The following is a 72,089-nucleotide window of genomic DNA, read 5'->3' on the forward strand; positions in this document are numbered from 1 at the left end:
GCGCTTGCTGGACTGCATGGATATCACTGGAAAGCAATGTGCATTTCCTTGGATCATTTCTCCGCAACCTCCTGTCTCTTTAGAAATTGGAGCTGGTGTGGAAGTGGCCCCAGAGCGTGGCCCTAGCCCGCTGGAGGAACCCCATGGTTGCACGATGGCCCCAGATGTGCCCCTTTGTCCAGTCCAGATGTGGAAGGGGGAGTTTTTTAAGCAGCTCACATGGGTTTATGTGCATAAAATCCTGTGAATATTGTTCCCACCGTGTGCAGGACTCAGAAGACAGGAGAAACGCCTCTCGTCACTTCTTACAGGTTGCATTTCAAATAAATGATCATTTATATCAACAACTAAATAGCTTTTTCTGTCAAGCCTTTATTTTCCTAATTGTTCTGTTCTCTCTCTTCTCTGCTTCCCTCTTGCCCGTCCTTTCCCCTCTCCGGTTGCCCTCATACCCCTCGCTCTCTCCCTGTCCCTTTCTACCTTCCTCCTTGCCCCATCCGCTTCTCCCCGCAGCCATCAGCTCACTATTCTCCCACTTGCTCCCCACCCTGGCTCAGTCCTCTCTTTTCTGCTCTCTGTCTCTCATGGATGCCGGGTCCCCCCTCCCTCCTCTGCTGATGGTGGCAGTAAAGCGTAGGACATGACGGCAGGAAAGGAAGGTACGGCCCATCCTCACAATTAGTTTAGCATCACTTCCTCAGAGATCCCCTGCATTTATCCCAAAGTTTCTTGAATTCAGAGACCGTTTTTGTCTCCACCTCTACTGCAAGGCCATTCCATGCATCCACCACCCTCTCTGTAAAGAAATATTTCCTAAGTTTACGCCTGAGTCTACCCCCTTTCACCCTCATCCCATGACCCCTCATTCTAGAGCCTCCTCTCCACTGAAAGAGACTCAGCTCCTCTGCATGGAAACCTTGGAGATATCTGAATGTCTCTATCACATCTCCCCTATCTCGTCTTTCCTCCAGGGTATCCATGTTCACATCTTTAAGTCTCTCCCCATATGCTTTAGAATGAAGACCACTGACCATTTCAGTAGCCTCCTCTGGACGACTCCACCCTGTTTATATCCTTTGAAGGTGGGGTCTCCAGAACTGTACTCAGTATTACACGTGAGGTCTCACCAGGGACCTGTACAGGGGTAATATCACCTCCCTATTTCTGCTGACCATTCCTCTCCCTATGCAGCCAAGCAGCTTTCTGGCTTTTACCATCACTTTATCCACCTGTTTGGCCACCTTAAGATCATCAGGTACAATCCCCCCAGATCCCGCTCTTCCTTTGTGCTTAGAAGAATTTCACCTCCAATACTGCACTTTTCCCTTGGATTCTTGTATCCTAAGTGCATTTCTCTGCATTTTTAGCATTAAATCTCAGCTGTGGCATGAGGATCCTTGCTGGCGCTGCACTGGGTCCTCCAGCAGTTACAATTTTAGCAGCTCCCTCACAGAATTCCCGCCTCCCGCCACCTTTCCCAGTGCAGGAAGCAAGTGCCAAGAAGAGGAGACTGTGGGATCTGCAGTGGAGAAGAGGACAGAGAAGGGCTGTGCAGCTCTGCTCTCAGGGTCCTGCCTCTTCTCCGTTATGTGGGCCTGACCTTTCTTTCTGCTTTCAGTACTAGCACTGATGCTCTCTCAGGCTGGCAGGGCGGTCTCAAGAAGTCTAAGGCCTACCAGACAGCCTAGGAACTCCAGAAGAGATCTGAGATACTTGGGCTGTCTAACATGACAGAGACATTCAGATACATGTAGGGTATAAATAATGCCTGTAGCACCTGGGCTAGATGGTATGTCCCAAAGAGTGCAGATCCTAGGGTTTTCAGCGGTGCTGGCAATGCCCCGAGAGGTGTTGTGAGCTGCTGTAGTGAGAGTGCGGCATTTCTTACATTGGCGTTTAGTGTGGGAGGAACTGGAAGACAGAAAATCCACTGGAGGTAGAGCTGCAGTGTGAATGCCAATGTCACAGTGAAGCCCTGGGAGGAGGATGGAGTCCTACCTGGAAAACGATCTGATCAATAAGAACCCAGAGCAGTGAGGAGGTAGAGCAGCAGGGAGACCAGGGTTCAAATCCCACTGCTGACCCTTGTGAGCCTGGGCACGTCAGTTCCCCAGGTACAAACTTACAGACTGATGCTGTAAAGTGCACACTGTTGGGTGTGTGGTCTTCATGCACATCCACTACCTCCCCCAGAAACTAATAGCATTCGTTACATACAAGTGCATGTTAATGAGGCTATTAGTTATTCACCCGGGCTACTGTGTGGCCAAGCCACACATTTTATGCTCTGAGCAGCCCAAAACGTGTACAGAAAAGCAGAAAATACTTCCAACTTCATATCCTGGCAATATTAAGTCGGAGAACCAAAAATGTTTTTAAAAAAAACCCCCACATTTTAAATAAAAACAAAAGTGCTGGCTGGTCAGGAGAATGGATGCTCAATTTTACTGGCATCCGTTTCCCCTAACTGATGGCTGTCAGCGGGCTCGTTAAACTGAGCGCAGGTTTCCTGAATCTGCCGACGGAGCCACAGCTCCTGATCCAAGGAGGCGTTAGGGGTGCGTAATCGTCCCTAGCGCCTCCTTCTAGTGCGACCCCTCATTTAAATCTGAGATGGCGCGTCCGGGAGAGGTGGCCGGGCACGGGTTGGGGGCGCGGGCGCACGACACGGAGCACCTGCTCTCCCGCGCGTCTCGTTGAACCGGCCCGCCAGACTGTGAGCTCTCTGGGAACAGGGAAATGCCCGCAGTACCCAAATGTAATCCTGTGCCAAGGACAATGCTGGGCCCTGTCCTGCAAACAGAAGACTCGCAGGGCGGCACCCACGTGAAAGGGAATCGATCTGTAGGGGATGGGTCAGAAGATTGCTCTTTGGGTGAGCCGAGGAGACATTAAACACATTCAAATCCGAGAGCCTTGCTTGGAGGAAGCGGTATCAATGATGTTTCTGTTGATCGGTAGGAAACCGCCATTCACTGGTAAAAACTGAGGTAATTCCTGATCCCATAAGTTATTGGTCTGCTAATGCATGGGAAGGTCTACAAAGGCATGGGCACCTGAGTCCGGGGGCAGCAGACGAGCTTAGGGCATATAAAACGTGCTTTCTGTACTGAAAAGATGTATTTATTTATTATTTTGTTATACCGAGTTTCATGACTGGAATCACATCAACCCGGTTTACAATTAACAATGTGTGTAAGGTAGAGAGTAACATAGTAAACAATATTCCCAATTCAAACTTCAAATACAGAAAACAATATTATGGATGTGAGAAAGTTACAATAAAACAGGGAAAATTAACTAGGATCTGGAAAGGGGGAGAAATTGAACAAAGAAATATTTACATTTCAGTCAATTGCATCAAGTAATATAGTTGTATAGCAAAAATGAATCTATATGATACCGTTGTGAAGGACGATAATATGGTGCTGTGTGTGAGTGGGAAGTTGGTGGTTTCTTGTTTCAGTCCAATTTTTTAATACGAGTTTGTGCTGTTGGGAGGAGGATTTAATCTAGGCCTGGGAATGCTTTTATGAAAAGCCAAGTTTTTAGTCTTTTCCTAAATGTTAGAGTGCAGGGTTCTTGTCTCAAGTCAGGTGGGATAGAGTTCCATAGAGTTGGACCTGCTGATGAGAAGGCTCTGAGACTGAGAGATTTATGTTGGTAGGTTTTGGCATGTGGAACCTGAAGTGATTCTTTGTAGGATTCCCTGATGGGTCTGGCGGACGTGTGTTTTTTAAAGGGGATTTGTAGGTCGAGCTGAGTGTGTTGGTGGATGGCCTTGTAGATGATAGTAATGGATTTGTAGATGATTCTGTAGTGGATCGGTAACCAATGAAGGTCTTTGAGAATAGGGGAGATGTGGGGAATAGGGGAGAAAAGATATTTTATGTGCACCAATTGTGTCTTCCATGCATACAACAAGAGCTGTGCGCTCTAAGCACGATCTTTGTGCATGCAAAAGTGTCTACAGAGCATGTTTTCTGCACCCAAAACGTGTCCTATGAGCAGAAAGCTTGACTGGTGCACGTGTGGTGTCTCTGGTGCATAAATGCCAGGTCCAGGAGCCCCTGCATCAGAGCGTCCGATGCAGCCCCTCAGTCTAACGTTAGCGCCAGTAACCGCACTCCAGCTCCGACCAGCACCGGGGCCTAATGACCAGCGCCTTGGCTGAAGGGAGACGGCCACGGAGCAGCGCTGGTTCCTGCGCGCAGCTCGTTAAATCAGGCTGGGCGGGGCAGCGCGCGCGGGGAGCTCCGAGGGAGCACGCGAAATGCCAGCGCGATTTTACGCCCATCTGTATGGGGGAATAGCAAACAGCGCGCAGTACTTCCGAAAGAAAAGAAAGGAAATTAAAAAAAGGCCCTGAAAACGAAATGAAACCAGAGGCTGCTGAGTGACCCCTGAACCCAGGAGACTGCGGAAGAAGAGGTCCCAACACGGACAGGGGGTGGATGCCAGCGGGGGCTGTGAGGCTACAGCTGGACGGGAAGAGGGGGTTAAGTGGGCGTCCGGTGAGTGAGGGGTGGGAGTTACTCTGCCGTCCTCTCCTCTCCCGGGTCCTCCTCCCGTCTCCTGCTCTCTTTCACTCTCTTCTCACTAAGCTTCTCTGTGTCTCTTATCTCCTGCTCTCTCTCACCCTGTTTATGTCTCTGGTTCCCTCCCCCCCCTCCAGCTCTTGGGCACAGCAGTTCAGATTAAATCTGCAGGGTGGATAATCAGTCAAACCCAGACAAGCCCTCCACTAACTCCAGAAATGCAAGCTAAGCCTTCCCACGTCTCTGGGATCCGATTCACACTTACAGCCAAAGTCTTCTGAGAGTTTGCGATGTCTTTAAATAATCCAGATCTGCAAATATTCACCTCCAGCAAATCCCCAGCAACCTTGGCACCCACAAAATATCAAACCAAGCCCAAGTCGCTGTTAGAAATAATTTTATTGTAATTTTTTTGTAGGCTCCTAGCTCACTGGTCCTCTGAGCCCCGGGCTGCTGCCTGCTTTCCCTTCTCCGGGTAAAGATTTCTGCGCCCCCCGTAGGATAAACTCGTGGCAGCCTCGGGAGATTGTGTCGGGCCTGAGCGGCGCTCGTGAACCTGCCTCCCATTCTGCGCCTGCAGACGAGCAGGGACCCCTAAGCCTTAACCTCCCCAGGATGCCGCGGGATCACCAGGTTGTGGGAGGAGGGGGATAAGGCCCTGAGGTAACTCCTGATACCCGGCTGTGCCCGGACCCGCTCAGGCCGTCCTGTGCCGCCTCCTGATGAGTGCTGAATGTGCAGAGCCCTGCATCAGCCCAGAAGGTGCAGAGGGTGCCCAGTTCCTGTTAAGAGAAGACGGGGCCTGTTCCCTTGGGCCGGGTAATAAGTGAGGAAGGGCCCCGTCTCCCGCCGTCGGCGCTGGATAATTCTTCTGCGGATCCGCTCACGTTCAGATGACTTTATTGGCAGGACAGACGTACGTGCGCTGCCGAAGAAACCTGCAGGACACTTCTAATACAGGGCGAGGAAAAGAAATGACAAAATGCAGTAATAAGTGCAGTAAAGGCGCAAGTTATGGAGAGTACAGCATGGGGACGGGGGTCAGGAGTGTCACAGGCCACAGAGAGAGCGAGCCAAAGACTTTTCCAGGCGGAATGGGGGTCACTCCGCAACGCCGGGTCAGAGGGCACGGCCCGGGCCGCAGTCATTGCCCAGCTCTGTCTGGTGGGATAGGATAAACCGCCGGCCTTCCCTTCCCCACTAAGGGACTGTAAAGCAGAGATGGAGGCCCGAGCGTTCACCGGACGTAATAACTTTATGCCCAGGGGTCACGGATGCTATGGCGAGGGACCTTGTAGCCATGAATCGCGGCATCTTATCCTGCGGTCTCACTTAACGAAACGTTTCCTCCAGGTCAGAGTCCGACCCTCGCCAGGCGCTTCTATAAAACGCTGAGGGGTTTGAATCAGAGGGGGCAGAACTGAGGCCCGGGGCTTGAGCTCTGCCAGGTGCATTGCGTCGTCCCGGGGCTCCTGCTTTCTGCCTCCCACCCTGTGCTGCAAGCCTCCTGCTCCCCTGTGCTGTCCAGGGCACTCGCCCTTATCTGCAGAGCGGGCCTGTGTTTAATCAGGGCGGAGAGAGAGAAGCCTGCAGGCCTGCAGTCCAGGAGGAGGCCCATCCATCACTTTTACAGGACATTTCAAAGGAAGCCTTTGCACAAAGCCAAACTACAAAGCCAGGAACAGCGGAGGAGGGTGGGGAGCGACTCTGAACCGCTAGATTAATAATTAACCTGATGAGCCCATTGGAGGCCGACAAAAGGAGAACAATAGTGAGTGCAGGCCCTAAAATCCACCATCTGCCTGGTGGCAGCACAAGCCAGAGGAGCGCAGGGAAGCCATGCAGGGTTTCGGCTTGGCACAGGAAAAAGAGAACAGGCCAAAGCCCTGTGATCCTGCGATCCTGGTGCCTCCCGTGGGATGGGGTTAGAGCTACACTGAGAACAGCCCACCCTTCCTCCCGATTGCCTAACTAGAGCTCCATGGAGCCTGCTCCGAGGTTGCACAGAAAGGGTGCAATTGAATCGGTCTGAGAAAGATTACGCGACACACGCAGGTCATTTTTGGCGTGTGTTATGTGTTCTGTGCTCCAGAGGTTTTACCTGCACATAAGGACTGGGCCCCAGTTTGGAAGTTTCTGGAAACCTGACGTCTGTTTCAGCCCGCAGGGGCAGATTGTGTGCTGGGCGTTTCTCTCCTTTCCTCTGTGGAGGGCGAGGTCGGGAGGGGTAAACACCGGAGCCGCATTACTGCCTCGCGTCTACCCCAGGGGCCAGGGGGAGGAGTCCCCTTTGGAGCTCCTCCAGGGAGTCCCAACGCGCCCGGTGAGAGGGCCCGAGCAGCACCAACAGCTGCAAGGATGCCTCAAGGCCCAGTAAGAGGAGAGAGGCAGCAGACACAGAGGCAATAAACACATAATGGCAGGGTTTGCTTCTCATCGAGTCAACTGTGGCAAAATGCCCGCTGTGCTCCAGCTCCTCCAGACCCCGCGCTGTGGCGGAAGACTTGATGGAAGGGCGAGGCCGGTGGCTGGCGAAGAGCGGGGGCTGCAGACTGGAATGAAGCAAGGAAGCCGAGCCGGAGGCCGATTGCTGACGGCTGAAGTGTAGAGCGACGCAGGGGGCCGAAGCAAGCACAAAGCCGGAGGAACCGGAGCAAGCACGGAGATTGGATCGAAGACGAGGAACCAGGCGAGGCCGAAGGGACCGAAGATCCCTTTTATCAGAGCAAGCGGCAGTGACATCGTCTGAGGCCACCGCGGGGCCCTTTAAAGGAAGCTGCGTCATGCGCACGCGCGCACGCCCGGGGAGGAAGAGGAGCGCGGCGGCATCTGCCGCACCTCAGCAGCATTTCCCTGTTGCAGAGAGCGGCGGCAGCGCGGCTGGCGGCGTCGGGAGAGTGAAGCTGCTCCCTGCGTGCGTCAAACGCAACAATCAGGAAATAGGCACCTCTCCTCCTGCCCCCGGGGGGAGAGGCTGGCGGCTTGAGGAGGCCTGGGCTCTGGGGAGTTTGTCAGATTTGTCCAAGTTTGAATGGCGAACGTCAGGATTATGGGTGGAGAAGAGTGGGGTGGGGAGGGGTGGGGCTTGGAGGTGAATCAAACGTCATAGGGATGAACTTTCCAAATGTTATGTGCATAGAAACGAGTCGACACGCACGTAAATAGCCTCTGCTTCCGATTCCATGGTTTATAAACGTCCAGGATGTGTGCGTTTTCACTTCTGCATGCACGTACACGTGCGTGGAAAGGGGGCGGTCAGGGGGCAGGGTCAGCATTTGCGTGCGTAACGAGAGCCGTTTGAAAAGGCCAACGTATTCTCGTATCGTTGCACCCGATAATAAATCTGGGGAAAATGACTTTAAAGGTGACCATTGAGTAGTGGTGACCGGGTGGGAGGTCTGGGTGAGCCGGGCTGGAGAACCAGGAGAGTCTCGATGACCTGGAGAAGCACTGGGCGAACTGGTGGACTAATTGATAAAACTGGAAATTTCCCTGCTGCGCACTGATTTGCGCGAGTAGGTCCGACTTTATTTCCGCACATATATTTTTAGGCTAGGTGCGTGCATTCTGTGCATCGATATTTACGCGGTTCCGGTTAATTGCGTGTATTTGCAGGTAAGCCTACGTGTGCCTGTACGCCGCCGGGCAGAGATGTGCACATTGATATAAAATGCGCGTATATCACCGCCAGAAGAGGAGCCAGGAGCAGGGGGGGAGAGCGGAGCTGGGGGTGGAGCACATAGGGCAGCTTCTCCGGGGGGGCACAGGGCACCATTAGAAACTGTTGAGGACCAGTATTGGGCTGGGGGCTGCAAGTCTGTGCTAGCCCAGACCCTGTGTTCCCTAAAAGCTTCTACCAGGCCCAGGACCAGCCTGAAGAGCTCCTCCTGCCTGAACAACTGTAAGATGAAGGAAGGTAACAGAAAGTGGGGGAAGGTTGCAGGGGGACGGGTGGATGGAGCCAGTAATGCCCGTGGCTGGTGCACTATTGGGCAATAGGGACTCTGTGCTCTTGTCAATGGAGGATTCAGAACCATTTCCTGGTGAATCCTCTTTCCTTGCGGTGCCTCCCAGGTTGTGCAACACCTTCTTGCATTTATTCGTTCATGATCCTTCCTGGGAAATCTCCGGATATGACGCAGAGACTCCGGGTTTCAGACTCCAGGACCCCAGGAGAGAACCCCCAGGATTTCCAGGTGCTAGGGATCCGCTTTCCTGACATAAACAGGCCGATGCGATGCCATGCGCTGGCCGCAGCGCACGGCTCAACCCGCTATTGGGCGCGAGTTTTGGACGTGCGTCCTTAACCCGTGATGCAAAACGTAGGTCAGCGCATCCCCAGCGCGCGTCCAATCACGCTCGTAGGTAATAGCGCTCATCACGTGCAAATGCATGTCGACGAGGCTATTATCTATTACCCCGATGCAAAAAAAAACGCGCCCGACGCACACGTTTTTACTCACCAAAATTAATGCTCGCCCCGAGCAGGTGTTAATTTTGGAGGAGCCCAAAAAAGTGTTCCGCCGACTTAATATCCCAGCAGTGTTAAGTTGGAGGAACTGAAACATTAGAATGTCCAGAAAAAAATGCAAAACGTGTACCGGAGGTGAGGTTAGGAAAAGGGACGCTCTAGAACTGAGCCTCCGTTTTCCTAAACCGGCTGGCAGCCACCTCTCCCGGGCGCCCGATGGCGAGGAGGCGCTAGGGACGCACAATTTCCCCTAGCGCCTTCTTTCTACTGCGGCAGCCCGTTTGCATTGGGCGTCCCGGAGAGGTGGATCGGTGTTCATTAAGGGAGCGGGCTCATGCGCGTCGATATTGCATCAGCCTGATACATAGTAACGTGGTGACGATGGCAGAAAAAGACCAAATGGTCCAACCACTCTGCCCAGCAAGCGTCCCATGCTAGTAACTGCCGCGTTTCTCTTACGGGTAGCGACTGCCACTCTGCAACTATCCCCAAGCCTTATGATAAGGCGGTAATATTTATAATCGATCACACCCATAAATTACTGCTAGCAAGGAGCCACCTTGAAAATTCAGACAGCGCTGCTTTTGAACTTGGCCATAGAAGCCGTCCCGTGCTTTCCCCCTCATGTCAACCAAGCTTACCCAGAATAAAAAGCCATCAATCCGTGCCAAAGTAGACCACGATAGGCCTACCCCATTTTTCTCATATTGAGGAACTATGTTTTTGTTATACTCTATCTCCTTGTTTTGTTTTGGTTACCCTGTCTTTCTTAGCTGCTTGTTGTTACCCCCTCTCCCGGTTGTGAATCTCCCTGTTAAAATGTAATTTTCCAAACTTAACCCGTTTACTGTAAACCGACATGATGTCCACAACGAATGCCGGTATATAAAAATGTTTAAATAAAAAAAATAAAATAAAATAATGTCTGCATGTCAGTACCTCAGACAATAAAAGTCAGTGCCCGTGTTGGTAGCCATCTGAATCCAATTCCCCTTTTCCATCCCTGCCGTCAAAGCGGAGATTGATGTTGCAATTGCGTCAAAAGCATCAAGGTGAGGGGCATAAATGTGTGGGGGGTGGGGGGGGGGGGGGGGAGAAGGGAATAGCCAAAGGAGAGAACAAGAGCTGGGGGAGTGAGCGAAAGGGAAGAGAATGAATGATTGGGTGGGGGGGGGGAGAGAGAAAGAATGGGGAGAGAGAGAGAGGAGTGAGGAAGAGTTGGGGTAGAGAAGGGATAGGTAGCTGGGAGGGAGCACACAATAGCAAAGAGGAGAGGGGGTTGAATTAATTGGGAAGGGCAGAAAAGGGAAGAGGAAGAGAAAGAGATGAGAGAATGAGGTCCAAGGATGGCAGGAGATGGAGAAGACTCTGGGATGGACGGGTGGGGAAGGAATCCAGAGTGATAATGTAGAGGGAAGGGGAGGAGGAATGGGGAGAGAGTGCAGGGAGAGAGGAGGAGGAGGGATGGAGAAGGCAGAGCATGGAGGATGAATAGGGAGAGGAGAAGACAGAAGAGAAAGTATAAAGTGTTCACCCCTGAAGGAAAGAGATGGAGGAGGAAGGGGGAGAGAGAGAGGAAACAAAGAAAGGAGAGACCTAAGGACAGAGAATGAGAAGAGAGAAGGAGGACACCAGAGAGAGAGAGAGAGGAAGCAAAGAAAGGAGAGACCTAAGGACAGAGAATGAGAAGAGAGAAGGAGGACACCAGAGAGAGAGAGAGAGGAAGCAAAGAAAGGAGAGACCTAAGGACAGAGAATGAGAAGAGAGAAGGTGCTGAGCAAAATATCAAGCCAGAGCCAGCAAAGGCTGGAAAGGATTTTATTATCTGATAGAGAATATCAGATAAGAAAGCAGATCCCTGGGGGTGGAGGAAGTGAGAAAGTCTCCCTCGCCTGCTCCCCCACAACTCTCAGGGTGAGCAGAACAGAAAAGGTGGCAGGGATGAACCTGCGAGGCCCCTGCTCTGATGCCGTCTTCCCCCCCAAGTCCCACACGAAGGCTGTAAACCACACAAGCCCCTCCCTGCCCCCCGCCCCCTTCCCTGTGGCACTCGCGCCCGGAAAGGCCACGCCAGCGCAGCCGAGCCCCCGACTCTTCCGCCACGCATGGGGATGGTGACCATGCGCTTAAATCTCTACCTAACCTACAACTGGCCCCATCTGCACATCCGTGTGACTCCCCATCCGGCGACCGGAGTCGCTGGGCTAGCCTAGCGCGGGCTCTGCCTGGGGCTCACTCTTCCAGCCTCTTCCGCACTGCCGTCCACAGCTCCTGTAACCCGTCCCAGAGGCGACCCACTAAAACGCCATCCTCCCCGTCTGCTGAACACAAGCCCTCTGTTCTCAGGACGCATCAGGCGGGGAGTAAATCTTGCAGAGAAATATTCTGTCTGGGTGGTTTCTGGGAGGACCCGAGCCTCGCCTGCCTGCCCCAGACCTGGGCTGCCGTCAGCCAGTGCCGCCACTGTCTGAGCCTCTGCCCTGATCCCCCCCCCCCCCCCCCCCCCCGAGCGCTCGGACACAGGCAGAGCTAAATCCGGGATGAGTCCCCGGGAGGGAACAATGGAGAGATTTCCTCTGGGCAAACACGTGAAAGATAATACAAGCCCCCCCTTCATACTGCCACCCACCCTCCCTGCCAAAGGCCACGCTCTTCCCAGGCAACGAGAACACAGCGGGTCACATTATTCAGCCACAGGGCCTGAGCATTGCCGGGAGACTGCTTGGAGAGCTTTGCTCTTTGCACACGGCAAATCCCCAACCTAAGGAACAATCTCTGTCATAAGAGCATCTCATGCTCCCAGGAGGTCACGTCGCCCTGCTGAACTTTATAAATCCTCCCCCCCCTGCAGTGCATAAAAGGCCAGAGCTAGCCCTCCCTGCTCCTATTCACCAGCACAAGCCCCTGCTGCGTGCATGAGATGATAATGCTCAGTAGTGGCCGAGGCTGAAACCTTAAAAACTGGTGCTAGTGCTCACAGGTTTTACATGTGTGCTGCTTCAGCCATGTGTTCCGCTTATAAGAGCTTTTTCTCAGGGTCCCCAGTGTCCCCTCGTATGGAAGCGATCCCTGTTACAGAAATATTCCACTCTGAATGGCTTTTTTACAATGCGGGGGCCACGAATGTGCTGCCTGGTCATCCCCTCCCTCCCCCCGGAGGTGGCTGCATATATGCTGTTCAGATAGAAGGATACCATAATGTACTGAAATTATTCTTGTCACAATCTGCCTCGGCTAAAAATTCCAAAATCATCTATTTCTTTTCTTTCTGAGTACTGCGACTGATGTGGGACACAGCTCCCTGGCAGGGAGGGGTAACCGCTATTTCATTAAAAGTCGATTTACGGGGGCTGTGAGCAGGGTCAGCGAGCAGAAGCCGACAAGTCCGTGGGAGTCGCTGATCTGAAGGACAAATCAATGACAAAAAGGACAAATCAATGACCAAATGCGTGCTTCGCCGTACGATCGCGAGTCAAGAGTGACGTACAATAATTTAGCTACTACACGGGGAGTCTCTGGCCTCGGCACCCCCACGCTGGGAAAATCAGAACCCCCTGATTCCAGAATGTGATGCCTTCGTTTCAGTGTTTTTGATAACCTAAACCACTTTTCCACATGAAACAAGAAACCTGCACTGTCAGGCAGTAAATGGTGCATTTCCGACGGTTGTGGTAGAGAGAGGCTGAGATAACGAGCCCCTTGTCGTGGCCTTCTAGAATGGTTTTAGCAGATCAGATCAAGGACGAACTGATCTGCCAGGAGGAACTGGATGCCTTGATCCTCTTGTATCTGCACTTGGATGTCCGTGTCCAATAATGGGTTATTTATTTAGACATTTTATACACTGTCGTTCCATGTAAAGATCACAACGGTTTACAAAGTGACATTCATAGTTATAACTCAACAAACAAACAAACAGAGATTGGTTACAGAAGAGGTATTCATCGTCAGGCTTTGATAGCTATCGAGAAATTTTCTAGAACATATTAAAATTGATCTAGTAAATAGGGCAAAGAGTATGGATAATTAAGACGAAATGATAGTTTTTACATCGTATTCAGTGGGTTGTTTCGAGAATCTCGCATTCTCTCGTTTGATTTATTCTTCATTATTCGATTATTATCTTTTGTCCTTCTTGTCTTTGTGGTTCTGTATATTTTGATATTTTTAAATTAAATTATATGCGTTTTTGAATAGCCATGTTTTTAATTCACATTTAAATCTCTTTCTTTCTGATCAGAGCTCCAGTCTTCTGCCATGACCCCTACACCCCACACAGTCCCATGGGTCAATCCTGCTCCACCAATCGAGGAGCTTACAGAACTGGGCTGTTTTGGCACTCATCGCTCCCAAACGGGGAAAGATTGCAGGAAGTGGCTGGGCATTTGTTTTGATTGTGTTGGCCTCAGACACTTGAATCAAAATTGTCCACATAAACCTAGGTCTGGTCAACATTCATCATCAGTGTCACAGGAGCAGATTCTTTTGGACCTTGTTAGTGTTTCTCTGAAATACATTGCCCAGTATCTCTTAGTTTCAGTTTCCTTGAATTGGCCATTAGGGATGTGTATTCACTTTGAATGAATACAAAAGATGTAATGAATGAGGCCATTTTAGGTTTGTATGACTGATACCAATCAAAAATAGGCCTCAGATGAATATGCATGAACATGTCTGTGTATATTTTATATTTATGAGCATCTGGTGGGAACATGCCTCGGCCTAGTCCTATCCCTGGGGCCTGGCCCTGGGCCTTGGTCTTGGCCCTGACCTGACGCTGGGGCTCAGGTTGAGGCCGGGTTAAGGTTGTAGAAGCTCAGGCCTAGGCCCAGGTCTGATGCTGGGGTTTGCTTGAGGCTGGGTCAAAGTCACCAAAGCCTAAGCCTAGGTTCAAAGCATAGGCCCAGGATCAATGCCAGGACCTGGCTATGGCCAGGTTACAGTCACCAAGGCCTGAGCCTACACCTGCCGTCAGGCCTGGGCCTAGGATCTAGACCCAGTACCAATGCTGGGGCCAAGGCCTGATGTCAGGGCCTGGCCCATGTCCTGGTCACAGAAGCCCAGGATTAAGCCTGAGGCCTAAAGCCAGGTCCTGGTTGCTGAGGCCCAGAATAAGTTTATCTAGCTAATTTTAGACCTGCTCAATATCAGATCTAACATAGCCAGCTAACTTAGCCAGATAAGTCTGAATATTGCCACTTATCCAGCCGGCTACATAGCTCCTCCCCAGAATGATCCCACACTGCCCACCACTTAGCCAGATAACTATTTAGCTGAATAAATAGTTATCTGGCTAACCGGTGGCCGCTGAACATGACTGGATATTGAGATGCTGCCACTTAGCTGGATAACTTGAGACTTATCCAGCTAAGTGGTGCTGAATATCAGGCCCCCAAGGATTAAGAAGGTTTTTGAACTGATTTCCGAGGCTTTCTGGTGGCTTTTCTTGCACAAAAATAGTACAGCTTACGTCTTGGCTTGTCCAGTGTGTGCTAGAATCAAAGTCCCTCGTACCAAACCCGTGGATGAATTGCACTCACTTCCAGTTCCTTATGAACTGTGGACCCACCTCTTTGCATACTTCATCACAGTTCTTTCAATTTCTGCTGCCTGTGCTACCATCATGGTGTTGCGGATCATTTCTCCCCCACGGGGCACTTTATTCTCATTCCTAAGCTGCCTTCAGCCCCTCAACTGGCCATTGTCTTTGTTAGGGAGGTGGTCTGTTTGCATGGAATCCCGACTACTATTGTTTCAAGTCAAAGTCCCCAATTTATTGCCAGATTCTGGAGGGCCATTTATAAAGATTTGAGTATCAACTTGCAATTCTCATCAGGATACCATCTCCAGATTAGTGGCCTTACGGAGAGGGTCATCCAAGATCCTGAACAATTCCTCAGATGTTTTGTCTCTGCTCATCAGAATGATAGGGTGAGATTATTCTCTTGGACAGAGTTTGCTCACAATAATCATATCAATTAAATCATATCAATAATCATATCTGTATTAAAATACAGATGTGATCTGTATTTTAATACAGGAACACCGGTATATAAAAATCTAAAAATAAATAAATAAATAAATATCAGCCAATCTACCAGGGTTTCTCTACTCTTCACAGTCTATAGCTAAAAACCTGTTTGTCTCCATTGTGGCCGCTGAAATTCCAGCTGCTGCCAACTTGGCATGACACTTCCAGAACACCTCGGTACCAATGTGCAATAACTTGTAGAGACCCATGACATATTAGAAGAAATTCACTGACCATCCTCGTAAACATGAACCCCAGTTTCAGGTTGGCAATAAGGCCTGGCTATCTAAAGGAAAACCTACATTTAAAGCTTCCCTGTGCTAAACTCAGTTCCAAGTGCATCGGGCCATATCCCATTTCTGAAAAAACTAATCCAGTAACCTTGCACCTTCAGCTTCCCAACTCTCGTAAGGTACTGTCGTCATTTCATGATTCCTTGTTGAAGCAGGCTACGCCAGATCCCTTCAATTGCTAAGGAATGCCTCCGAATCTGGTTCTGATTGATGCCTACCCTGAATTTGAAATCTCAGATATCCCATAACAGACCTCAGTACTGGTCTATTGCAAAGAGTATGGCCCGGAAGAAAAATATTGCTTGAAACACTTCTGACCTCCACACGCTTTGGGGCTGATGCAATATCATGTGCTCAGGCTGGTGCACAGCTTAACCAGTGATTGGATGCGCATTTTGAATGCGACAAGGCTAACACTAGATGCAATAAGATGTCCAAAACACGCATCCAAACTCATATGTAGCTAATAGCACTCATCACATGTAAATACCCATATAGATGCGGCTATTAGCTAATACCCCCAATGCAAAAAATTGCTGTACGCCCGACGTGCAATTTTTAAATCAGCAAATTTAGCACCAGCCCGGAGTTGATGTTTAAGTCTTGTGGGTGTCAAGGGCTCACTAAAAAAAATAAAAATCCTGCTTTCTGTGGTGGTTCCTCCAACTTTTAGTATCGTCACAGTACTAAGTAAGAAGAACCACAGAAAGCAGCAACATGAAAAAACCCCCCAAGTCTTGATGGCAGCCAGCTTAGGGACATGGACACTCAGCTTACCAGCGTCCGTTTCCCTTACCCATGGCTGTGTGCACAGCTTCATCTCCTGGGTGCCCAATGCCAAGGATGCACATTTCATCCCTAGCGCGTCCTTTTTAGCGCGGCGCCCCATTACCATACTGCATCCGGCGCCCAGGAGACCTGGCTGAGTGTGGTAAGAAGAAACGGGCTGCCAGTTTGGACACGCATTTTTACGCGCGGCTTATTGCATTGGTCCCTTTGTCTTTTAGAAAGAAATTCTTGCATAGCAGCACAAGGGGCCCTCCAGAAGTTGACCCTAAACGGAAGGGCACTGTGAGGATCCCCTGCCAAATTCATCTTCAGCCTGTAGGTAGCACTTTGAGCAGCTCTGTGCCCCTTGCTTCGCCCAGGTGGCCGCCTTCTTTCCTGCTGGATATATATAGTAATACTCGGGCTTTTTGTCAATCAGTTCCCAGAGCTTGGTCCTCTTACTCCATTCTTTTTCCTTGAACCTGGAAGGTTTCATTGCCTCTGGTTCTTGCCTTCAGAGGTCCTGTTGGACCTCTTTCATGTTTCTGATGTACTCTAGGCTCCTGAGGTGCTTCAAGACATTCAGTTCCTTGCTTCAGATTGGGGGTACCCCTGCTACCTAGGCCTCACCGTCCGCCAGCTCCTGAAGGCTCAGCCTGAGAGGAAGGTAAGGTTCTCTGGCCTCTCCAGACATCCAGCTCCTCATTCTTGGGGGCCATCGACTGATCGTCACATAGAAACATAGAAATGACGGCAGAAGAAGACCAAATGGCCCATCCAGTCTGCCCAGCAAGTTTCACACTTTTATTTTGTCATACTTATCTGTTACTCTTGGCTCTTAGTAACCTTTTGGTTCTATTTCCCTTCCACCTGCCCATTAATGTAGAGAGCAGTGTTGGAGCTGCATCTAAGTGAAATATCTAGCTTAATTAGTTAGGGGTAGTAACCGCCGCAATAAGCAAGCTACACCCATGCTTATTTGTTTACCCAGACTATGTAATTCAGTCCTTGTTGGTGGTCTGTATATAAATCCACTTTTCTTCATTCCCCCTGCTGTTGAAGCAGAGAGTTATGCTGGATATTCATTGAAAGTGAAGTATCAGTCTTTCTCCCCCACCGTTGAAGCAGAGAGCCATGCTGGATATGCGTGAAGTATCAGTCTTTCTCCCCTGCCGTTGAAGCATAGAGCCATGCTGGATATGCATGAAGTATCAGTCTTTCTCCCCTGCCGTTGAAGCAGACAGCTATGCTGGATATGCGTGAAGTATCAGTCTTTCTCCCCTGTCGTTGAAGCAGACAGTCATGCTGGATGTGTGTGAAGTATCAGTCTTTCGCCCCTGCCATTGAAGCAGAGAGCTATGTTGGATATGCGTGAAGTATCAGTCTTTCTCCCCTGCTGTTGAAGCAGACAGCTATGCTGGATATGCATGAAGTATCAGTCTTTCTCCCCTGCCGTTGAAGCAGACAGTCATGCTGGATATGCATGAAGTATCAGTCTTTCTCCCCTGCCGTTGAAGCAGAGAGCTATGCTGGATATGCGTGAAGTATCAGTCTTTCTCCCCTGCCGTTGAAGCAGACAGTCATGCTGGATATGCGTGAAGTATCAGTCTTTCTCCCCTGCCGTTGAAGCAGACAGCTATGCTGGATATGCGTGAAGTATCAGTCTTTCTCCCCTGCCGTTGAAGCAGAGAGCTATACTGGATATGCGTGAAGTATCAGTCTTTCTCCCCTGCCGTTGAAGAAGACAGCTATGCTGGATATGCGTGAAGTATCAGTCTTTCTCCCCTGCCGTTGAAGAACACAGCTATGCTGGATATGCGTGAAGTATCAGTCTTTCTCTCCTGCCGTTGAAGCAGAGAGATATGCTGGATATGCGTGAAGTATCAGTCTTTCTCCCCTGCCGTTGAAGCAGACAGCTATGCTGGATATGCGTGAAGTATCAGTCTTTCTCTCCTGCCGTTGAAGCAGAGAGCTATGCTGGATATGCGTGAAGTATCAGTCTTTCTCTCCTGCCGTTGAAGCAGAGAGCTATGCTGGATATGTGTGAAGTATCAGTCTTTCTCCCCTGCCGTTGAAGCAGACAGCTATGCTGGATATGCGTGCAGTATCAGTCTTTCTCCCCTGCCATTGAAGCAGGGGAGAAAGACTCTCACCAATCTCATTCTGTGCCCAGCGATGTGGGTACCCACAAACCATTCTCCACCCCTGTGAGAGAACCTGAAGACATCCAGGTGAACAGCTTCACCCGACTTGCCTCCTCCAGATCCAAAATAACCTGAGCCAAGCCCTTCCATTCCCAGTGAGAATCCAGGCCCGAACCTCCCTCCTGCAGAGTCCTGAGAGGAGAGGCAGCTCCCCCCCCCCCCCCCCCTTTGATTTCAGGACTAAATGTTTTAATCTATCCACCAGGCAATAGGAAGTGGAGATGATGAGCGGTATCCGCTAGTGGTGAATAAACATATATGGGGGAGGGTTAGCGCTAGAGAGTTCTCGGATCCTTGTAATGAATAAATCCAAGGAAATGAAGCCTTGGGTGAAGCGTCTTCACCTTTTATTCGTAGATGCTCAAACGGAGGCGTCGGTCCCCCGACACGGACCGCGTTTCGCCACATGGGTTGCGTGGGGAGGCATGGATGCCCGGAAAAGCTGTCAGCAAAACCAAAAAATGTAAAACAGAGATGTAAAACCAAGGATCCACAATTCATCACACAGGAGAACCCACGAGACACCAACCAGCAGAAACTGCTTCCACATGCAAACAATAAACAAGTAACGTAGAAAAGAGAGCACATGTCAGGAAGCACATGGATGAAACACGTCAGTGTGCAAACCTGTAAACATCGATAAAACAGGGAAATGTGAACATCGTAAGAGGGGGGAGGGGAAGGAACTAGGGACAAGGAAAGACAAGAGGGGGGGTGGAAGGAAGGGAGAGGGAAAAGGACCAAAGAAAGGAAAAGGAGGGGGGGGGGAAGGAGGGTAGAGAGGGAGGGGGGAGGGAGGAGGAAAAAGAAGGGAAGGAGGGAGATTTATTTATTTATTTAGCTGCGCATGTATGAAACTTCGCATTATAAGTAAGCAAAACAGAAAAACCGATGCTTAAGAGCTTCACAGAAAGAGATGGCGGGGGATTGTGGCCGGGGGGAGAAGGAAAGAGAAGGGGGCAAGGCCTGGCATCAGAGCAAAGATGCTTAAGAACATCAGAACCTGCCATACTGGGTCAGACCAAGGGTCCATCAAGCCCAGCATCCTGTTTCCAACAGTGGCCAATCCAGGCCACAAGAACCTGGCAATTATCCTATTATCCACACTGCTTAACCAACACGCAGCTTCATAATCTAAAAGAAAACCACAAGCCGGGGAAACTTAGGTGGGACAGGACAGTAAAGCTCAGGGAGGATATAACAGGAGAACGCCCGGCGGAGGATTATCCAAAGGGTAAAAGCTGAAATCAAAACAAAAGATCCTATAATTCAGTAGGACAGTGAAGGGCCTGAGATCGTGGGCTTAGAGGCTCGGTGCTTTTGCAGAAAGGGGATCTCTTCCCTATTGGAATATTTTGTGGGGGGGTTATGGATTTAATAATTCGTGTGCACCACTTAGAGATGTTCAGCTGGGTCGCGTGCACGCAGGCCAGAGGGTCACTCACACCCATGTCCACTCAGGGAATAGAGAGATAACAGTGGCCTGGTTTAAGCTGCAGCCGGGAGGGCCCTGCTCCCCTCTTCCCGCCCTGGGGTAAGTAGCCCCTCCGGCCGAGCTGGACGGGCTGGGCAGGGTAAGGCGAAGGCGCCCTTTCTCCGGGCCATCTGGCAGGGGGCAGAATTCCTCCGTCTGTGCCAAGCAGGAAGTCCTCGCCTCCTAGCAACCTCCTTTTCTTCTCCACCTCTGCTGCTTTTTTTTTTTTTTTTTCTTTAGCAATAATAATGTTCCTTGAAGGGAATTTCCTCACACGGCGTCCCGGGCACGTCAGGGCAGATATAGGCAGAATGCAAACACGGAAAGAATGCGAGGTGGACAAAGTCAACATTAAAGCTGGGTGGCTGGAGAGGAACGGGTGGAAGTCTCTCTGCGGGGTCCCCATCCTGCGGCAGGTGCACGGCTGGCACCCCCCCCCCCCCCCCCCCCCACTGCTTTCGGCTTCCCTATTCCCTGGGCAGGACTGGGGTTTCGCTCTCTGCACTGTCGAGTGCCGGGCGAGCCCTTGTGCAGAGCGCCCTGCCACCTCCTTTCACCCAATGCAAAATGATCGAGACCTGACAACCAGAAAAATAAAATAAGAAAAAAAAAAACCCCCAGCGACAGAGGAGAGGAGCAGAGGGGAGGAGAGAGGAGAGCAGGAGCAGGGCTAGGCCAGCCCGCTGCTCACTCACGAGTGGGTCTGATTCTCAGCTCGGCTCCTGAGCTCCTTGGGCCGGCCGGGGCTGGAGATGCTGCAGAGGCACTGCTCACAGCCCGGGGCTGTGAAAGAGGCTTCGTCGATGCAGGGCACTGGATGCAGGGCCCGTGACTGCAGGATGTTAGGAGCCCTGGAGGGCTGGTGCCGTAAAGAGTTAGGAAGGGGGCAAATCCCTGGCTCGTTGCCAATGAAGGTTCGTAGCGCCAAATCCCATCCCTGGTTCCAACTGAGCTGGAGGGGGGGAACTGCCAGGCCAAAATCCCACAAAGCTAAACCTGCAGAAGTCACATTGACATCTTTAGATTTGGGGCACCATCGGGACTGATTTCTTGATCTGTATTGGCCAAGCCTCAGCTTGGGTCGGTGCTGCATTGCAGGTGACTTGTGAGGCCTGTCCCTGTTACAGTTTACTTTAGTTTAGAACGCCATCACGATTAGGCTTGAGGGGGGGGGGGGGGGCCTTGTCATTAACCCCTGCTTACTAATGTAAAAACATCATTTAGACATTGCCCCCTTTCAATGTAGGTTAAAATGGTCAGGTCGGGGGAGTCAGCGCAGGTGAGGGGATTTCGTTTTGAAATCCCCATGCATACTGTAATATGAATACTTTGCTTCTTCCTTACAGCACCCATGAGCCTTCCAGCCCACACTTTCAAAGAGTAACTTAGTGGAGAGAAATCCCTTTGAAATCTTGCAGCCTAACCATGATCCTGCAGCCTTCCCGGGCACTTTCATAATTGCTTGCTAAATTGGTGGGGGCTTGCTGGCAGTTGAGATTAATACTCTGCCTTAGCTGGATTAAAGGATCTGTCATAGTGAAGTTTAGGTTTCTTTTGTTATTAGATTTGGGTTTCTGTCATGGTTGGGCTTGGTTCTGTCATGGTTGGGACTGGTGATCTGTCGTGGTTGGGCTTCATTGCATGATGCTTGGGTTTGGTGATCTGTCGTGGTTAGACTTCATTGAGTCATGCTTGGGATTGTTGATCTGTCATGGTTGGGCTTCATTGAGTCATGCTTGGGATTGGTGATCTGTCGTGGTTGGGCTTCATTGAGTCATGCTTGGGCTTGGTGATCTGTCATGGCTAGACTTCATTGAGTCATGCTTGGGATTGTTGATCTGTCATGGTTGGGCTTCATTGAGTCATGCTTGGGATTGGTGATCTGTCGTGGTTGGGCTTCATTGAGTCATGCTTGGGTTTGGTGATCTGTCATGGTTGGGCTTCATTGCCATCATGCTTGGGTTTGGTGATCTGTCGTGGTTAGGCTTCATTGAGTCATGCTTGGGATTGGTGATCTGTCATGGTTGGGCTTCATTGCATCATGCTTGGGATTTGTGATCTGTCATGGTTGGGCTTCATTGCGTCATGCTTGGGTTTGGTGATCTGTCATGGTTGGGCTTCATTGCGTCATGCTTGGGCTTGGTGATCTGTCACGGCTGGGCTTCATTGAGTCATGCTTGGGATTGGTGATCTGTCATGGTTGGGCTTCATTGCGTCATGCTTGGGCTTGGTGATCTATCATGGTTAGACTTCATTGAGTTATGCTTGGGTTTGGTGATTTGTCATGGTTAAGCTTGCTTCTGTCATGGCCAGGATTGAATCACTATTATAGTTGCATTATGATGATGGGAGGGACTGGTACTCTGATACAACTCAGTTTCAGATTCAGTCCAGGTAATGTTCAGCATTCATCTAATCATTCGGTTTCAGTTTATATGGTGGCTGGATTAGGTTCCATCACATTTATGTTGGGGGCTGTATCATGATCAAAGTTTGCTCTTTTTCTTTGTTAAAAATGGGTTTTGTGATAGATGTGTGGTTCTGGAGTTCTCTTCTGGCCACAGTTGAGTTTGAGGCTCTGTTTTGGTTGGGGTCATTTATCATCACAGTTGGAGTTGGGGCTCCTGTCAAGGCTGGGCTGTTAAATGAAATCATTTTTCTAAGTGCAAACACTATTCACGTATCATGTGCCCTTTTCATTCCAGACTGCACAGTGCATTCTTCCCTTTTTAATAATAATCAAGTTTGACTTGTTTTTCAACAAGGCCTCTTTTACTTTGCGCACTATTGAGTTTCAGCAATACCTTCTGGCGGATGTTTCTCTACCATGTCCTGAAAGGTGTCTTAAGCTGCTGCATTCTTCAATCCTGACCTCATTACTTAAGACACAACTCAAACAAATTACTGTATCTTCTCTGTTTACACTGGTGCCTGCAATATAATTCATACCCAAGGCCATACTACCCTGGTGTTACCTCTGCAGAATGGTAGCGTCTCCCATGAAGGAATCCTTGATGTAAAGATACACTCACCTGGGGTCATTCAAAGGCCAGAATGCATTTTAATATCAGTTCTTACTTCCTGATACTAGCCCACCTCCTGAAGCCCACCCAACAGCAGCACCACCAAACAATTTAAACAGCAGCAAAGTGCTGGAATGGCAGGTTGGGAGGCCTGCACGTCTGCCACCATCACCGGCTCAGAGATCTGTGTCTGGAGTGAGGAGGCTCCCCCCCCTCCTCCCCAATTAAATCTCCGGGAGGAGAAGAACGAGAGGGCCGGTGCTAAGTGGAAGATCCCTCCCGCTACCCAACAGCAGCACCGACAAACAATTTAAACACCAGCGAGGCACCGGAGGTACTTGTGCCGGCTGGCGCGAACGTGAAGGGGCACAACAAAGAGGCATTGCCCCTTTGTGCGCTCCCTCGTGCGAGCCTGACGTCTGAACAAATCCTCACAAAATCTATACAAATTCAACTACCTTAAACTCAATAAAATAAAAAAAACCTCAAAAATGGAGACCTCTTCATCCACTGAAAAATACCAAACAAAAGACATTGCAGACACCTGATGGAAAAACAAAAACAATCAGAAGAAATTAGTGTAATCTGATTTATCCAGGGTGTAACAACAATCTCACCGGAAACCTCCCAGTCCTTATGCTAACATTCCTACTAGTAAATGTACAATCCCTAGCAAAACAAATACCACTTATAAATGGCCTAATAGAAGATGTAAACCCCTCCATGTTCTGCATAACTGAAACATGGCTAAAAGACGGTGGCAGTCTTCTTCTAAACCAGATTCGATGTCCGAACCATGAAAGAAAAGGAGGGGGCCTCCTAATAATTTGCATAAAAGAACTGGAACTTAAACCATACAAAACTGAGATAAAGCCGCCACATGAAGTGGCAATACTTAAATCACAAAGAAATAGATAGATGTCTAACATTCAGCCCACCAGGAACACTCCTAAAAGATTGTTCGCCTTTAATTGAAATCTTCGCAAAATCATTCCCTAACCCTGAAACAACCATAATTGCAGGAGACTTCAACCTACATATAGATATAACACACCTAAATCCAACTCGCAAAATATTCCTAGACACAATGAACGCCATGGGATGGACCCAATTTATAACTAAACCAACACACAAAGCAGGCCATATCCTTGACCTTGTTTATGCCAATCAAAATAACTGCCAAATCAATCTATCCCAAAAAAATTGTTCCATGGTCAGACCATCAACTAAGTGAAACAAATATTATACTCCAAACCTCACAAAAAATAAAAACTAAATATAATCAAACTATCAAATACAGAAAAAAAGTAGAACCCGAAATTCTAGAAGAACATATCAAACAAAACTTTTTGGACTTGGATATAAACAATACTCCATCACCTTTTGATCTCTGGCAAAAAACCATCAATGAAATAGCTGATGATCTATGTCCCAAACAAAGGAAAAAACCTCTAAAAAAAGAAAATTATTCAAAACAAAAGAAACCATGGTACAACGAGGACATACAACATATCAAACAAACACTAAGAAAATATGAGAGACAATGGAGAAAAAAAGATCAACAGAAAACCTTGCAAAATACAAATTACAACTATCTAAATACCGAGAACTAATAAATAAAACAAAAAACAATACTATTCTAATCAAATTCATGGAGTAATCTACAACTCTAAACTACTCTATGACACAGTAAGAAACCTTATCAAAGATCCAATATTTTCTGCTTCAAACAAATATGACTTCATAAAAACCTCTTGAAACTATCTCCTACATAAAATAAATACCCTCAAGTCACAATTCTCCAACGACCACCAAGTAGATAACTCAGAAACTCACTCTACCAAACCAAAATGGACTTCTTTCCACACAGTATCAAAACTTGAAGTGAATCAGTTACTCAATAAAATGAAACCTGCGTCCCACCCACTAGATCTCATCCCAGCTAATACCCTTAAAAAAGTAAACACTATAATCACAACAATAATAAACCACTCACTATCACAAGGAATAGTCCCCAAGATGGCAAAACAAGCTATTGTGAAACCAACATTAAAAAATAAAACTGGAAAATTAGATGACTGGGACAACTACAGACCAATCTCAAACTTACCTTTCATCTCAAAAGCATTAGAAAAAGCAGTTCTATCTCAATTAGAAAATCACCTGGATGACAACAAAATTCTATTCCCAAACCAATTTGGGTTTAGAAAAAAAACATTCAACAGAAACTCTGCTCATATCCCTAACAAACAACATATTAAAAGGATTTGATCATAATGAATCTTATTTACTGGTTCTACTAGACTTAAAAGTAGCATTTGACACTGTGGACCATCATCTACTCTGCCAACAACTAAAAAAAATTGGAATTGACGGAAAAGTTCACAAATGGTTTTCCTCTTTCCTTAAGAATAAAACTTTTCAAGTAAAATTAAACAACCAAATATCAGACATATTTACAATAGTCACAGGAGTTCCACAAGGCTCAGCACTCTCGGCAACCCTAATCAACATTTACCTCCTTCCAATATGCACTCTCTTAGAAAATCTGAACATGAAATTTTTCAAATATGCTGATGATATTCAATTTTACATTCCATTTGGTAAAACATTTGAAAAATCTACAGCAACCTTAACAACATACATGAGATCAATCCAACATGAACTTTCTCTTCTAAAAGTTACACTTAATACAAATAAAGCTGAAATAATATGGCTAAGAAGAGACAATAAAAATCTCAAACAACCCACCCTCAACCTTGGAATAGCCAACACTACACCCTCAGATGATGTCCGTGACCTTGGAATACAGATTGATGAAATTTTTAACATGAAAAATCACAAGTAAAATAATGAAATCTGGGTATTCCAAACTCAGAATCTTACACCGTCTAAAACCATTACTTACCTTCCAAGATTTCCACACAGTCCTACAAACATCTATATTTTTGAACCTGGACTATTGCAACTTGCTTCTGTAGGTCCTTCCCGCAAGCACTATTAAACCACCACAACTTCTCCAAAATGCTTCAGCAAGACTCCTTACAGGAACTAGAAAATTTGATCACATTATCCCTTCTCTAATCGATCTTCACTGGCTTCCAATAAAGTTCAGAATCCATTACAAAATATTATCCCTCATCTTTAATATCATAAATAACTATGATCCACCTCCTCCTGGAATAACACTAAAAAGCTACAGCCCGCAAAGAGATATCAGATCTCAAAACAAAAATCTCCTTACAATTCCTTCAGATCTGAACATTCATCTAACCCAAGTAAGAGAACGAATGTTCACAATAGCAGGTCTTAAACTGTGGAACAATCTACCCAGATCAATAAGACTGTTAATGGAAAAAAAGAAATTCAAACAAGAACTTAAACCTAGCTCTTCAGAAAAGCCTACAAACTAATGTAAAGAGATCTCGTATAAGCCACTTAATGAGCATTATTACTCCATAAATATTTCTTCTTCCCAGCACATCAAATAATATTTGATTAAAATCCATTCCAATCTGAATCAGTAATAATCAATATTAGATTACTTTGAATGTTTTGATTAATCAATAGTATAACAATAGATATCATTACTCTAAATAAGAACCTGTTAATACAATATTCTACAATGTAATTGAATGCAATTTATGTAAACCCTTGTGCTCTTCTGTTGGAACGACGGTATATAAAAAGCATAAATAATTAATAAATGCATTTATTTATTCTGCGTTATAGTTATTGATCGTTTGCTTAAATATGTTGTTAAACAGTACATCAGTAGTATAACCCCTCACTGTGAATGTGTTGCGTTCGTGCCTATTCTCGCCCTCTCTCCACCCTCTCTACCTTAGTGGCGACTCCCTTCGGCTCTGACGGACAGATGCTGCCATGACTTCTCTCTGCCTCTGTGTTCCGGAGTCCCCGGGCTGGCTTGACGCTATGGATCCGCCATGTTCCTGATGACGTAAGGGCACGCACGCTCCAGACTTTGTACCGGCAAGGGCGCGAACCTCGGGGGCGTCCCCCCGTAGTGACGTCATCTGCTTCCAACATAAAAGGTCTTTCTTTGCTACTACGAATCAAGTTGGCAAGGAGGAATCTTTCTCTGCTGCTCTGCCTCTACAAACTTACCTAGGGGTACCCGCTCCTCGGGGGCCCCGCTCTCTCTCTTCTTGATTTCAGATACAGGACGGGATCCGGCACTCGCTCCTCGAGGGCCTACGTTCCTGAAGACTCAGAAGACTCCTATTGCCTGGAAGCGATCGCAGACGTGAATACTGTGAGTTCTATTCAGATAGGAACTGGTACTCGCTCCACGAGGGCCTACGCTCCTAATCCCAAAGACTCCCTTCTGTCTAAGACGTTATCGCAGGTACGGAGATCGTGAGTTATTGCAGATTGCAGAAAGGAACCGGTACTCGCTCCACGAGGGCCCATGTTCCTAAAACCCTTCACAGACTCTCTTCTATCTCAGAAGATATCGCATACCTATATCTTGTGCATTACTATTATAGATTGCATATAGGAACCGGTACTCGCTCCACGAGGGCCCATGTTCTCAACTCTCCTAAACTCTCTTCTATTCCAGAAGCCATCTCATACACAGTTATTGTGAGTTACTATTTCAGACTGCTTACAAGAACCAGTACTCGCCTGCGGCTCCTGTTCCTGAATACTGAAGACTCTCTGTTGCATAAGAGGACCTTACAGACATCTACCATTGTGAGTGTATCATCCACTACTGGTTATGTATCCAGCATACCCTGTCTACTCACTACCTATAGTCTCTCCTTACAGCTCAGCAACTCAGAGACCACAATTCCAGTATCTGAGGGACTTCAGCCCTGCCGAGCATATCAGCTCACTACTGCCACCTCTGGTGGTTCTACTTCCTGTCTAATAAAGAACTATCTGTGTTTGTCTCAATACTCCAGCCTAGCCGGTGGTTCCTCTCAAGATCTCCTCTTGGGGGCGCTGTCATCTGCCCAGGGATTCACCATTTCTACTAAGTGTTGTTTCCTTACACTAATAGAGTGGATTTATATCATTTACCACTCTGTGGGAGCCAACCCACATTAGTTCACTAATTCTGCCTACAGAGTATCATCATTGTTACTCCTTCTTCAAGGGAACAGATCCATAACAGATTTCTACTTCAGTACAGAAATTATATTTAGTGCTAACTCCCTAGCGTATCTGTCTCAGATTGCTCAACTCCAAAGCAGAATTATAACAGAGTGCTAGCTCTTTCATTCTACAGGAACCAGCGCATATCAGGTTGCCAACTCTGCCCTCCTGGCGGGGTTAGCCATATCAGACTGCCAACTCCTCCCCTCAGAGGAGCTGGTCAATACAGACTGCTAACTCCACCCTCCTGGCAGGTTGAGCCACAACTGTTTGCTAACTCCTCCTCCCAGAGAAGCTGGAACCTAATAGATTGCTAACTCCACCCTCCTGGTGGGGTGAGCAATAATAGATTGCTAACTCAGCCCTCCTGGCGGGGTGAGCAGTAACAGAATGCTACATACTCTAGAGCAGTCATCATCCGAACCACGTCATTCATCACTACAGACTTCAATGGCCTTATCACGTCTCACCTCCACAGTCTTCAATGGCACTTAACCACCTCTGCTGAATTCAATGGCATTACCCTCCTAACCACGTCATTCACCCCCACAGACTTCAATGGTATCCCCCTCTTAACCACATCCCACTCATCACCACAGACTTCAATGGCCTTATAAAGTCTCACCTCCATAGTCTTCAATGGCACCTAACTACCTCTGCTGAATTCAATGGCATCACTCTCCTAATCACGTCATTCACCTCCACAGACTTCAATGGCATCACTCCCCTAACCACATCATTCTCCTCCTTAGACTTCAATTGCATCACTATCCTAATCTCGTCATTCACCTCCACAGACTTCAGTGGCATTACTCTCCTAATCACGTCATTCATCTCCACAGACTTCAGTGGCATCACTCCCCTAACCACATCATTCACCTCCACAGACTTCAATGGCATCACTCTCCTAACCAAGTCATTCACCTCCAAAGACTTCAGTTGCATCACTCCCCTAACCACGTCATTCACCTCCACAGTCGTCAGTGACATCAATCACCTCCACAGATTCAATGCCATCTGTTGCATTTGGTTCACCGATGGGCAGGCTTGTGCACCGCTGCACTTACCTTGAGCTCCGAACCCAAAGCGACATCCTCAGATGCTGCAGCAGACCCCTGAACAGATGTGCATCAGGCCACTTTGCTCAACCTGCCTCCAGTGTTGCTACTTTCTCCAGACCGTCTTAAGGCATACGCACACCAGACATTGCTCTTCTGAAGGGGCATGAGGCAGGAAAATGCCACCGGTGCCCGATGATGACATCACCACCTAGGGCCTATAAAAGGCCAGCAGAGCAGCACCTCCTTACCTCAGCAATAGGTAGACTACTATTTAGTAGAGCAAGTTGCCTCAGCGTTCCTGGTCTTCATTCCTATGTTACTGGTCTTCGTTTCTGAGTTCCTGGTCCGTGTCTTTGTCTTATAGTAAGTCTTCAGTTCTTCATCGAACCTTCATCCTATGGTCAGTCTTCTGTTCTTCAGTGTTTTCTCCTGCCTGCCTGTGCTGCTTCTTGTCTCCTTGCCTACCTATCAGTCCCATTTTCTCTTGGATGGATCTTTGAATTTGATTTCAGCTTGTCACTCTTCAACGCCTGAACTCCACTGTCCACTGACCACTGCCTGACTCTTGACCACGCCTAAACACTGCCTGCCTCAACCACTGCCTGTCTCTGAGTATGCCTGTAACCAGCCTGCCCTGGACTCTGGCCTGCAACCTGACCTTCTCCATGAACCTCCAGTTCGTCAGCAGAGGCCCCAACACCCGAGGCCCCAACACCCGAGGGCTGGTATAGGTAAAGCTCCAGTTGGGCCTGAGCCACAGTCAGCTCCGCCAACTGATGGTTGGGACCTGGAGGGCTCCTCCCTGCAGGTTGTGACAACTCCCCCTCGGCCCAAAGGTCCATGCTTGCAACAGCATCCTTGCCCCAACCACATCAATCATCTCCACAGCCTTCAGTGGCATCACTCTCCTAACCACGTCAATCACCTCCATAGACTTCAGTGGCATCACTCTCCTAACCACATCGCTCACCTCCACAGACTTCAATGGCATCATGCTCTGAACCAGTGGAGTGGAGAAACCACTTAGTGGGTAGAGCAGCAGGCTATGAACCAAGGAAGCTGAGCTTCAAATCCTCTGCCACTCCTTGTGGCCTTGGGCAAGTCACTTTACCCTCAACTGCATCAGGTACAAAAGAGATTATGAGCTCTCTGGGAACAGGGAAATACCTGCAGTACCTGAATGTAATCCACTCTATGGGTCACAAAAGATGGTATATATATATATATATATATATATATATATATATATATATATACATATATATAAATACTATGCCATTCATCTCCATAGACTTAAAAAATGTCCTTTGTTTAAATAGCAGAATTTTCATTGATTATTACTGAAAGTCACACAAATTAATGGGATTTTGCAAACTGATAGAGAATTCTTACAGTTGTGGATATTTTCACAGTCTTTTGCAGGAAATTTTCGTATTGTTCTAGAGAACTTGGACAGCAACATTTGCTGTTGCCAATTATGTCAGCACATCCAAACTTCCTTCCGTATCTACTAGGACCCCGATAAGTTGCAGAGAATCTGTGCCGCCCCCTCTGTGCTAGCTGCGGCTTTTGGGCTGAGACTCGTTCAGGAATCCCCATAGTCCTTTGTGACAGTAACATGCTGTGCCCAGGTAGGAAGGCAAACTGGTAAAGTCTGTTCCTGACAGATGCATACATAAGGACATACAAAATGCCATGCTGGGTCGCACCAAGGTCAATCAACATGCAGGTGCTCTGCAATGCCAAGGGAATCACCATCCAGGTTTCCAGGATCCTCTCACAGTCAGGAATTCGTGACTGCTTCCAGGAAGGTCTCACCCCTAGAGATTGGGCTTCACTGCAATGACGCAGCAACTCACCTCTGCCCTTTCCTCTCTAGCTGGTCTTACCTCTTAGGCCCAGGAGGGCCACTACAGCCTCTACCAGGGGACAGCCTCACTGCCTACCAGCTCGGGATATCTCACTCTGCTCTTCTCTGCCTTCCCCCCTGCCGGGTGCTTCTGCCTTCAGAGGTCATGGAAACGTAACGCAGTGGTAATGGCTGATAGCTGCAAGAGGGCCCCAGAGGTGAGAGGGGCTCAGCAGACATTTTGGGGGCCTGAGGTTGCCTGGCTGCAGATGGCATACAAGGCCATCTGGGTCATTAGAGCAGAAGAGCCTTTCTCAGAGGTGCTAGAGCTGTTGATGGAGGAGGTATCCTTGGAGGTTTTGGAGCCATAGGAGGATAACGTGGCATTATAGGTGGTGTTGGACATATAGGGGAAGCCTCGTACCAGTTTGGCAGAACGCCAGCTGGTGGAGGAACAAACCAGGGTGGTGGTACTACAAATGCAGGGGGAGTCAGCATCCAAAGACCCTCCCTCCAGGCAGAAGCAATGGGCTGCAAGTTCTCCCGCAGCATGAGGCCAACGGCTTGTATTCCCTGCCTTACGCCCTACAAGTCTTCCTGCACCGCTTCCCTGAGGTCGGCCATGCTATGGACTCGGAGCAGCACGTGGCTCTCAGCTGGAGTGCGAGGCACCTCATTATCTGTTCTTGGAGAAAAGGGGGCCTGTCTCTTCCCTTCCTCAGCCTTCCTCCTCATTGACATCTTCCCCAAGACATCAGGCGTAGGAGGTTTAGTGTAGGTGGTCAAGGGCTCATTCTGCAACAAAGCCTGGGTGTGCACCTCATCTCTGGCCATATCCCTCTCATGCTCTTCTGATTTGCTCTGTGCATCTGGAGTGGGTGACAGCAATACCGTATGCCACCTAGGCCTTCCCAGCTCTCTGGGTCCAGGTCCATCAGAGTCATGGGGTGTATCGTCTCCTGCAAGAAAGTAACGTGCACAATCTGCCTCTACAGACTCGGATCTATTTGGTCTTCATTCTTCTTGCCCACTGGACCTTCCTTACAGGCATGAAAAACAGCTCCACAGGCCCGATTGTACTGCCTCCAGCTATTGCACAACCTTCTAGTCTAGCAGTCCCCTAGGATGTCAATGCCACCATTATGCACTTATTTTATAAATCTACAAGCTTGAACAGAAAGAGGGCTGGCAGTAAGGTACTGCTCATGATTGCATGCCCAAGCTGCCTTTTGAACCATAGTCTATCTGTAAATATATACATACATGTTTAGTTAGAAACTTTATAATAGGTACTATATGCAATAACCTTATATGCCTCTCCTACAAGGACTACTCACCTTGTTGGTCTTGAGAACAGGAGATGTCCAGCCCTCTAACCCCTCTCTTTGCAGCATCTGATATAGTAATGATGGCAGTTTCTTATGGTAGTAAAAGCTACTCCGTGCCAGTTAAATCCACGCCTTCTGTTAAGGGTAGTAACTGCCACTCCATGCAGGTTACCCCCATGTTTCTGTTAAAGATAATAACTGCTGCTCCGTGCAGGTTCCCCCCATGTTTCTGTTAAGGGTAGTAACTGCTGCTCCGTGCAGGTTACCCCCATGTTTCTGTTAAGGGTAGTAACTGCTGCTCCGTGCAGGTTACCCCCATGTTTCCGTTAAGTGTAGTTACTGCCGCTCCGTGCAGGTTACCCCCATGTTTCCGTTAAGTGTAGTTACTGCTGCTCTGTACACAACATTTTTCGTTATGATTTCAGCTCTTATTCCTTTAGTGTGAACAATGTTATTGACGAAGTTGCTGTGGAAATACACCAGGGCAATCTTTTGAAGGTAATGATTTTATAGTGATTAAATAGTAATATATACATTGGTTTACATAGTTGGATATGTGATGTTGTAACATATATTCACACTTTCATTTGGCACACATCTGTATTAAATGAGGAACCTTCCTACCACACGTTTCGATTTCTCCTTCCCTTGTTTTTCTACATATATACAATTTTTGGTTTTTTGTTCATCATCTGCCTGAGTTAGGGATTTCCCCGTACACATGCATGCATTCATTTATCATTGTTTATGAATTGATGATCATTTTGTTTTTATTTTAAATGAACTCTTCTTTTTGTGGTGCTATTTATATTGTTCTAATTGTCTCATGTAACTGTGACTTATTCTTTATATTTATTCACAGTGATTTTAGTTCAGGTTTCACTGTTTTCTTCACACACTGATGCTTTTTCAGCCCTTTCCTTGGGCGAAGCTCGGCCTGAGTCGGGCACAAGTTTTGTTGTGCGATTGTGCAGCATTGAAATAAATAAAGGGGTATCCCCACACCTAAGGTGACGGGTCTTCATTTTGTTTCATCTGCCTCCTGGCTATGATAGACGCCATTTAGCGTTGTTTCTATTTGGATGGGAAGCAGCTGAGGGATCGGACAGATCTGACCTTGCTCCAGGTGATTGCACCCACACTCTGAAGGGTCACTTTGTGTGGGTGCAGGTCATGGTAACATCTAAGGAGACCCTGATAGCTCACAGCTTGGAGCCTCAACGAGAGAAGCCTTCGTCCTCATGTCTGGTGGAAGGAGCTGCAGGAGGGTCTTGTGAGATTGGGAGACCGGGCATCTGAGCAGCAGATGAACCTGAACGTGGAGATGTCCAAAGGGATGCACAGGGAGGGTTAACTTTCGAGCATTTCCAGGCGGTTTCACCGGGTCCCCGCAGAGCTCTGAGATGCCTGTATCCTCGTACCATGCCATCCTTTCTAACTTACACGTCAGACTTCGGCGGTTGCGTACAGACATTTTAAAGTGTGTTTCTGGGTGTATTTCTGCTTATTAGCAGGAGACACAGGGAGCTCAGAGTCCTTCACATCTCGGTGACCTTTATTATTTACATCCATCTGCTCCTACTTCAGCTTTAGCTATAACCTCTCTACTGGGATAGTCGAACTTCCCTGTTTTGCCACTAACTTTGGAAGTTACTGCCCTCCAAACATTGTTTGAGTGACTATCGGCTTACCCGCATGGTTTCGTCTAAAAGCTGCTCTATCTCCTTTTTAAAGGTTAGCACCAGCAGTCTGGTTCCACCCTTCCCCAAAAGGTTCCCCAGTTCCTAACAAAACTGAATCCCTCTTCCTTGCACCATCGTCTCATCCACGCATTGAGACTCCGGATCTCTGCCTGCCTCTGGTGACCTGCGCGTGGAACAGGGAGCATTTCAGAGAATGCTACCCTGGAGGTTCTGGATCTAATCTTTCTACCTAAGAGCCTAAATTTAGCCTCCAGAAGCTCCCTTCTACACTTTCCTATGTCAGTTGGCTCCTCACCAGCACTCCCTAAAATCTTATCCCAGACCTTTGTACCAAGCAGGCAGGTTACCAGGCGATCCTCACACCCCCATTTCTAATCAGGCCCGGCACAATTGGGTGTGCACACCATGCATTTGCATGGGGCGACACACCTGGGAGGGCGGCAGTGGAGCTCAGCTCGCCGATGGTGTCAGGAGCAGCAGGAGAGGCTAAGGGGTGGCAAAGAAAAACCGCCAAAGCAAGGCCACCTTGGGAGCCCATCTCCGTGGCGGAAAAGAAGGGGTTTGGCAGTGAGCCTCGGTGCATGCGTGTAAGAATGGGAGCCTGGGTGTGTGTATGTGGAATGGGAGCCTGGGTGTGTGTATGTGGGAATGGGATCCTGGGTGTGTGTATGAGGATGGGAGCCTGGGTGTGTGTATGAGGATGGGAGCCTGGGTTTGTGTATGAGAATGGGAGCCTGGGTGTGTGTATGTGGGAATGGGAGCCTGGTTGTGTGTATGAGGATGGGAGCCTGGGTGTGTGTATGTGGGAATGGGAGCCTGGGTGTGTGTATGAGGATGGGAGCCTGGGTGTGTGTATGAGGATGGGAGCCTAAGTGTGTGTATGAGGATGGGAGCTTGGGTGTTTGTATGTGGGAATGGGAGCCTGGGTGTGTGTATGAGGATGGGAGCCTGGGTGTGTGTATGTGGGAATGGGAGCCTGGGTGTGTGCATGAGGATGGGAGCCTGGGTGTGTGTATGTGGGAATGGGAGCCTGGGTGTGTGCATGAGGATGGGAGCCTGGGTGTGTGTATGTGGGAATGGGAGCCTGGGTGTGTGTATGAGGATGGGAGCCTGAGTGTGTGTATGAGGATGGGAGCCTGGGTGTGTGTATGTGGGAATGGGAGCCTGGGTGTGTGTATGAGGATGGGAGCCTAACTGTGTGTATGAGGATGGGAGCTTGGGTGTTTGTATGTGGGAATGGGAGCCTGGGTGTGTGTATGAGGATGGGAGCCTGGGTGTGTGTATGTGGGAATGGGAGCCTGGGTGTGTGTATGAGGATGGGAGCCTGGGTGTGTGTATGAGGATGGGAGCCTGGGTTTGTGTATGAGAATGGGAGCCTGGGTGTGTGTATGTGGGAATGGGAGCCTGGGTGTGTGTATGTGGGAATGGGAGCCTGGTTGTGTGTATGAGGATGGGAGCCTGGGTGTGTGTATGTGGGAATGGGAGCCTGGGTGTGTGTATGAGGATGGGAGCCTGGGTGTGTGTATGAGGATGGGAGCCTAAGTGTGTGTATGAGGATGGGAGCTTGGGTGTTTGTATGTGGGAATGGGAGCCTGGGTGTGTGTATGAGGATGGGAGCCTGGGTGTGTGTATGTGGGAATGGGAGCCTGGGTGTGTGCATGAGGATGGGAGCCTGGGTGTGTGTATGTGGGAATGGGAGCCTGGATGTGTGCATGAGGATGGGAGCCTGGGTGTGTGTATGTGGGAATGGGAGCCTGGGTGTGTGTATGAGGATGGGAGCCTGAGTGTGTGTATGAGGATGGGAGCCTGGGTGTGTGTATGTGGGAATGGGAGCCTGGGTGTGTGTATGAGGATGGGAGCCTAACTGTGTGTATGAGGATGGGAGCTTGGGTGTTTGTATGTGGGAATGGGAGCCTGGGTGTGTGTATGAGGATGGGAGCCTGGGTGTGTGTATGTGGGAATGGGAGCCTGGGTGTGTGTATGTGGGAATGGGAGCCTGGTTGTGTGTATGAGGATGGGAGCCTGGGTGTGTGTATGTGGGAATGGGAGCCTGGGTGTGTGTATGAGGATGGGAGCCTGGGTGTGTGTATGAGGATGGGAGCCTAAGTGTGTGTATAAGGATGGGAGCTTGGGTGTTTGTATGTGGGAATGGGAGCCTGGGTGTGTGTATGAGGATGGGAGCCTGGGTGTGTGTATGTGGGAATGGGAGCCTGGGTGTGTGCATGAGGATGGGAGCCTGGGTGTGTGTATGTGGGAATGGGAGCCTGGGTGTGTGTATGAGGATGGGAGCCTGAGTGTGTGTATGAGGATGGGAGCCTGGGTGTGTGTATGTGGGAATGGGAGCCTGGGTGTGTGTATGAGGATGGGAGCCTAAGTGTGTGTATGAGGATGGGAGCTTGGGTGTTTGTATGTGGGAATGGGAGCCTGGGTGTGTGTATGAGGATGGGAGCCTGGGTGTGTGTATGTGGGAATGGGAGCCTGGGTGTGTGCATGAGGATGGGAGCCTGGGTGTGTGTATGTGGGAATGGGAGCCTGGGTGTGTGTATGAGGATGGGAGCCTGAGTGTGTGTATGTGGGAATGGGAGCCTGGGTGTGTGTATGAGGATGGGAGCTTGTGTGTTTGTATGTGGGAATGGGAGCCTGGGTGTGTGTATGAGGATGGGAGCCTGGGTGTGTGTATGTGGGAATGGGAGCCTGGGTGGGTGCATGAGGATGGGAGCCTGGATGTGTGTATGTGGGAATGGGAGCCTGGGTGTGTGTATGAGGATGGGAGCCTGGGTGTGTGTATGTGGGAATGGGAGCCTGGGTGTGTGTATGAGGATGGAAGCTTGGGTGTTTGTATGTGGGAATGGGAGCCTGGGTGTGTGTATGAGGATGGGAGCCTGGGTGTGTGTATGTGGGAATGGGAGCCTGGGTGTGTGCATGAGGATGGGAGCCTGGGTGTGTGTATGTGGGAATGGGAGCCTGGGTGTGTGCATGAGGATGGGAGCCTGGGTGTGTGTATGTGGGAATGGGAGCCTGGGTGTGTGTATGAGGATGGGAGCCTGAGTGTGTGTATGAGGATGGAAGCTTGGGTGTGAGTATATGGGAATGGGAGCCTGGGTCTGTGTATATGGGAATGGGATCCTGGGTGTGTGTATGTGGGAATGGGAGCCTGGGTGTGTGTATGTGGGAATGGGAGCCTGGGTGTGTGTATGAGGATGGGAGCCTGGGTGTGTGTATGAGGATGGGAGCCTGGGTGTGTGTATGAGGATGGGAGCCTGGGTGTGTGTATGTGGGAATGGGAGCCTGGGTGTGTGTATGAGGATGGGAGCCTGGGTGTGTGTATGAGGATGGGAGCCTGGGTGTGTGTATGTGGGAATGGGAGCCTGAGTGTGTGTATGAGGATGGGAGCCTGGGTGTGTGTATGTGGGAATGGGAGCCTGGGTGGGTGCATGAGGATGGGAGCCTGGGTGTGTGTATGTGGGAATGGGAGCCTGGGTGTGTGTATGTGGGAATGGGAGCCTGAGTGTGTGTATGAGGATGGGAGCCTGGGTGTGTGTATGAGGATGGGAGCCTGGGTCTGTGTATGTGGGAATGGGAGCCTGGGTGTGTGTATGAGGATGGGAGCCTGAGTGTGTGTATGACGATGGGAGCTTGGGTGTTTGTATGTGGGAATGGGAGCCTGGGTGTGTGTATGAGGATGGGAGCCTGGGTGTGTGTATGTGGGAATGGGAGCCTGGGTGTGTGCATGAGGATGGGAGCCTGGGTGTGTGTATGAGGATGGGAGCCTGGGTGTGTGTATGAGGATGGGAGCCTGGGTGTGTGTATGTGGGAATGGGAGCCTGGGTGTGTGCATGAGGATGGGAGCCTGAGTGTGTGTATGAGGATGGGAGCTTGGGTGTTTGTATGTGGGAATGGGAGCCTGGGTGTGTGTATGTGGGAATGGGAGCCTGGGTGTGTGTATGAGGATGGGAGCCTGGGTGTGTGTATGAGGATGGGAGCCTGGGTGTGTGTATGTGGGAATGGGAGCCTGGGTGTGTGTATGTGGGAATGGGAGCCTGAGTGTGTGTATGAGGATGGGAGCCTGAGTGTGTGTATGAGGATGGGAGCCTGGGTGTGTGTATGAGGGAATGGGAGCCTGGGTGTGTGTATGAGGATGGGAGCCTAACTGTGTGTATGAGGATGGGAGCTTGGGTGTTTGTATGTGGGAATGGGAGCCTGGGTGTGTGTATGAGGATGGGAGCCTGGGTGTGTGTATGTGGGAATGGGAGCCTGGGTGTGTGCATGAGGATGGGAGCCTGGGTGTGTGTATGTGGGAATGGGAGCCTGGGTGTGTGTATGAGGATGGGAGCCTGGGTGTGTGTATGAGGATGGGAGCCTGAGTGTGTGTATGAGGATGGGAGCCTGGGTGTGTGTATGAGGATGGGAGCCTAACTGTGTGTATGAGGATGGGAGCTTGGGTGTTTGTATGTGGGAATGGGAGCCTGGGTGTGTGTATGAGGATGGGAGCCTGGGTGTGTGTATGAGGATGGGAGCCTGAGTGTGTGTATGAGGATGGGAGCCTGGGTGTGTGTATGAGGATGGGAGCCTAACTGTGTGTATGAGGATGGGAGCTTGGGTGTTTGTATGTGGGAATGGGAGCCTGGGTGTGTGTATGAGGATGGGAGCCTGGGTGTGTGTATGTGGGAATGGGAGCCTGGGTGTGTGTATGAGGATGGGAGCCTGGGTGTGTGTATGTGGGAATGGGAGCCTGGGTGTGTGTATGAGGATGGGAGCCTGAGTGTGTGTATGAGGATGGGAGCCTGGGTGTGTGTATGAGGATGGGAGCCTAACTGTGTGTATGAGGATGGGAGCTTGGGTGTTTGTATGTGGGAATGGGAGCCTGGGTGTGTGTATGAGGATGGGAGCCTGGGTGTGTGTATGTGGGAATGGGAGCCTGGGTGTGTGTATGAGGTTGGGAGCCTGGGTGTGTGTATGTGGGAATGGGAGCCTGGGTGTGTGTATGAGGATGGGAGCCTGGGTGTGTGTATGAGGATGGGAGCCTGGGTGTGTGTATGAGGATGGGAGCCTGGGTGTGTGTATGTGGAATGGAGCCTGAGTGTGTGTATGAGGATGGGAGCCTGGGTGTGTGTATGAGGATGGGAGCCTGGGTGTGTTTATGTGGGAATGGGAGCCTGGGTGTGTGTATGTGGGAATGGGAGCCTGAGTGTGTGTATGAGGATGGGAGCCTGGGTGTGTGTATGTGGGAATGGAGCCTGGGTGTGTGTATGTGGGAATGGGAGCCTGGGTGTGTATGTGGGATGGGAGCCTGGGTGTGTGAAGGGAGCTGGGTGTGTGTATGCCTGGGTGGTGTGTATGTGGGAATGGGAGCCTGGGTGTGTGTGTGTGGGAATGGGAGCCTGGGTGTGTGTATGTGGGAATGGGAGCCTGGGTGTGTGAGTGAGAGCTTGTGTGTGTAAGGGAGTCTGTGAGAGAATGCATGAGCCCTTGTAGGTGTGTGAGAGAGAGGAAGGGAAGAATACAGGAGAGAGAAGAAACAAAGAGAAGAGTGACCCTGGAGAAAGAATTAGGAAAAGACTGAGAAGGGGAAAGTGGAGAAAAGAGACCGGGACCAACTGATTGGAAAAATAGAAAGAACAGACAACAAAGGTAAAAAAAAAATTATTTTGCGATTTTAGCAATTGAAATCTGCCATCTTTGGGTGTGGGTGCATTTCTTATCATTTTGTAGTTTGCTCTTTAGTTTTCCACTGTTCAGAAATGGTTTCTCAGGCTTTCTGGTTTGGTTTTGTCTGCTCTATTTCTAATTTGTAGTCCCTTATTTCTGTATTAGGTAAGGGTCAGTCTGTGGTTCTGCCTGGGTGTGACTGGGGTGCAGAATTGCAGCTCACGTGTAGTTTCTCTGTAGGGATTTGTAGCTGTCTGGCGTGTTCTGTTTTCCCAGTAGGAGGTGTATTAATGTTCTAGGACCTGGGGTAGTGTTTGCATTGCTGCTTTGTCATAAGGTTGCTGTTATTCGAGTCCTGAGAGTCAGTGCTGTGACTGCCTCCTGTATGGCAAGCTTCTAGGCAGTTTTTGTTTTATTGTAGGGGTTTGTGTTACTTCACAAAATGTTTAAAAGTGGAGGGGGTCTTTATTTTTTGGGGGGGAGTGAGGAGACCCCAGAATTTGCATATAGCTTTTTTTCATGTTGGCTTTTAACGTGAATTGTTGTAGTTTTGCTCTGCACCCGTTCTCAGGATTATTGCTATTTTATTGTAGTTATGATGATCTCTGCCTTTCTGGACAGAGGGTTCGAGAAAGAATACATTGACATTTATTTTATGACATAATTGATTGGCTCTGATGTTTGTGTTCTTTGCTTTTCACCTGATGTTCTTGTCTATTGAATTAATTGCAATATATGTAAAATAAATTAATACAGATTAATAAGGAATTTTTAATGTTGGTAAGTGCTTGAAATTTCTAAAAAGTGTCACTGATGATACATAAGGGAGGAACCCGGGGTAAGATGCATGCTAAGGCATTATTTCTCAATAAGTGTACAGCAAGTAGGGTTCAGACCTGTACGCTTACTACTCACCCTTGCTAACCTTGGGCCCACTCAAAAACTCAGTTCTGGCTACGGCACTGGGCTGTGGGGGCCATAGTGGAGCTCATCCCACCACGGGATGAAGTTAAGGGAGAAGGAGGCTGGTGCTCCTTGGAGCTCTTGCCACCGTGGCCTGGAGAAAGGAAGCTGCGTGCGATCCGGGAAACTATAGACCAGTGAGTCTAACTTCAGTGCCAGGAAAAATAGTGGAAACTATTCTAAAGATCAAAATCACAGAACATATAGAAAGACATGGTTTAATGGAACAAAGTCAGCATGGCTTTACCCAGGGCAAGTCTTGCCTCACAAATCTGCTTCACTTTTTTGAAGGAGTTGATAAACATGTGGATAAAGGTGAACCGGTAGATATAGTATACTTGGATTTTCAGAAGGCGTTTGACAAAGTTCCTCATGAGAGGCTTCTAGGAGAAGTAAAAAGTCATGGGATAGGAGGCGATGTCCTTTCGTGGATTGCAAACTGGCTAAAAGACAGGAAACAGAGAGTAGGATTAAATGGGCAATTTTCTCAGTGGAAGGGAGTGGACAGTGGAGTGCCTCAGGGATCTGTACTTGGACCGGTGCTTTTCAATATATTTATAAATGATCTGGAAAGGAATACGACAAGTGAGGTTATCAAATTTGCAGATGACACAAAATTATTCAGAGTAGTTAAATCACAAGCGGATTGTGATACATTACAGGAGGACCTTGCAAGACTGGAAGATTGGGCATCCAAATGGCAGATGAAATTTAATGTGGACAAGTGCAAGGTGTTGCATATAGGGAAAAATAACCCTTGCTGTAGTTACACGATGTTAGGTTCCATATTAGGAGCTACCACCCAAGAAAGAGATCTAGGCGTCATAGTAGATAATACATTGAAATCGTCAGCTCAGTGTGCTGCAGCAGTCAAAAAAGCAAATAAAATGTTAGGAATTATTAGAAAGGGAATGGTTAATAGAACGGAAAATGTCATAATGCCTCTGTATCGCTCTATGGTGAGACTGCACCTTGAATACTGTGTACAATTCTGGTCACCGCATCTCAAAAAAGATATAGTTGCAATGGAGAAGGTACAGAGAAGGGCAACCAAAATGATAAGGGGAATGGAACAACTCCCCTATGAGGAAAGACTAAAGAGGTTAGGGCTGTTCAGTTTGGAGAAGAGACGGCTGAGGGGGGATATGATAGAGGTGTTTAAAATCATGAGAGGTCTAGAATAAGTAAATGTGACTCGGTTATTTACACTTTCGAATAATAGAAGGACTAGGGGGCACTCCATGAAGTTAGCAAGTAGCACATTTAAGACTAATCGGAGAAAATTCTTTTTCACTCAACGCACAATAAAGCTCTGGAATTTGTTGCCAGAGGATGTGATTAGTGCAGTTAGTGTATTTGGGTTCAAAAAAGGTTTGGTTAAGTTCTTGGAGGAGAAGTCCATTAACAGCTATTAATCAAGTTTACTTAGGGAATAGCCACTGCTATTAATTGCATCAGTTCACCAACTCAAACGTGTAAGGGAAACCTTGTGTGGTGATAATTTTGTCCGGAGGTAATTGATAAGGATAACCGATTTTGCAGTTATCCTGTCTTTTGCCTCCGTCTATTATTCTTTTATTAAAGTCAAAAGATATTTTTTATTTTGTATTATTTTTCTTAAAATCCCTTCTCCCCTGCTGCTTTTCCGACCCACTGTTAGTCTTATATCATACTTATCAAGGTCGTCGCCTTTATTGATGTCTCATGGGTACGGAGCTGCTTGTCCGACACGGGCCATGTTTCGGCACAAGGTGCCTGCTTCAGGGACTATGGGAGAATGTGCTGTGTCCTAAATGGGTTCACAGCATTCTAAGGTCCTTTAATATAGAAAACAATTTAGTTCAACATCACTTACTCTGTATCACATTCATTCTTAATTCTCTAATTCTCACCCACCTTTTTTGAAAAGCTTACTTGTCAAAAGCTTCTGCTATCTTCTCGTGCGACGCCTTCTGTGTCTGCCTGGGCGTCTACTCTATTCTCACTGCTTTTAAAGCCTGACTGGGGAGTCCACCGCCCTCTCTGGCCAGAACGAGGCTATCTCAGGTGAAAACTATAAAACTCGTTAGTTTCGTTCTAACTCATATTTATAATATTTATAATATTATGTCTTCATTTAAATCAAACTTGAGTATATAAACATCTTTGCTACATAACTTTTGTAGTGTTAACTTGTACACGTGTTTGACTGATGTTGATTCCAGAAGTTTCACATAATTACTTTTGGGCAGCTTTGGGGGACCTGATGGAGAACTTCATCTGATCTGCAACACGTATCGTTCTTGTCTCTGGCGGACCTAGTGGTGAACTTGTGCGTGCCACGTCCGCTCCTACTGTTTCTGACGTAATAGGTATCAAAGACAGTGGGCGTGTCCTGGGCGGGGCGCTTGTGCCGCGCCGCTTGGTAGATTAGCTATCCACAATCTTCTTTTCTTTAGAATTTAATCGGGTGCTATGTTGAATTGCTCAGATGAGTCTTTGCAGCCTCATTGAAGTATAAATTTACTTATATCATATTCTCTCTAAAATGCTCCGTTTCGAGCCTGATGTTCTCTGCTCTTAATACTTTTAGTAGGCATTCTTGAATGTGGCTGACAAACATGTGTGCTTCGCTACTTCATGTCTGTGAGTGATATCTTGATTCCACAATATTACTCTGATGCAGTTCTCCCAGTATCTATATAAATGTGATACTGGCTATCAACTCCTCCTTTTTTATATATTTAAGAGTTGTTGCTAACCTAATAGAAAACTAATACCCACTGATCTTATGAACCTAAACTGATATTACGCTATAGTCAAATTTTTGGTTCTCTATCCTTTTTCACAGTGTGGGGAGTTGCTGATCATGTTCTCGTGAATGATGGTGAACACCTCCTTCTTTACCAGTGAAGATAGTCATCAGAATACTGTCCAATCTATTTCTCGGTTGAGTCCTTTGGGAGTCACTGTGTCCCATGTGTATATGAATTTTTGTTCCATCTGTATGAGTTTTATATTGAGGTCACCACCCCTGGGGTGTTCCTGTAATTGAAATAACACTGCCACGTTGAACTCTTCTGGTGGATGTCCCATTTCTTGCCAGTGGTCAGTTAAGGGTGCACCTTCAATTTTATGTCTCAATCGGCTAACATGTTCTTGAATCCTATTTTTAACTTTCCGCATTGTTTTGCCAATATACACTTTATGGCACGTGCACCACAGTGCATATATGACTTTTGTAGATCCACATGTGTAATGGTCTCTGTAAATGTATTTCCTACGTCCCGGTATATTTAACTCTGTGCCTACATGCATGAACTGGCATGCACTGCATTTCCCACATGTTTCTTGACCTCTTAGTGTGTCCCGGGTCTGTGTGGCTACTGGGAGTAAGTTCGAATGAACTACTAAATCTTTTAGATTTTGGGCTTTTGTTAGTGCAAACGTGGGTTTCTCTTGGAAAATGGAATGAACTTGTAGTATAGACCAGTGTTTCAAAATGCTCTTTTTTAACATGTATGTTTGAGGGGTATGTGGCAATACACAAATTAATTTTTCTTTTTCACTGCTTGTTTTTGGCTGAAGAAGCAACTCTCTATTGGCCCATCTGGCTCGTTTATATGCTTTTTTTATTATAGCTGCTGGGTATCCTCTCTGCAGGAATCTTTCGGTCATGTCTAAATTGTTTTCTATATTAAAGGACCTTAGAATGCTGTGAACCCATTTAGGACACAGCACATTCTCCCATAGTCCCTGAAGCAGGCACCTTGTGCCGAAACATGGCCCGTGTCGGACAAGCAGCTCCGTACCCATGAGACATCAATAAAGGCGACGACCTTGATAAGTATGACATAAGACTAACAGTGGGTCGGAAAAGCAGCAGGGGAGAAGGGATTTTAAGAAAAATAATACAAAATAAAAAATATCTTTTGACTTTAATAAAAGAATAATAGACGGAGGCAAAAGACAGGATAACTGCAAAATCGGTTATCCTTATCAATTACCTCCGGACAAAATTATCACCACACAAGGTTTCCCTTACACGTTTGAGTTGGTGAATTGTTTAAGAGGGAAAGAGGTTGGTTAGTGACTAATTAATTGCATCAGTAGCATGGGATCATCTTGGTGTTTGGGTAACTGCCAGGTTCTTGCCAGGGCTTCATGGACCCTTGGTCTGACCCAGCATGGCAATTTCTTATGTTCTTATGTAGACTACCTGGGGACCTTCTAATCATCCCCCATCCCCCATCGCCCATCGCCCCATCGCTGGCTGGAAGTCTTGGAGAATGCCACATTCATTCCAGGCTGGGCAGGGAACAATCCACACCTCTGTTCAGCTTGCAGAAAAGCAAACAAGCTCTTATTCTGAAAGCAAACACAATTTATTTTGCTTGAGAGGGGGCTAAAGCGTGCAGGGAATATTTGAAAACGGAATGGGCCTGCGCCATTTCACTCTCCTGGACCCAGTGAGCGCAGAAGAGGCTCAGGGGCTCCCCAACCGGCTGTGGGTGCCAGCAGAGGAGGCTCATCCTCTGTGCGCTGGGGGTGCTGCAGAGGTGACTTCCCCTGGGGATTATTTTCAGGTAAGAGCTGAAATTCCCATTTGGATTCATGTGGATCTCGGCAAAATCTGCAGGACACAAAAATCTGAAGAGATTTTCCTGAGAATCTGATGAGCGTGCAAGAAACAAACTCTGCCTGCGGGTCTCAGATCAATAATAACTCTCTAGGAAAACCCGAGCCCGGCAAAGCAGAGGTTTGTCCCAAAGAAAGCAACCGCCTCACAGCGTTTGTTGTGGGAGCCACTTTCTACTGCCTTAAAGGTCGATTCTAAAAACCCCTACGCGCGTGTCCCAGGCCGGCGCACGCTGTGCGGATTTTAAAATGCACGGGCGAATCTCCCCGCGCACGCCGAACCAAAACATTAAAAAAGGGCACGGGGCATGGGCATTCCGGGAAGTTACCGCAAAACGCGTGCGTATTTATGCGCACAGGCGCGCGCCAGGGGTCCATAAGAACATAAGAAAATGCCATACTGGGTCAGACCAAGGGTCCATCAAGCCCAGCATCCTGTTTCCAACAGAGGCCAATCCAGGCCATAAGAACCTGGCAAGTACCCAAAAACTAAGTCTATTCCATGTAACCAATGCTAATGGCAGTGGCTATTCTCTAAGTGAACTTAATAGCAGGTAATGGACTTCTCCTCCAAGAACTTATCCAATCCTTTTTTAAACACAGCTATACTAACTGCACTAACCACATCCTCTGGCAACAAATTCCAGAGCTTAATTGTGCATTGAGTGAAAAAGAACTTTCTCCGATTAGTTTTAAATGTGCCCCATGCTAACTTCATGGAGTGCCCCCTAGTCTTTCTACTATCCGAAAGAGTAAATAACCGATTCACATCTACCCGTTCTAGACCTCTCATGATTTTAAACACCTCTATCATATCCCCCCTCAGCCGTCTCTTCTCCAAGCTGAAAAGTCCTAACCTCTTCAGCCTTTCCTCATAGGGGAGCTGTTCCATCCCCTTTATCATTTTGGTAGCCCTTCTCTGTACCTTCTCCATCGCAATTATATCTTTTTTGAGATGCGGCGACCAGAATTGTACACAGTATTCAAGGTGCGGTCTCACCATGGAGTGATACAGAGGCATTATGACATTTTCCGTTCTATTAACCATTCCCTTCCTAATAATTCCCAACATTCTGTTTGCTTTTTTGACTGCCGCAGCAGACTGAACTGACGATTTCAGTAAGGGTCCCAATACAGGTCCCCTAATGCTGTTCTTATAAATTTTACTATTTTTGATGGTTGCATTCAGTTCTGCCGTGCGCCGTTCTGATCGGCATACGGTATCTAAAAGCTGGAAATAAATAAAGACACTTTACTTCTGCTGTGAATGGTGTGTAAATATTAAAATAAAAAAAAAACTGGGTGAGTCCGCGGGGTTTTTTAGAGGTCCGGGTTAAAAGGATAAAAGTGGAGGTAAATAACTGAGGGCGTTATGAAGTCTGATCCGTTAGCTGGACAAACTGGGAGCAAACTGGGGAAAAGGGTTATTGTGTCGAGGCACAATCTAATAAAATCACCCTACTTACGGGATAGAACCGGCATCTGCGTGCACACGCACGCATCATGATAGAATTCTGCGCACATATACACGCATACAACCGATTTTATATCATATACGCCTATGTTATAAAATGGCCGTGTCTCTGGGTGTGCTGCACGCATCCCTATAGAATTCTGCACACATATACACGCATACAACCGATTTTATATCATACACACGTATGTTATAAAATGGCCGTGTCTCTGGGTGCGCTGCACGCATCCCTATAGAATTCTGCACACATATACACTCATACAACCGATTTTATATCATACACACATATGTTATAAAATGACCGTTCTCTGGGTGCGCTGCATGCATCCATATAGAATTCTGCGCCCATGTACGTGCATACAATCGATTTTATATCATACACACGTATGTTATAAAATGGCCGTGTCTCTGGGTGCGCTGCACGCATCCCTATAGAATTCTGCGCACATATACACGCATACAACCGATTTTATATCATATACGCCTATGTTATAAAATGGCCGTGTCTCTGGGTGTGCTGCACGCATCCCTATAGAATTCTGCACACATATACACGCATACAACCGATTTTATATCATACACACGTATGTTATAAAATGGCCGTGTCTCTGGGTGCGCTGCACGCATCCCTATAGAATTCTGCACACATATACACGCATACAACCGATTTTATATCATACACACGTATGTTATAAAATGACCGTTCTCTGGGTGCGCTGCATGCATCCATATAGAATTCTGCGCCCATGTACGTGCATACAATCGATTTTATATCATACACACGTATGTTATAAAATGGCCGTGTCTCTGGGTGTGCTGCACGCATCCCTATAGAATTCTGCACACATATACACGCATACAACCGATTTTATATCATACACACGTATGTTATAAAATGGCCGTGTCTCTGGGTGCGCTGCACGCATCCCTATAGAATTCTGCACACATATACACGCATACAACCGATTTTATATCATACACACGTATGTTATAAAATGGCCGTGTCTCTGGGTGCGCTGCACGCATCCCTATAGAATTCTGCGCACATATACACGCGTACAACCGATAGTTTAACTGCAAAAATTTATATCCCGCTAATGTAATTGTTTAGAATTACTATTTTTTCCTAAGTTTTTCATAGGAGTTCCTCCCATTTGGTGGACTATAAAATTGTGGTATGTTTAAACGTTCTTGATATGTTACTTGAGATAATTGTGTTACTCACAAATTTGTTCCTTGATTTTTGCATTTTATATGATTTGTGAAAATTCTAATAAACTATAAATAAAAAAAAAAAAAAAAAAAAAAAAAGAATTCTGCGCACATGTACGTGCGTACAACCGATTTTATATCATACACGCCTATGTTATAAAATGGCCATGTCTCTGGGTGCGCTGCACGCATCCCTATAGAATTCTGCGCACATATACACGCATACAACCGATTTTATATCATACACGCCTATGTTATAAAATGGCCGTGTCTCTGGGTACGTTGCATGCATCCCTATAGAATTCTGCACACATATACACGCATACAACCGATTTTATATCATACACACGTATGTTATAAAATGACCGTGTCTCTGGGTGCGCTGCATGCATCCGTATAGAATTCTGTGCACATGTACGTGCATACAACCGATTTTATATCATACACATGTATGTTATAAAATGGCCGTGTCTCTGGGTGCGCTGCACGCATCCCTATAGAATTCTGCGCACATATACACGCATACAACCGATTTTATATCATATACGCCTATGTTATAAAATGACCGTGTCTCTGGGTGCGCTGCATGCATCCGTATAGAATTCTGTGCACATGTACACACATACAACCGATTTTATATCATACACACGTATGTTATAAAATGGCCGTGTCTCTGGGTACGTTGCATGCATCCCTATAGAATTCTGCACACATATACACGCATACAACCAATTTTATATCATACACACGTATGTTATAAAATGACCGTTCTCTGGGTGCGCTGCATGCATCCATATAGAATTCTGCGCACATGTATGTGCATACAATCGATTTTATATCATACACACGTATGTTATAAAATGGCTGTGTCTCTGGGTGCGCTGCACGCATCCCTATAGAATTCTGCGCACATATACACGCATACAACCGATTTTATATCATACACGCCTATGTTATAAAATGGCCGTGTCTCTGGGTACGTTGCATGCATCCCTATAGAATTCTGCGCACATATACACGCATACAACCGATTTTATATCATGCATGTGTATATTATAAAATGGCCATGTCTCTGGGTGCGCTGCATGCATCCGTATAGAATTCTGAGCACATGTACGTGCATACAACCGATTTTATATCATACACGCCTATGTTATAAAATGGCTGTGTCTCTGGGTGCGAGCTGGCAGCGCCTGCATTCATGTACATGCTGTTGGAAAGTTACCATCCCCTTGTAACTTGCATACAAACCCCCTACTGAAAGCACTCCAGGCGCCTACTAGTGGCCAGCCTAGGGCAGCAAACATTTGGGGGCTGCAGGATGGCTGTGATTTGCTGCCTTCCAGCACTGTTGAATCTAACCCGACAGAGAACAGCCCTCTACTGCCCTATAACAGACCCTTACAGGAGGTGAAAACACCAAACCTGCCTAGGGATAGCAAACTCCTAAGTCCATCCCTGCTAGTGGCAGGAGGTCAGTATTGCAGCCTAGAAAGCTCACAGGAGGAACTACCCTGATTACATCTCAACTGTGCACTTAAAGTTGCTGTTTCTTGTCTGAAGCCTTAGATGTTCCTGTAAAAATGCAGCTATCATGGAGGAGGCCATTTTGTTTTCCAGTGATGTCATCACGACACACCCTGCACGTGAATGCAGCGGGGCTGTGACTGCTCTGCGTGTCTGCTCATATATTTACAGGAAAAGGCAGGGAGGGGGTCCAGGCTGAGAAATAAAATGTACGTATGGATGTCATTAGTGACATCACTAGCAAACAAAATGCTTTTACCCACGCCAGCTTGCTTAATTTTTTCAGGACCTACTGAGCCAGTCCTGGTTTCTCTGTTCTCATGCAGCGGATTTCTGGAGCTGATTTCCCTTGAAATGCAAAGTCCGTGCATGAATAGACCAGCACTGAAAAAACAATGGAGCCAGTGGGGAGTCCACCGTGAACCAAACTGAAAACATAACAGAAGCGTTTGAGTACAGAGATTGATAAACTGCGAAGTCTGGCAATTTTTTTTTAATGCTTTAAACAGAATCCCCCAGGATTTTCGTTCTGATTAGATGGGGAGGCGATTCTTCTGGGCCAGTCATGCCAGACACTGTCACCGGGGCTAGCAGCCCCATCGCCCCTATCCCCGGGGCTGGCTGGGAGTCTTGGAGAATGCCACCTTCATTTCGGGAACAATCCGCACCTCTGTTCCGCTGGCACAAAGGGAAACGCTCGCTTATTCTTAGGGCAAACACAATTTATTTTGGCCTGGCTGATCCGGGAGAACAATGAAGAAAAGCCTTCCCCGGGGAGGGGAAGAGGGAGGAGGGGGGAGGCTGAGAACAAGGGGGCCAGGGCACCACGCTCCTAGCAGAAAGGGAAACGAGGGATTTCGGGACATCTCCTTCATACCGGGCGGGTCTGGCTGGCACGGCCTCTGAGCTTTCCGGTCAGGGAGTGGTTTGCTGTAAACGTATCAGTCTGCTGGCAGGGCTGCCCGGTGCCCATGAAGAGGGTCAGGGTTTGACTCCTGGCTCAGGAGGAGGCAATGCTCATTGCTCACAGCCCCTGGGGGTTGGGGGTTTGCACTGGTGACACCAAGTGGCCGGATTCAGGGCCCCTGACCACAGGGTCCCACTGGCCAAGGACCATCACTGCACTGCTGGGCAATATTTCATTCTCCCGAGCACGTCTGGCATCCTTGGCATTGCTAATTTCAGTAAATCAAGCTTTCGGGGCATCATTTTTTTCTGGGCAGGAGATGTGCATGGATATTTTTGTACCCACCTAAGACTAAATAAGTTATCAAACTCAATCAACCTGACATATATAATACCATACTCACTAACACCTGTGTGTACAGTCACAGACATCCACACACCCACACAGAGAACCTCACACCCACTTACACCTGTGTATACAGTCACAGACATCCACACACCCACACAGAGAACCTCACACCCACTTACACCTGTGTATACAGTCACAGACATCCACACACCCACACACAGGACCCCACACCCACTAACACCTGTGTATACAGTCACAGACATCCACACACCCACACACAGGACCCCACACCCACTAACACCTGTGTATACAGTCACAGACATCCACACACCCACACAGAGAACCTCACACCCACTTACACCTGTGTATACAGTCACAGACATCCACACACCCACACACAGGACCCCACACCCACTAACACCTGTGTATATAGTCACAGACATCCACACACCCACACAGAGAACCTCACACCCACTTACACCTGTGTATACAGTCACAGACATCCACACACCCACACAGAGAACCTCACACCCACTTACACCTGTGTATACAGTCACAGACATCCACACACCCACACACAGGACCCCACACCCACTAACACCTGTGTATACAGTCACAGACATCCACACACCCACACACAGGACCCCACACCCACTAACACCTGTGTATACAGTCACAGACATCCACACACCCACACAGAGAACCTCACACCCAGTTACACCTGTGTATACAGTCACAGACATCCACACACCCACACACAGGACCCCACACCCACTAACACCTGTGTATACAGTCACAGACATCCACACACCCACACAGAGAACCTCACACCCACTTACACCTGTGTACAGAGTCGCAGACATCCACACACCCACACACAGGACCCCACACCCACTAACACCTGTGTATACAGTCGCAGACATCCACACACCCACACAGAGAACCTCACACCCACTTACACCTGTGTACAGAGTCACAGACATCCACACACCCACACACAGGACCCCACACCCACTAACACCTGTGTATACAGTCGCAGACATCCACACACCCACACAGAGAACCTCACACCCACTTACACCTGTGTACAGAGTCACAGACATCCACACACCCACACAGAGAACCCCACACCCACTAACACCTGTGTATACAGTCACAGACATCCACACACCCACACAGAGAACCCACACCCACTTACACCTGTGTATAGAGCCACAAACATCCACACACCCACACAGAGAACCCACACCCACTTACACCTGTGTATACAGTCACAGACATCCACACACCCACACAGAGAACCACACACCCACTTACACCTGTGTATACAGTCACAGACATCCACACACCCACACAGAGAACCTCACACCCACTTACACCTGTGTATACAGTCACAGACATCCACACACCCACACAGAGGACCCCACACCCACTTACACCTGTGTATACAGTCACAGGCATCCACACACCCACACAGAGAACCTCACACCCACTTACACCTGTGTACAGAGTCACAGACATCCACACACCCACACAGAGAACCTCACACCCACTTACACCTGTGTATACAGTCACAGGCATCCACACACCCACACAGAGAACCTCACACCCACTTACACCTGTGTACAGAGTCACAGACATCCACACAGAGAACCTCACACCCACTTACACCTGTGTACAGAGTCACAGACATCCACACACCCACACAGAGAACCACACACCCACTTACACCTGTGTAAAGAGACACAGACATCCAGACACCCACACAGAGGACCCCACACCCACTTACACCTGTGTACAGAGTCACAGACATCCACACACCCACACAGAGAACCTCACACCCATTTACACCTGTGTATAGAGCCACAGACATCCACACACCCACTCATAGAACTACACACCCACTAACACCTATGTACAGAGCCACAGACATCCACACACCCACACAGAGAACCCCACACCCACTTACACCTGTGTATACAGTCACAGACATCCACACACCCACACAGAGAACCTCACACCCACTTACACCTGTGTATACAGTCACAGACATTCACACACCCACACAGAGAACCACACACCCATTTACACCTGTGTATAGAGCCACAGACATCCACACACCCACACAGAGGACCCCACACCCACTTACACCTGTGTACAGAGTCACAGACATCCACTCACCCACACAGAGAACCTCACACCCACTTACACCTGTGTATAGAGCCACAGACATCCACACACCCACACAGAGGACCCCACACCCACTTACACCTGTGTACAGAGTCACAGACATCCACACACCCACACAGAGAACCTCACACCCACTTACACCTGTGTATAGAGCCACAGACATCCACCCACCCACACAGAGAACCCCACACCCACTTACACCTGTGTATATAGTCACAGACATCCACACACCCACACAGAGAACCTCACACCCACTAACACCTGTGTACAGAGTCACAGACATCCACACACCCACACAGAGAACCCCACACCCACTTACACCTGTGTATACAGTCACAGACATCCACACACCCACACAGAGAACCCCACACCCACTTAGACCTGTGTATACAGTCAAAGTCATCCACACACCCACACAGAGGACCCCACACCCACTAACACCTGTGTATACAGTCACAGACATCCACACACCCACACAGAGAACCACACACCCACTAACACCTGTGTATACAGTCACAGACATCCACACACCCACACAGAGAACCCCACATCCACTTACACCTATGTATACAGTCACAGACATCCACACACCCACACAGAGGACCCCACACCCACTAACACCTGTGTATACAGTCACAGACATTCACACACCCACACAGAGGACCCCACACCCACTTACACCTGTGTATACAGTCACAGATATCCACACACCCACACAGAGGACCCCACACCCACTAACACCTGTGTATACATTCACAGACATCCACACACCCACACAGAGGACCCCACACCCACTTACACCTGTGTATACAGTCACAGACATCCACACACCCACACAGAGGACCCCATACCCACTTACACCTGTGTATACAGTCACAGACATCCACACACCCACACAGAGAACCACACACCCACTAACACCTGTGTACAGACCCACAGACATCCACACACCCACTTACACCTGTGTATAGAGCCACAGACATCCACACACCCACACAGAGGACCCCACACCCACTAACACGTGTGTATAGAGCCACAGACATCCACACACCCACACAGAGAACTCCACACCCACTTACACCTGTGTACAGACCCACAGACATCCACACACCCACACATAGAACTACACATCCACTACACCTGTGTATAGAGCAACAGACGTCCAAAAGGCCATACAGAGAACCCCACACCCACTTACACCTGTGTATAGAGCCACAGACATCCACACACCCACACAGAGGACTGCACACCCACATACACCTGTGTATGGAGTCACAGACATCCACACACCCACGCAGAGGACCGCACACCCACTTACACCTATGTATAGAGCCACAGACATCCACACACCCACAGAGAGAACCCCACACCCACTTACACCTGTGTATAGAGTCACAGACATTCACACACCCACACAGAGGACCCCACACACACCTACGCCTGTTTATGGAGTCACAGACATCCACACACCCACACAGAGAACCCCACACCCACTTACACCTGTGTATAGAGTCACAGACATTCACACACCCAGACAGAGGACCCCACACCCACTTACACCTGTGTATAGAGTCACAGACATTCACACACCCACATAGAGGACCGCACACCCACCTATGCCTGTTTATGGAGTCACAGACATTCACACATCCACACAGAGGACCCCACACCCACTTACACCTGTGTATAGAGTCACAGACATCCACACACCCACATAGAGTACCGCACACACACCTATGCCTGTTTATGGAGTCACAGACATTCACATACCCACACAGAGGACCGCACATTCACTTACGCCTGTGTATTGAGTCACAGACATCCACACACCAACACATAGACCCCAACACCCACTTACACCTGTGTATAGAGCCACAGACATCCAAACAGCCATACAGAGAACCCCACATCCACTTACACCTGTGTATAGAGCCACAGACATTCACACACCCACACAGAGGACCACACTCCCACTTACACCTGTGCATAGAGCCACAGATATCCACACACCCACACATAGAACCCCACACCCAATTACACCTGTGTATAGAGTCACAGACATCCACACACCACACACAGAGGACCCCACAGCCACTTACACTTGTGTATGGAATCACAGACATCCACACACCCACACATAGAACCCAACACCCACTTACACCTGTGGATAGAGCCAAAGACATCCAAAGAACCATACATAGAACCCCACACCCACACCAATTTACACCTGTGTATAGAGTCACAGACTTCCACACACCCACACAGAGAATCTCACACACACTTACACCTGTGTATAGAATCCCAGACATCCACACACCCACAGATACAATCCCACACCCGCTGTGTCCTCAGTAACAGACATCCACACACATATAGCATTCCACACCCACTTACACTTATGTCTAGAATTTTAGAATCTACACACCCACATATAGAATTCTATATTTGTGTGGATGTCTGTTACTGAGGACACAGGTGTAAGTGGGTGTGGGATTGCATATGTGGGAGTGTGGATGTCTGCAATACTATACACAGGTATAAGTGGGTGTGGGATTCTGTATGTGTGTGTGGATGTCTGTTACTGAGGACACAGGTCTAAGTGGGTGTGGGATTCTGTGTGTGTGTGGATGTCTGTGACTGAGGACACGGGTGTAAGTGGGTGTGGGATTCTATGTGTGTGTGGATGTCTGTTACTGAGGACATAGGTGTAAGTGGGTGTGGGATTCTGTGTGTGTGTGGATGTCTGTGACTGAGGACACGGGTGTAAGTGGGTGTGGGATTCTATGTGTGTGTGGATGTCTGTGACTGAGGACACAGGTGTAAGTGGGTGTGGGATTCTGTGTGTGTGTGGATGTCTGTGACTGAGGACACGGGTGTAAGTGGGTGTGGGATTCTATGTGTGTGTGGATGTCTGTGACTGAGGACACAGGTGTAAGTGGGTGTGGGATTCTATGTGTGTGTGGATGTCTGTGACTGAGGACACAGGTGTAAGTGGGTGTGGGATTGCATATGTGGGTGTGTGGAAGTCTGGGATTCTATACACAAGTGGGTGTGGGATTTTATGTGTATGTGAATGTCTGTTACTGAGGACACAAGTATAAGTGGGTTGGGATTCTATATATATTTTTACCGTTTTTTTTGTTCTGTTTTATTTATATTTTTATTTTATTTTTATAGCATATTTATAATTTCTGTTTATTTTTTGAAATTATTGTAAACCGTTTTGGTCAATCCTGTATTGTTAAAGACGGTATAGAAATGTTTAAATAAACAAATAAATAAAATAAATATATGTGTGTGAATGACTGTGACTGAGGACACAGGTGTAAGTGGGTGTGGGATTGCATATGTGGGTGTGTGGAAGTCTGGGATTCTATACACAAGTGGGTGTGGGATTTTATGTGTATGTGAATGTCTGTTACTGAGGACACAGGTGTAAGTGGGTGTGGGATTCTGTGTGTGTGTGTGGATGTCTGTTACTGAGGACACAGGTGTAAGTGGGTGTGGGATTCTATGTGTGTGTGGATGTCTGTTACTGAGGACACAGGTGTATGTGGGTGTGGGATTCTGTGTGTGTGTGTGGATGTCTGTTACTGAGGACACAGGTGTAAGTGGGTGTGGGATTCTATGTGTGTGTGGATGTCTGTTACTGAGGACACAGGTGTAAGTGGGTGTGGGATTCTGTGTGTGTGTGTGGATTTCTGTTACTAAGGACACAGGTGTAAGTGGGTGTGGGATTCTATGTGTGTGTGGATGTCTGTTACTGAGGACATAGGTTTAAGTGGGTGTGGGATTCTATGTGTGTGTGGATGTCTGTGACTGAGGACACAGGTGTAAGTGGGTGTGGGATTCTATGTGTGTGTGTGGATGTCTGTTACTGAGGACACAGGTGTAAGTGGGTGTGGGATTCTATGTGTGTGTGGATGTCTGTTACTGAGGACTCAGGTGTAAGTGGGTGTGGGATTCTATGTGTGTGTGGATGTCTGTTACTGAGGACACAGGTGTAAGTGGGTGTGGGATTCTATGTGTGTGTGGATGTCTGTGACTGAGGACACAGGTGTAAGTGGGTGTGGGATTCTATGTGTGTGTGGATGTCTGTGACTGAGGACACAGGTGTAAGTGGGTGTGGGATTCTATGTGTGTGTGGATGTCTGTGACTGAGGACACAGGTGTAAGTGGGTGTGGGATTCTATGTGTGTGTGGATGTCTGTTACTGAGGACACAGGTGTAAGTGGGTGTGGGATTCTATATTTATTTCGGTGCTTTTTTTTTTATTTATTTCGGTGCTTTTATATACCGAGGTTTAGCAGTTAGCCTTCACCCCGGTTTACAGTAGAACAACTTATTAAATCGAAACCAGGACATGTAACAATGAGAGGTAGAGAATACATCGAACTGGTAACAGAGAAAAACATAGAACAAAACTTAAATGCTTGAACAGGGTTGCGTCGTGTTTAACTTAAGCTTTGCATTGCATGATAGCACAGGGAAATGGGTTCATAGAGAACAAAAGTACAAGGTACAAAGTACAAAACTCTAGGGTAGCTTATTGAGTTCATCTCGGAAGGGAAGTTCTAGTGGAGGGGTTATAACATTTAGCCCACGCCGTCTTTGAAAGTTTGGCTAAATAACCAGGTTTTCAGTTCTTTTTTGAAGGATTTGCAGTCTGATATCGATCTAAGGTATTGGGGTAAGGTGTTCCATAAGAATGGGCCAGCAATTGATAAGGCTCTGTTTCTTGTACTCGTGAGTTTCGCTGTTGGGAGTGATGGTATGTCGAGAAATAGTTTGCTTGCCGATCTGGTGTGACGTTGAGGTCTTTGTTGGTGTATCATGTTGCTGAGTGTGTTGTTCTCCGTTTTGTATAAGGCGTTGTGCACTATAGTTAGGGTCTTGAATTCGATCCGTTGCTTGATTGGGAGCCAGTGAAGACTTTTTAGCACAGGGGTGATGTGTTCCGAATTTATTTTGCCTGTTAGGATTCTGGCTGCGGCATTTTGTAGCAGCTGGAGTGGTTTTAGTGTAGATTTGGGAAGACCTAATAAAATCGAGTTGCAGTAGTCAGTGCTGTTGAAAATTAGTGATTGAAGGACTGTGCAGAATTCCTGATGGTGGAGAAGTGGCTTGAGATTTTTCAGGACGTGCAGTTTATAGAATCCTTCTTTGGTTTTGGTAGCGATGGTCTTTTTTAGGTTGAGATCTTTGTCGATCCAGATGCCGAGGTTCTTTGTATCATTTTTTATCAGGATGTTAATGTTGTCAATTGTTAGGGAGAGTGTGTTGACGGTAAGATCGGAAAGATTTCTTCCTATGAGGATGCATTCCGTTTTAGACATGTTTAGGCATAGTTTCATATTGTTTAGCGTGTTCCTAATTGAGGTTAGGTGGTTTGATGCAGTGGCGAGAGCTTCTTCTAGTGTGTTGGAGATTGGGATGATGAACTGGATGTCATCGGTGTGTATATATAGTAAGAAATTCCGAGGCTTGAGATGAGGTGGCATAGAGGGAGAAGATATATGTTGAAGAGGGTTGCAGATAGGGCGGACCCTTGAGGTACACCGGTCTCGAGAGGAAAGGGGTTAGATGAATTGTTGTCCATGGAAACCTTGAAGGATCTGTTCTGTAGGAAAGAGGAGAACCAGTTGAGGGTACTTCCTGTGAGGCCGATGGTAGCGAGGCTTGATAGTAGGCTTTTGTGGTCGACGGTATCGAAAGCCGCAGATAGGTCAAGCAGTATTAGCAGATGGTTTATTTTGTTGTCGAGACCTCTTAAGATTTCATTTGATAGGTTGACAAGAAGAGTTTCTGTACTACGGTTTTTTCTGAATCCATGTTGTGTGTCGTGTAGAATTTTGTTGTTTTCTAGGTGTTCATTTAGTTGAGTCAGAGCTGCCTTCTCGGTCAACTTGGCAAGTAGAGGAAGATTTGAGATTGGACGGTAGCTGTTCAGGTCTTTGGGGTCTAGGTTCTTCTTTTTTAGAATAGGGGTTATTGTTGCAGATTTTAGTGCGGTTGGGAGCTCACCCTCTTCGAGAGATTTGTTAACGATGGCGGCTATGGTTGGGACGATGATATGAGACATTTCTTTTAGGTTGCGTGTTGGGATGGTGTCCAGTTCGTGACATGCAGGGTTGATCTTCTTTAGCATTTTTTCGGCTTCGGTGACTGAAATTGGGTCGAATTGTGACCAAGGTGTTATGATCCTTGGTTCGAGTATCTCCGTTGCTGGTGTGGTGTTGTTGAATGTGTTTGTTATTCTGTTGATTTTATCTTTGAAGAATGTAGCGAGGTCTTGTGTTAGATTTATTGAGTTGGTCGCTGTGGCGTTGTTACTTTTTTCATCTGTGAGATTTTTAACAATGTTGAAAAGAGCGTTTGAGTTATTGGAGGAGTTTTTAATCTTTTGACTGTAGTAGTTGCGTTTGGTGGTCATAATCAGATTTTTATAGGTGGCCAGTTGAGTGCGGTATCTTTGAAGGTTTTTTGGGGAATTATTTTTTTTCCATTCTTTTTCCGTTTTTCTGAGGTTTGTTTTCATTGATCTTAGCTTAGCGTTGAACCAAGGGTTGTTTTTGCTGTTGTTCAATTTTCTTTGTCTGGTTTTTTCGGGTTTTATATTGTTAGCGGTTTGTTCTGTGAGTTGGTGCCATGATTGAATTGCACTGTTGATGTTAGATAGGTCTAGGTTAGCTAGTTGTTTACCGAGCTCTTTTTGAAGTTGGTCCAGTTGGGGACCAAGGGGCTCAGACCCCACTGCCTCCTGAAGAATCCTCCCAGCTGCAGCTTAGAAAACGTCAGAAAATTAGATTTCAATGTGAGCAGACTCCTTCTTCCATCCTCCTGGCCAGATTTCATGTGGAAGGTCTATATAAGACAGTTATACCATAGGAAGGATTATATACCAGGCCAAATATACCATGAAAGGTAAAGCACCATACATACCAGACCGGAGCTATCCTGAGAAGGCTGTTATTCCATGTATGTATTTAGTGCTCATTTCACAGCTCACAAATAACCTTTCTAGCCAGGGTGGTGCTGATATTCAGTATGGTCTCTCGTTGGTCCAGTATGTGTGTAGATGTCTGTTACTGAGGACACAGGTGTAAGTGGGTGTGGGATTCTATATTTGTGTGGATGTCTGTTACTGAGGACACAGGTGTAAGTGGGTGTGGATTCTATGTGTGTGTGGATGTCTGTTACTGAGGACACAGGTGTAAGTGGGTGTGGGATTCTATGTGTGTGTGGATGTCTGTTACTGAGGACACAGGTGTAAGTGGGTGTGGGATTCTATATGTGTGTGGATGTCTGTTACTGAGGACACAGGTGTAAGTGGGTGTGGGATTCTATGTGTGTGTGGATGTCTGTTACTGAGGACACAGGTGTAAGTGGGTGTGGGATTTTATGTGTGTGGATGTCTGTTACTGAGGACACAGGTGTAAGTGAGTGTGGGATTCTATGTGTGTGTGGATGTCTGTTACTGAGGACACAGGTGTAAGTGGGTGTGGGATTCTATGTGTGTGTGGATGTCTGTTACTGAGGACACAGGTGTAAGTGGGTGTGGGATTCTATGTGTGTGTGGATGTCTGTTACTGAGGACACAGGTGTAAGTGGGTGTGGGATTTTATGTGTGTGGATGTCTGTTACTGAGGACACAGGTGTAAGTGGGTGTGGGATTCTATGTGTGTGTGGATGTCTGTTACTGAGGACACAGGTGTAAGTGAGTGTGGGATTCTATGTGTGTAGATGTCTGTTACTGAGGACACAGGTGTAAGTGGGTGTGGGATTCTATGTGTGTGGATGTCTGTTACTGAGGACACAGGTGTAAGTGGGTGTGGGATTCTATGTGTGTGTGGATGTCTGTTACTGAGGACACAGGTGTAAGTGGGTGTGGGATTTTATGTGTGTGGATGTCTGTTACTGAGGACACAGGTGTAAGTGGATGTGGGATTCTATGTGTGTGTGGATGTCTGTTACTGAGGACACAGGTGTAAGTGGGTGTGGGATTCTATGTGTGTGGATGTCTGTTACTGAGGACACAGGTGTAAGTGGGTGTGGGATTCTATGTGTGTGGATGTCTGTTACTGAGGACACAGGTGTAAGTGGGTGTGGGATTCTAAGTGGGTGTGGGATTCTATGTGTGTGGATGTCTGTTACTGAGGACACAGGTGTAAGTGGGTGTGGGATTCTATGTGTGTGGATGTCTGTTACTGAGGACACAGATGTAAGTGGGCGTGGGATTCTTTATGTGGATATGCACGTGTATACATGACTGAGAGTCAGGGTGAGCAGTTACGTTCACCTCTGATTAGAATGAGGTTTGCTGAGCTGGTTGTTTTCACCCTTCTCTAACTTGCCTGGGGGGACGCAGTACCGACTCACCTCTGAAGAGTTCATTCATTCCCAGGTGCTGCTCAGCTCCTTCTTGATTTAAGAATCAGTCTCATTTCTCAGCTCTGCTAGTAAAATTCTTGGTTTCAGCAAAAATATTTTTCTTATTCCACTGGAAATATTAATTGGCAATTAGACTGGAGTCGTTCTGACTGCTGACCCCAGTTACGGAGTCCCCTGCTGCGGCTTGTGACTGCAAGCCTGCCCGAGGATGGGCCGTAAGGCAGCTTCTAACAGCCCTTGCACGGTGAGGGGTGCAGAGAGATAAGAAAAGCCCCCATTCAGAGGGACAGGGAACCCAAAAGCATCGCCCGTCAGGGGTGCACAATGAGCTTTGCAGAGAAAAATGCACGAATCTTCCTCCCTAGCACAAAGCACTTTATTCCTGGTCCTGCCGGCCGAGGGCTCAGTCCCCACTGCCTCCTGAAGAATCCTCACAGCTGCAGCTTAGAAAACGTCACAAAATTAGGTTTCAATGTGAGCAGACTCCTTCTTCCATCCTCCTGGCCAGATTTCATGTGGAAGGTCTAGGAAGGATTATATACCAGGCCGAATATACCATGAAAGGCAAAGCACCATTCATACCAGACGGGAGCTACCCTGAGAAGGCTGTTATTCCATGTACCGTATGCATTTAGTGCTCATTTCACAGCACACACATAACCTTTCCAGCCAGGGTGGTGCTGATATTCAGTATGGTCTCTCGTCCCGCTGGGCAGGGCTGCAAAGTGTGAGTGAGTGTAAGGGTGCGTGCAGTGAACATGCGCCATTTACTCCCCTGCCCTATGCACACCCCTCCCTGGAATCGCCCCTTTTTAATCCAGCTATAATGAGTACACGCACTGTGGAGACGATGTAATAAAACCTGCGCTAAGATGGGAGTTGGAGTTTTAGCGCGGCTTTTGTTTTACGTTGTCGGGCACATGATTTTAGTTTATTCACTCTTTCGCTGTCTGCCAGTTGGTCCCTCCGCTGTCAAGTGTGAGTGAAAGGGCCACGCCCCTTTCAGAAGGCTGTGCTTTCGGAATTCTGAAAGGGGATTGGTCCTTTCACTGGCATTTCACAGTGGAGGGAGCAGCCTGTGGGAGGAGACAGAACCTTCTGGGGGGTGGGGCTGTGGCTTTCCAAGGGTTCCGATGGGTACTAAAGGAATCTGAAGGATGAGAGGGCAGTTCCCTTAGGCCAATTTTCTTTAAGATGAGAGGACTGGGAGGGGAAGCTGCCGGACCCAGGCATTAAATTTCCCGTGTTAAAAGGAGCTGCACTAGACAGTCTCCCGCTTAGGGCGCCTCCTTTCATTGCAGGGTAATAGCAAATTAGGCTATTACCTTGCAATTTGCATGCATTCAAGCTAAGCTTGCCGCAGATTTTTTAGTGCAGGTTTTTTTTTTTCAGTGCTAAAGCTATTACATATCTGCGCAAGGTCAGCACCGAGAAACCTGTGCTAACTCACAAGCAAAATCCCACAGGAAGCTTAGCGTGGCTTATTATATCAGTCCATGTGACAGTCCATGTGTACTGTTACCTGCTCTGAGGGGCAGTGGATGTACCTGAGTAAACAGTTCCGAGCATTGATACAACAGCATATGCTTTTCACTGGTCAGGGGAGTGAGCGCTGGCATTGTCTATCATCCATGCGAGTGGACTATGTAGAGATGCAAGTACTGCGCAACGCAGCCCCCTTCACATTCCTGGCCTGCTGGTAGGATCCCGCGTACCGTGCTGCTCTACCTGCTGTTTCTCCTCTTTCCCCTAGGATTACGCAGAGTTTTTCCTGCTCATTCTTTTGTGGGAAGTGTTTGATTTTTGGGAATTGTGCATCTCTGGAATCTTTCCATGTTGTATGGAAGGAACCTAACTTTCAAACCTATTCGCGGTACAGCATTTGCGCAAGTACGCGGATGTGTCGATTTATCCAGCCGGAGCTGCGCAGTTTATAAAATGCCACAATAGTTCTGTTCTGAAACTAAGCACAAATATTTCCATTGTTTTATAAACGCACGCACGACTGGTTTAGCTGTGAAAAAGTGTTAGGGAGTTAGCAATCTGTTAGGATTCTGTTATGTTCCGCTATCTGATGGGAGGAGCAATCAGATAGGAGTAGCAATCTGTTAGGAAAGCTCTGTGATAGAGCTGGAAAGGTTTAGGCCCTCGAGGAGCGAGTACCTGGTTCCAGGGAAAGCTCTGAGAGAGCGATGGTAACTCACAAATGTCTGTATCTGCGATAGCTTCCAGGCAGTAGAGAATCTTCAGAGTGATCAGGAACATGGGCCCTCGAGGAGCGAGTACCGGTTCCTATCTGCAGTCTGAAAGTAAAGAAAAAGAGCAAGGCCCCCGAGGAGTGGGTATCCCTGGTAAGTCCGAGGAGGCAGAGTAGCTTGGGAGGTGTAGCTGAAGCAATCCCCCACCCTTGCTAACTCAGATAGTGAAATAGAGACCTTTAAATATCGGAAGCAGATGACGTCATCTCAGGGGACGCCCCTGAGGTTCGCGCTCTTGCTGGTACTTCAATCGGAGTGCGCGAGCGCCCTAGGCTTCAGGCAACATGGCGGATCTGCAACGTCGAGCCGGTCCAGGGACGCCGGAGGGAGACGGCAGGGAGATGCCGAGGCAGCCAGCCGTCCATCAGACCTGGAGGGAGTCGCCACAGAGGTAAAGAGGGCAGAGTGAAGACGTCGAGCAGCGACGGTCGCAACAAAAAGAAATCGCACGTACGCCTAATAACCCGTTTTTTTGCGCGGAGGCGGGTACTTTATAAAGCGTGCACGTACACCGTTTTGAAAATACTTGCAGTTCACCCACAGCTGTGCCAGTTCATTCAGTCCTTCTCCCGTTCACCAGCGCTTCACCCTGAAACCCCCACCAGTTCCCCCAGACCTCCTGGTCTGAAAGTAACTTCCCTTGCGCGAGTCACTCAGCAGGCGTGAAAGTGTAGGAATAAGTTTGATCATTTATGCGCGTGTACCTGTTATATATATAAAAAAAAGCTACTTCTGCACCTATGTTATGACGCCACCCTGCAACGTTTTGGCCGCTGGCAAAATGTTCTCGCAAACCAAAAGCATGCACGTGCCTTTAATGTTTATAAAATAACATTTTACAGGAATACATGCCACTTGCGCGCGTAAATGCTGTTTTACCCTGCAGAACCCCTTTGTAATTTTACTGGTAATTGAGGAAGTGCAGTCTTGTTTCTGTTTCTCCGGTGTTGCATTGCACGCAAAGTCTGGCTGCTTGGCTTTTCCGGTCCCGGTTTTTGTCTGCGTATTCCATCCCTCGCTTGGTGAGGGTCAGTCTGCAGGGCCACCTTTATCCTCAGCTCTGCCCCTTTATTCCATTGGCTAGTGCCCCAAATCTGAAGCCTCAGAGAACAGCCCTTCCTGTTTCAGGCAGTGCAGGGGAACAGGAGGGAGACGGAGCCCCACGCACAACAAGGGAAGCCCAATTTGTTCCCTCCGGTCACTCAGGCACTTGGAGCAGAAACCGCCCTAATTCAGCCCTTCCTTTCCTCTTCTTCTGCCCCCCACAGCAGGACGGGTCCCAGGGATAGACAGCAGAGTGAAGAAGAATTCAGCTTTTGCCTGCACATTTCTAATTTGTGGTCACTTATTCTGCATTTGGTGCAGGAGGGGTATTGGTGCTGTAGGGCCTGGTGGAATATTTCTACTGTTGCCTTTTCCCACTGGGTTGTTGCTGTTTGGGTTCTGGGAATGACTCAGTGCCGTTGTGGTGTGGCAGGGGTGGCCGCACGGGTTCCGAGTGGCAGTTTTGTGTCACTTCACCAAGTGTCTGGTAATGGAGGGGGATCTGTCTCACTATTAATGAAGGGACCACAGAATTGGATTTTTTTTTTTTCTAACAGGGGAGCGGTAAGGGCCAGCCACCGCAGAGATCACCTTCGACCAATGCAGCAGGGATTTCTTTTCATTTATCTATTTCTCGATTTTTTTATTTTTTATTTTTTTTTTGCGGTCTACTCCCAAAAATCACAGATTCGCCAGACTCCGTGACCTGATCTCTTAAACAAAGCAAAGCTTAACATTAAAAGTGCAGGGAGTAATTTCCAAAGGCTGACGCGGAGGCCATGTGCATAAAATCATGTATGTAATGCCCGGCAGAGGCCTCTGAGCGTGGTAATCGGGCGCGCGCTGTCACCGCTGCGCATAAAAGAACGTGGCGTTTCACGCGCGTGTTCCAGAGCAGGCGGGGGCAGCTGAGCCTAGGGATAAGATGGCGCTTCCCCCTCCCTCCCTCCCAAGGCACGACAAAGGTCAAATAATCAGGGGGGGATCGCTGTCATCTGTCCCTTTTGGTGATTTCAAACGCTGTGGAAGGGAGAGAGCAGGGGTCAGGGGTCAGCGTTCCCAGAGGACGGCAGAGATAATATTTCTAGCAAGCTGACACACTCCCAGGAGCTCCAAAACCTGCCTTCCACCTTTTCCCCCACTGCAGAAGTGAGGGATGGGTAGGGGGTGGGGGGGGGGTGGGGGTCTGTGTGTGGTTCACTCCCTCTGGGCCACTGCAAGCGAGTTAGGTGAACTTTACAGCCTTTGTGCCCGCGCCCACCCTGCCTTCACCAGACACAATTAAAAATTCCACATTTACAGCGACCAATTTTACGTGAAAGTACAGACTGCTGAGGTAAAAGTATCACAGCCCTGCAAAAAAAGCAAAACGCACATTTGGAGTGCATATGGTATTAGGCCTATAGTGATGCATGTGGGCTCTGCCCTCAGAAAGCCATGAGTAAACTGATTTACAATTGCAATGTTTGTAAACCTCTCATATTAAAAGGGCACTAACTGCCAGCCCTCAAAAAGTAAAAACCCTACCTATGAAAAGGCAACACTGCAAATATTACACCAGGCCCTAAAACACCAATACACCTCCCATAAGGATAACAGAATAAGCCAGGCTGCTATAGATCCCCATACAGAATCAGCACGCCAGCAGAATAGCTCACCTCAGTCTCACATGCAGAGCACAGACAGACCCTCAACCAAATGCAGAAACAAGAGACCATAAAGAACAAACAGAAACGTGAACACAAAAGCCAGACTGAATGCAGGGCAACAATGGAAAAACAGAAATACCATTCCTCAAAATAATAAAATCAAGGAATAACAGTAAAAACATGCTAATAAAGAATAAATATTTCAAAATAGCTGATGAATAGAATAACAGCCAATAATTAAAAACTCATACAAAGTTACAAAAAATTTCCCAAACACCAATAAAATATTTCAAAATAGAGACACATCAAACAACAACCAATAATTAAAAATAATAAGGATGAGAAAATCACCCCTTTCCATACCTGGGAACTTTTGATTTCCAGTTACCCTGAGATTGCCATTCATTAGCAATTAGGGTGAAGGAACTTTCTCCTCTCATATACACACACAGATGCTCTCACACATGCTCTCTCACACGCATATAGGTGCTCTCTCACACACAGATGTTTTCATACTTGCTCTTCACACACACACAGATCTTTCACACTTACTGTTCACACACACACACACACAGATGCTTTCACACATGCTCTCTCACACACAGATGCTTTCACACTTACTGTTCACACACACACAAATACTTTCACATTTGCTCTCACACACGCACACACACAAACATATACTCTCTCACAAACACACTCTCCCTCTGTCACTCACACTAATGCCATCAGGCTGTCTCTCCCTTTCTTTCTTTTGTTGGTCTGTAGGCTGGACAAGCTCAGCAGGCAGCCGGGTCTCTCAGTTTCTCATGCTGCTGACCCTGTCCTCTTTGCCACCAGCGGGGGCCATTGTTGCTCTTTGCTGTGGGTGGGCTGGGCTCTACCGGCAGCCCCCGGCACTGTCTCTCGTTTTCCCCGCTGGTGGGTTGAGCTCCACCGGCGACCCCCAGGGCGCCAATGTTCTTCGCTGCCGGTGGGTTGAGCTCTGCCAGCGGCCAAGGAGGCCGTCCATCTTCTTCCCCGCTGGTGGACCGGGCTCTGCCGGAGGACTGCGGAGCCTCTTCTGCTTCTTTAGCCAGTAGTTCTGGGCTTTGCGTCTTCAGCCTTGTGGGCACATCGTTTCCGCGAGGCTCCTCTTCCGGGCCATGGGCAGGGGGCACCACGCGAGCATGTCTTGGATGATGTTGCGGCAAGGTGAGGCAGCCACCGGAGGAGTGTCTTGTGGGGGGCACTTCTCTGCCGCTCCAAAATGTTGCCGCCTGAGGCGGTGGCATCGCCCTCTCTCATCGTGGAGCTGCCCCTGAGAGCGGGGTTCGGAAGTGCACGCTCACATACGTATTTTATATATGGAGGACACGCAGGCATCGAGCAGGCACACAGGCTGATCAAGGTTTTATCCGCTGTTTTGGGTGCCGGGGGTGGGGGTCCATAGAAAGTGATAGAGGATGTGGGTGAATGGGTGTAGAGGGCATGGGTTTAAGTGGTAGAGGTCAGGGTGAACTGGTGCTTAGAAGTCCGTGCACAGGCGTTCCATAAGCAAGAAAAAAGAGCATAAACCATCGATGTTATAAATCCCTGCCCACACGCTTAAAATGAGGGTTGAATGCGCACCCGTTGCAATTATTATTTAACGCGTAAAATGTATGCACGATCTTTTATATAAAAAAAGAAAGGTGCATAACTCTGCAGATCCCTGCACTCAGACAATGCGCGTGTACTTCCGGAGCGGTGACGCGCGCTCCCGCTGCACGGGCGTCGCGTTAGGTGCAGCTCCTGCTGAAAGTGACCCTTTAAAATGAGTGGGGACTCTGAAGGGAGCTGAGTGCGTGTTCTGCAGGGCGTTGTGTTACCTGGTAGTGGAGGGAGTTTGTCACCAGCATTTGGATATTTCCTTTTTGTGTGGTAAGAAAATGTTCTCTCTCTCTCTCTCTCTCTCTTCCCCACCCAGATCAAACGTTCTCACTGTCTGGATGAAAACGTTTCTCTCTCTCTCTAGGTAAGACACCTCCGGTGCCTTTCCTGGCCTGCACGGGAGAATTCCACGTTTGCTTTGTACGGATCTGCTTGCCTCCTGTTGGCTCCCCGCCCGTACTCTTGGCACACGGCGGGGGGACTGGCTGGAGAAGGCCATGCAGTGCTGACGGACCCCAGGTCCCTTGTTCTCCTGGGACACTGCATCCCACGTGGGGAGGGCGAGAGAGGTGGCACCAGGAGAAGGCCCGGGCCGAGAAGCAGCCGCTGCTGCCGGCCACACTTAATGTTTCTCAGGCTTTCCTCCCGAGCTCTGTGCAAGGGAAGCCTTCCTGAGAGTTCCTGTGCTTTTTATGCCGTGCACTGTATATTCCTCGGTATGGCTTTTTATGGAGGAGGTAGATGGAAGAAAACCGGACCTTGTGATAAAAGAGAAAGGTTCAAGAACGGCATTGCTGATCGAGGTGTCAGTACCAAGTGACTGCTCTGTACGGTGTCCGGCGAAAGGGAAGATCCAAGCACCAAGAGAAGCAATGGGAGAGCAAGAGAACTTAGCAGAAAGCAGCAGAATTACTCCCAGTTGTATTGGATGCCTCCGGCCTCCGGCCTGAATAAAAACATCTTGATATGTGGCCTGTACAGACTGCATCCTGTGCACTCCAGAGGGAAGCTCTTGTGGCACAATGTATGAAGCATTTGAGACTGAGATCCGTCCCCAACCTCCCCTGGTTTCTGAGTGAGGTTCACTCCTGTCAAGGTGTGCACAAAATGAACCCATCTGGAGATGCTATCCCCCCCGAGAGCGAGGACATTTCCCACATCCCACATCCTCACTCAATGCAAAAAGAAAGGCTGGAATTAGGGACCATCCTTGTCCGTATATATCGCACATTTAGCAAGAAGAACACACGAGAGATTTATCTGGAACAATAACAAGTGATTTCTCTGCTGATTTCCCCCATTTTTGTTGTAATACCCACTGATAAATTCCTAGGAAAAATAAAATAAAACCTAGAAACGAAGGTCCCTGCCTATAAAGAATGGAATGACGGCACGGCCAGGGCGGAGGTCTCCGTTACACTGATGCCGTCTTACAGTTACACTGGCAGTCTCGCCGTTACACTGCTGGCAGTCTCCTGATTACAGCAAAGCTGTTGTTACCTTGATAACATTTCAGGTTCTCCATATCTACTTGCTTTTAGATTGAAAGGGACAGAAATGACCAAGAAGGGTCTTTATTCCCTGCACTGTGTGATAAAGTGAGATAGAAGGGACAGAAACGCCCGAGGAGGGTCTTTATTCCCTGCACCATGTGATACAGCAAGATAGAAGGGACAGAAACGCCCGAGGAGGGTCTTTAATCCCTGCACCATGTGATACAGCGAGAAAAAAGGGACAGAAGTGCCAGAGGAGGGTCTTTATTCCCTGCGCAGTGTGATACAGTGAGATAGAAGGGACAGAAATGACCAAGAAGGGTCTTTATTCCCTGCGCCGTGTGATACAGTGAGATAGAAGGGACAGAAACGCCCGAGGAGGGTCTTTAATCCCTGCACCATGTGATACAGTGAGATAGAAAGGACAGAAATGCCCGAGGAGGGTCTTTATTCCCTGCGCCGTGTGATACAGTGAGATAGAAGGGACAGAAACGCCCGAGGAGGGTCTTTATTCCCTGCACCGTGTGATACAGCGAGAAAAAAGGGACAGAAGTGCCAGAGGAGGGTCTTTATTCCCTGCGCCGTGTGATACAGCGAGATAGAAGGGACAGAAACGCCCGAGGAGGGTCTTTAATCCCTGCACCATGTGATACAGCGAGATAGAAGGGACAGAAATGCCCGAGGTCTTTAATCCCTGCACCATGTGATACAGCGAGATAGAAGGGACAGAAATGCCCGAGGAGGGTCTTTATTCCCTGCGCCGTGTGATACAGCGAGATAGAAGGGACAGAAACGCCCGAGGAGGGTCTTTATTCCCTGCACCGTGTGATACAGCGAGAAAAAAGGGACAGAAGTGCCAGAGGAGGGTCTTTATTCCCTGCGCCGTGTGATACAGCGAGATAGAAGGGACAGAAATGCCCGAGGAGGGTCTTTAATCCTTGCACCGTGTGATACAGTGAAATAGAAGGACAGAAACACCCAAGGAGGGTCTTTATTCCCTGCATCATGTGATACAGTGAGATAGAAGGACAGAAATGCCCAATGAGGGTCTTTAATCCCTGCACCGTGTGATACAGTGAGAAAAAAGAGACAGAAGTGCCCGAGGAGGGTCTTTAATCCCTGCACCGTGTGATACAGTGAGATAGAAGGACATAAAAGCTCGATGAGGGTCTTTAATCCCTGCACCATGTGATACAGTGAGATAGAAGGACAGAAACGCCGAATGAGGGTCTTTAATCCCTGCACCGTGTGATACAGTGAGATAGAAGGACAGAAATGCCCAATGAGGGTCTTTAATCCTTGCACCGTGTGATACAGTGAGATAGAAGGACATAAAAACTCGATGAGGGTCTTTAATCCCTGCACCATGTGATACAGTGAGATAGAAGGGACAGAAACGCCCGATGAGGGTCTTTAATCCCTCCACCGTGTGATACACCGAGACAGAAAGGACAGAAATGCCCGATGAGGGTCTTTAATACTTGCACCGTGTGATTCAGCGAGATAGAAGGGACAGAAATGCCCGATGAGGGTCTTTAATCCCTGCACCGTGTGATACACCGAGACAGAAAGGACAGAAACACCCGAGGAGGGTCTTTAATGCTTGCACCGTGTGATTCAGTGAGATAGAAGGGACAGAAATGCCTGAGGAGGGTCTTTAATCCCTGCACCGTATGATACACTGAGACAGAAAGGACAGAAACACCCGAGGAGGGTCTTTAATTCCTGCACCGTGTGATACAGCGAGATAGGACAGAAATGCCCGAGGAGGGTCTTTAATCCCTGCACCATGTGATACACTGAGACAGAAAGGACAGAAACACCCGAGGAGGGTCTTTAATCCCTGCACCGTGTGATACAGCGAGATAGGACAGAAATGCCCGAGGAGGGTCTTTAATCCCTGCACCCTGTGATACAGTGAGATAGAAGGGACATAAATGCCCGAGGAGGGTCTTTAATCCCTGCACCGTGTGATACACCGAGACAGAAAGGACAGAAATGCCCAATGAGGGTCTTTAATCCCTGCACCATGTGATACACCGAGACAGAAAGGACAGAAATGCCCAATGAGGGTCTTTAATCCTTGCACCATGTGATACAGTGAGATAGAAGGGACAGAAACGCCTGAGGAGGGTCTTTAATCCTTGCACCGTGTGATACACCGAGACAGAAAGGACAGAAATGCCCAATGAGGGTCTTTAATCCCTGCACCATGTGATACAGTGAGATAGAAGGGACAGAAACGCCTGAGGAGGGTCTTTAATCCTTGCACCGTGTGATACACCGAGACAGAAAGGACAGAAATGCCCAATGAGGGTCTTTAATCCCTGCACCATGTGATACAGTGAGATAGAAGGGACAGAAACGCCTGAGGAGGGTCTTTATTCCCTGCACCGTGTGATACATGGTGCAGGGAATAAAACCACTCTTATTCTTCCATGACTTCAGGACAGTCCTCCAAGCGCTACTGTTCGCCAAAATAGACTACTTCAGTGCCCTTTTCCTAGGCCTCCCCAAATCCACTACCAAACCTCTGCAGATGATACAAAATGCGGCAGCGAGATTGCTGACCAGCACCAGCCGTGATGAACACATCTCACCCATCCTCAGAAACCTACATTGGTTACCAGTGAATTTAGAATCTTATACAATCAATCACCCTAATACACAAAACCATCCATCATCAACTCGAACTCGACCTGGAAATCCCATTCAAACTCCACTCCTCCAACAGACCAACTAGAGATATTCACAAAGGCACTCTGAAATTTCCCCCCACTAAAGCCTCACGCCTCTCTACGACCAAAGACAGAGCTTTTTCGATAGCTGGCCCATCTATCTGGAATAGCATCCCATCAAATCTCAGAT

Source organism: Rhinatrema bivittatum, chromosome 7, assembly GCF_901001135.1.
Source record: "Rhinatrema bivittatum chromosome 7, aRhiBiv1.1, whole genome shotgun sequence".
Classification (NCBI taxonomy): Eukaryota; Metazoa; Chordata; class Amphibia; order Gymnophiona; family Rhinatrematidae; genus Rhinatrema; species Rhinatrema bivittatum.